This window comes from Symphodus melops, assembly GCF_947650265.1.
Source record: "Symphodus melops genome assembly, chromosome: 19".
NCBI classification, from domain to species: Eukaryota; Metazoa; Chordata; class Actinopteri; order Labriformes; family Labridae; genus Symphodus; species Symphodus melops.
Window position 1 is genome coordinate 11,572,261 of NC_136709.1, and position 70,640 is coordinate 11,642,900.

General features: G+C 41.1%; 3 protein-coding genes across 5 annotated transcripts; 2 read left to right on the forward strand and 1 right to left on the reverse strand.

Annotated features, from left to right (window-relative positions):
- The first annotated feature begins 1,022 nt into the window (after positions 1–1,022).
- Positions 1,023–21,490, forward strand: slc35f4 (solute carrier family 35 member F4). Of its 2 annotated transcripts, none has more exons than XM_079369462.1 (7): positions 1,023–1,554; positions 17,280–17,580; positions 18,038–18,257; positions 18,353–18,478; positions 18,563–18,755; positions 19,922–20,011; positions 20,555–21,490. In XM_079369462.1, the coding sequence occupies exons 1-7, from the start codon at positions 1,329–1,331 to the stop codon at positions 20,794–20,796; spliced, it is 1,398 nt and encodes a 465-aa protein (XP_079225588.1). In that variant the 5' UTR covers positions 1,023–1,328; the 3' UTR covers positions 20,797–21,490. The 2 variants fall into 2 exon arrangements, with proteins under 2 accessions (XP_079225588.1, XP_079225589.1); XM_079369463.1 differs by lacking the exon at positions 1,023–1,554 and adding an exon at positions 12,066–12,987.
- Positions 21,491–27,927: 6,437 nt separating this feature from the next.
- On the reverse strand, positions 27,928–32,939 carry ap5m1 (adaptor related protein complex 5 subunit mu 1). 2 transcript variants are annotated; one of them, XM_079369326.1, is made up of 9 exons: positions 32,861–32,939; positions 32,694–32,769; positions 31,916–32,576; positions 31,601–31,828; positions 31,369–31,508; positions 30,265–30,350; positions 30,049–30,161; positions 29,733–29,829; positions 27,928–29,645 (listed from the first exon to the last, which is right to left on the reverse strand). In XM_079369326.1, the coding sequence occupies exons 2-9, from the start codon at positions 32,759–32,761 to the stop codon at positions 29,563–29,565; spliced, it is 1,476 nt and encodes a 491-aa protein (XP_079225452.1). In that variant the 5' UTR covers positions 32,762–32,769; positions 32,861–32,939; the 3' UTR covers positions 27,928–29,562. The 2 variants fall into 2 exon arrangements, with proteins under 2 accessions (XP_079225452.1, XP_079225453.1); XM_079369327.1 differs by lacking the exon at positions 27,928–29,645 and adding an exon at positions 29,920–29,968 and having other exon boundaries at positions 29,741–29,829; positions 32,694–32,890.
- An 8-nt stretch (positions 32,940–32,947) lies between these two features.
- On the forward strand, positions 32,948–42,301 carry exoc5 (exocyst complex component 5). Its single transcript, XM_079369325.1, has 18 exons — positions 32,948–33,139; positions 33,435–33,529; positions 34,875–35,022; positions 35,128–35,322; positions 36,765–36,829; positions 37,048–37,076; positions 37,203–37,312; positions 37,507–37,551; positions 37,640–37,780; positions 37,859–37,941; positions 38,046–38,255; positions 38,375–38,522; positions 38,627–38,735; positions 39,790–39,910; positions 40,041–40,127; positions 40,231–40,339; positions 40,522–40,737; positions 41,065–42,301. The coding sequence occupies exons 1-18, from the start codon at positions 33,113–33,115 to the stop codon at positions 41,251–41,253; spliced, it is 2,127 nt and encodes a 708-aa protein (XP_079225451.1). The 5' UTR covers positions 32,948–33,112; the 3' UTR covers positions 41,254–42,301.
- The last annotated feature ends 28,339 nt before the right edge of the window (positions 42,302–70,640 follow it).

The following is a 70,640-nucleotide window of genomic DNA, read 5'->3' on the forward strand; positions in this document are numbered from 1 at the left end:
GGGCGCAAATTCTCCACACACAGGAAATCGATTTCACACGCATAGTGGAGGACTTGGAAAGAGGCGTATCGGAGAGACACTGAAATACTGCTTCTTGTGTTATTGGATTTGAAACCCAGTTTTTCAGATTTTTTTTTTTTTTTTGCAGCAACTGCAAGCTGGGGGATCCAGTCAAGTGAGGTTTCCAGGAGGAAGAATGAAAACCTGTGGCAGAGGAAAAGAGAGCAGAGAGGAAACGAGATTGTTCTGGGGTTTACTTCAGAATCATATTCATAAGTGTTGGAAAATGATAACAAAAACTTTATTTGCTAAGGCGTAATATAATGTGCAAAAACTTTCACATCTTTAAGCCTTTATATTGCACTTACAAGAAATGCCAAAAATAAAAACAACACTTGCGGTCATACATTAAAGTGTAAAGAGGATTCAAAGCAGTGATCCAGTATGTGATAAGCCACATGTTTATATATAGAGCATAAACTGTATGTTTCACTGTGAACACCAAAAGAAACAATGTAAATCAACAAATGCAGGAGATGCAAAATGAGCTGGAAAATGATTTCTTGTGATCTTTTTTTATTTATGAATGAAAATGTAAGACTTCTGTCATATATTTTGTGTGGCTGTCAATCCTGGAGATGCACTTGTCATGAATTGCTTTTATTAAGACTGATAACTGATCTCCTTTTATTGATTTTGAGGTGAAAAAATACCTAAGAAAAGCTCCTTTGTAAGACAAATCAGTTACGTCTCAAAATATCACAGAAAAAAGTCTTAAAAAAGCCACTTTTTTGTAAAAAAATAAATAAATAATATTTTTTTAAAAAAATCACACTTGTTAAAATATAATGTTGCAACTAACTTACAAACAATCAAGATAAATAATACAACAAAAAACATATTACAAAAAAACAATGTTGAATATTACAATCTGCAATTTAGTTAAAGACATATTTTACAGCTCATTTAAAGATGCCTGATTTGATTTGAATACCATATTAGTGTTTGTTTACTGGGAAACTTGTTGTTATGCTGACTGTAATTAATGTTGTCTCCTCTGATGATTGCAGCCAAGTTCTCTCCTTGACATAATTGAATTCAATGCATGTGATAGTAGTGACACGCCCCCTAGTGTTTGATGTGTGGCAGCCTTCGACAGTTTGATAACCTTGCCGTGTGTCCAGGGGCATCACTGAAGGAATGTGAATGTGGCTGTCTTCCTTTTCCTCCTCTTGTTGATAATTGTTGCTGCCGACCCCTGGGGTCTCTCGTATGTTGATCAGGGCTCATCTTCACTCTGTTCTCATCTCTGTCCGCTTGGACCCGCAATGACGAGCACCGAAGGTGTACAGGAGAGTGGAGACCAGTCCTGCGACAGGCTGGAGCCCGTGAAGATTACGCACTTGCCGGGCAAGGCGACACCGACCGGGGGCAGCTGCGCGGTCTTGATCGGCAGCACCAAAGTGACGGCTAACGGGGTGCACGACATCGAGGACCGGATCCTGAGGATAACCGGCTACTATGGCTACAACCCGGGCTATTCCAGTCACAGAAGTGAGTGAAAACTATTAAAGTGTACTGATTGGCTCATGATTGGATGCGACAAAGCCTTTTGACCAGGTGTGACGCGTCAATTAAAGAGACAACCCATTTATGAGATTGTTTTGATGGGGGAAAAATGAAAAAAAAGATTGTACTCTGATAGGCCACACACACACACACACACACACACACACACACACACACACACACACACACACACACGCTACATTTTAATCAGGCTATTATAAAATATGTCTGCTAACTGGATTTGGGATAGTGTTAGTGTTCGAAGCTGGTCATCCAGTTATGGGGCATGTGTGTGTGTGTGTGTGTGTGTGTGTGTGTGTGTGTGTGTGTGTGTGTGTGTGTGTGTGTGTGTGTGTGTGTGTGTGTGTGTGTGTGAGAGAGAGAGAGAGAGAGAGAGAGAGAGAGAGAGAGAGAGAGAGAGAGAGAGAGAGAGAGAGAGAGAGAGAGAGAGATCCAGGCTGTTTACTTACAAAGCAAAGGGTCACGCACAAACTGCTGCAATTTTCCAACTCCATTCAACTGTAGGACTCCCAACATGAGGCCACAATTTATACAATCACTTACATGCATAGCCGCCTCATATTGAATTCCAAACAAATAATTACACCAATCAATTTACTGCCAAAGGCAAACACAGCAGCTCGCTCTGTGATGCATGTGAAAATGTCCTTCTATCTCTAGAATATAGCAGCGCTTCTTCAATAGTGCTGCAATAATTTTCATTTGTCACCGTGCTTTGATTGGTAGAGCAATTATAGAGTTTTGCTGACACAGAGACAGTGGCTGGGATTGGAGGAGTGAGCTGGTAATGCACCTTGTTTCTAGGATTGGTCTTTAAAACCCGGCCCTGCAGTTCAGTTCTTTACAAGTACTGCAGGCAGGATAATAACAGCTGAAAAAAGAACAATCATTGCAATCCTCTGCAGGCTGCCAATTAGAGTGTTTTTACAAACTACAGAATTGTAATGAAGCGTTAAATGTAGGAAATAACAAGCACGTTTTGTTAATAAATACATTGAATAGTAATTATCTTCATTTGAGAGTCTCTTGTTTTTCACATGCTGACGCACTTCCACCCAAATGAGTCAAACGTGTCACACAAGCTCCCGTTCATTTTCCTTTGGCTCTGACATAAAAGCTCAACTTCAAATTCATGACGTCAGGGCAGGGGTAGAGAATCGCTCCAAATAATGATGTTCTTCAAAACAATCTACTATTCAGCCCTTGTACTCTGACATTATACAGTACTGTGATAAACGTGTTTAAAGTCTCAGTGGAAATGTGTATGCAGATTCACACATACACTCAGTTTGGATGAACTGAGAGTACCTCGATGTGATTTTAGGACTGAAGCCGAGAAAAAGGAAATGAGTCTCTCTCATTAGGGTCCTCCTGTTTATCAGAGGTGTCAGCTGCAGAAGATTAACCATGAATTCCATGATTCTCAATTGAGGATATATTGTATCTACGTGTCAAGATTCATCAGTCGATAGAAGACCTGATTGACAAGGGACACTCACAACATTCAATTAAAACTGAAGATGTAAATATTTGAAGGATTTAGTAAACAACAGCAAGGTTATGTGATATATACAGGATTTCAACGGCAAAGCCTATTCAAAGCCGATATGAAGCTCAAGCTTGATAACAGCTACTTTCAAATGTATGGCAAAGTTCATCTAGAAGCGCAATGACTTTCAATAGAGACAGTTATGTCTATGCCATGTCTGCAAATTGCCTGCTTACAGCGCTTGTAAGTTTTGCAGTGGGCTACACTTCTCTCACGAGTAGTGTGCATGGATTTACGATATATGCAAGTTAGTCTGTCTAAATACTGTTTGAAACAAAAGCTGAGACAAAGAGACAGAAGAAGATTGTGATGGATGAAAAAGACAAAAAGACAGAGGGACTGACCGAGAAACCGTGTGTACATCCATCCCTGCAGATGTTATATACAGTATACCAGATTGCAACATAATGTTAGGCTGTATAATTCAGTGTCACCAAATTATGTTCCTCATATACAAATAAATGAATTCATCTCTCATTAAAAGTCTATTGTCTTTACAACGGCTGTAGATCATTTCCAGCAAAACCTGGTGATTTTGCTGTACCTTGTCCGTCGACATTGGTCGTCTTTGCATGTCAACTAATGTATGTTGTCTGTGAAGGGAAGCCATGACAGCACTGTGTTACGATTGTGCAGTTGCACCCAGAAACCTTCATAGGACACCAAAGTGCACCAAACTCAATTCCTACATAATGTTGCTTTAAGTGGTGTAAAGAAACAGCTGTTCGGCTTTATTTTAGATACAGAGGGGACATGTTGCAAACGCAGGTACCTTGTTAAACACGAAGAACACAGACAAAGAAACTGTGAGTAGTGCCAATATTTAGTTTAGTTTTTGTTCATTTTCTGAACCATATATGTATTAGTAGCCACAAAATTAGATGTCATAAATGAGTTTAGCGACCTTCCGGACACATTTTAAAAGTTGTTCAAGATCTGCTATATGTGAAGGCAAAATACTTTTAAAAATGGCTGAATTCTTTAGATAATATTATTCCTGATAGTTAGGTGGCAATTAGTAGATTAATCCATAGGTTGAGCATCAAAAAGAAGAGTACACTTTTTGTGTTACTCAATGAAACATTTTGAAACTAAAAAAGGAAAAAAAAAACAACTACATTTTTGTTTTTTTTGTATGTTAAGATTTATTGTGTTTCTTGCTATTAATTATTGTAAATCTTTTTTGTTGTGTACCTTTGGTCGGATGAAACAAACTATGAATGCAATATGAGACACAATGGAGAAACATAATTGTTATTTGCAGCTCTAGTTCCCAGGATACAAGCCTCTGTCTTCCCTTTTCATAGCTCTCTAGACAGTGAAACAGAGGAAAATGAAAGATGGGGTGTCATCTGTGATGTAATTTCAGGTATAAGGAGCAGGTGTGGATTGTAATAACATCCATAGCAAGCCTTTATACCAGAGTTTCAGCAACTGGATGGGTTATTTGACATTGAGCTATTTCCCATTTCTCTGATGAAATATGCCATCTGTAGTCCTTTGTTTCTTCTTCTATCCATCAACTGATTATTGTGCATGTCAGAGTCAGAAGGTATTCCTCAGGGCAGCGTACTTGTCACCATATTTCTTGCTTGCACAGCTATTAAACATGCCGGTGCTGGTGCTGTCACTGTGAGGGAGTATGACTGAGCTGCTTGTGTGCACACCAAATCATCCATTCTCTGAAATGAGAATGACAAAAGTCACTATATTTTTAACGCATTATTCATTCATTGTTTTCTTCACCCTGATTTCTTTACACTGTTTACTTTGAATGGAGTTTCACACTTCCCTCAATCTGTTGATTTTCCATAAAGGGTAAGACAAAGCAGCACATAAATAGAACAGTAAACTCATCATGCCAAGCCTATGGGGTAATGATATATTTAGCAAGATTTGGATGCCAGCATATTATTACCACTTGCCATCTGTGTTGTATTGGAAGATGCCTCAGAGGGGGATTTTGGACTACATTCGATGACAGGGTATCGGCTGTACAGCATACAGAACAAGAAATGATTTAAAGTGCCGTGATTACATAGAACATAAATGTCTTCTTCAAAAACGAAAACATTTTCTATTACTCAACCCCTCATATTTCACTCATTACTTCTCAAACTACAGTTAATTAGTAGTGATATGTCAAATAAAGTTTCTGTTATTTGGAGATTTGACAAAACAGACGTGTAATTTTGTGTTTTTTTTATGTCACCATGGCTTCTTTAGAACTCAATAATACCAGTGTTTTGGTTTAAGATGTGGGGTGCTGATGGCCATAGCATAAATTCCCAAAACAGGGGTCATGGCCCCTAGGGGGTGTCAGAGGGTATGACAGAAGGGGCGCGGCAAGGGTATATAAAAAAGATACACACTGTTTTGTAATGCCAGCGAGGCATGGCAAAATTTGTGAGGGAACTTCACAGTCAACGTAGGGCGAACAATGTATCGAGACGTCATAACTAAAACAAAGACAAAAAAATATCTTGAGTCATATCTCACTCTCGACTTCACCTGTACAAAGGAAGAGAGCCAAACTCCTTCCCTTTGCCTCATCCTGCCTGAGTGAGAGAGGTTTTTCAGCAGTTGCCTCTATCAACACGAAATCCAGATCAAAACTGGACATTAAGAGTGGCAGTCTGCTACAAGACAAATGTGTGGCATCTGTGGCACAAAACAAGCCCACACTCATTGACATTATTGAAAGGCTGAAAGTATAGATATTCTTCATGTTATTATTTTTTGTGAGTTGTTCATCTTTAGAAAGCCAAGTTATAAAAAATATGTTGAGAACTATGAATGCTTAGACATGTGGAGGTTTCATGTTTCAGTATCCTTTTTAATTACTTTGTAAAAGAGGTGTGTCAGTTTGTGTTTCAGTTGTTGTCACACACTGAAGTTCTTATTCTTTACTTTTTGCAGTAAATGTTTTGAGATATAGCACTTTGACAGCTAAGGGCCTGATTGACGCAGGGCTGTGGGTGCTTGAAAATATTTTTATCTGCAGGGTCCAGCTGAAAAAGTTTGGGAATCACTCGCCTAGCGGTTAAGTTAAGTTCAACTTGCGCTTCCTTTCCTGTTACTTCTCACTACCAATCATATACAGTACAGTAAGTGTATAAGCACAGATGCATCCAGCTGAGAGTCGCCAGTTGATGCAGTCATTCTTTAAACTGTAACACTGGTTGAAGTTGTTGTTGTTGTGTTATCTTCAGTTAATCAATGACTTAATGAGATGATTAAGTGTTGTGGAAGTTAACATCTTGGTTAACAGATTAACGGTTATTCCAGTAAAAATTTTGCTTTACTGTGCCAACCTCTGATGCTTCTCTGATGTGTTATTTTTCAAACAGTAATATTCAAATCTGCATGTTATCGTAATGCATTATTATTATTATAATTATTATTATGTAATATCGTAATGTTTGTGATCAAAGCAGAAAGAAATGGTAAGGTAACACAATTTGGCGTGCATGTCATTTTACCTACAGCCCCAACCTCCCTGAAAAGTTGGTGATGCAGTAGAGCCACCCTAAACTGAAAAGGCCAGACACAGCCCTCCTTAATCAGAAGGCAATAAACTACAATAAACAAAACCAAACAATAAACTTACCAAATATGTTAGATGGAATGTTTCATAAAATACCATTAATAAACAAATTCTTCAATAATAATAATAAGAGGTGCTGAATTTGTAAGCAGCTTTAAAAGATAGAAGCTACACGCAGATAAAAACGGAAGGAAATCCACTTTAAATCAGGATAAGAAACACATTTTCCAACAGCTGCCTTTTGACTCCTTGTGGAACAAATAAGAATGGTGAGTGCAGTATATGCCTCCTCAGCATCTACCAGAAAGCTATTACAATAATTTGCTGTTCACCTTGTATAATTTAGAAAAGGGCAGATCTCTCGCGCTGGCATGTTCCTCGCTGGATAAAAAGGTTCGCTGAAGGAGAAGTGACAGGTACTCACAGTGGCAGTTCCACTCAGCAATGCTTCCCTGTTTTGTTTTTGTTTGTTGTTTAACCTCAGGCATCACAGCAAGATAACAGCAAACAGACGCCGGCATACAGAGAGAAATTATGAAGGATGGGCATGTGAAAGCCGTCATTTATCACTATGGGTTTTATTCTTGTGCACTTCAGAATATAGAGAAAGTCTATGTGGATAATCTAAAGAAAATAGACATGCCTCTAAATCCATTCATGCTTGTAGTAATTGGTTATTCACTTTGCAATTTTTAAAACCATTCCTGTGCACTGTTAACAACAGTTTAAATTCACTTTTCCCTCTCAAACATTGTGTATAGGCATGCACTTTTTTTGGAGCGTCCCGTTCCTGCGCACTCAGAGCTATTTATAACCCCCCTCGTGTCGAATGGGATATGAGCTTTGCCTGAATGACTACTGAAGTGCTGCGAGGCTCACATGCTTCTGGGAATGAGCAAAACCAGCCCGCCGGTAATGGGTGCAATATTTCTCTAAAGCAGTGAAAGAACTGCTGACCTGTACTCATGCCACTGAGGGTGAAATGTTAACACACTGTCAGAGGGCTAAATATTTTTGACTGGCTCCTGCAGTTTACTTCAGAGCTGAGGCATGATTAACATAAAAAGTCTTTAAGTTTCACATCGCACAATTTAAGAAAGGATTGTAATGGCCTTTTCATCACATTGATTATGTCCAAAACTTTATTAGCTATCTACCACTGCCCTCTTGTGGAATGTAAAGCGAACACATCAACCTAACAAAATATCCTCCAGTAAAAAGCCTGACATTTAATATTCATGATTTAGTCTATCACCTCCATGAAGATAAAAATAAATTCAAACCACAACTCCTGTGTCTGTATATTGTTAAAAATAGAATAGAATTAAAGCTCATATGTCTTATAGGAGTCCAGCATCAAAGTCTATTTTTATTAATGATTTTATTTTACTCAGTGTTTTGCTCACAGTCGATACATTTACTTAAAAAAATTGTGTTTTATCACACTAACAAAAACCTACATATAGTGCTAGTATATATTCCAGTTTCGGAGGATCAGTTTACCTTTGGAGTAAAGAATTCCGCTGTGTGCCATGTTTTTAAATCAGTGATAATTTGGAGATAAGAGCTCAAACATACACAAACCCAGCTTAGTGAAATTTGCTGTGGCCTGCAAGAATATAAAATTACCAAACGTGGAGTACTACAATGTTTGAACAAAAGCTCTATAGCATGAGTTCATGCAGGTCAGCAGGTTATTTAACGCCTATAAGAAAATATGGAAATATTTTGCACCTATTACTTGCAAAGTTTTTTTTTGCCGTGAGGCCCCAACAGGCCAATCCAACCTCGTTCTTTCTAATTACATCATTGACACTGAGGAAAATCAACACATCACTGTGTGGAGTTTTCATCAAGAATATGTTCTATAAAGGATAAAGAAATTAATTAAATTAATTCATCATCAGCTGTTTTCACATATTCACTCAAAGAAGTTTCGAGACAGACTTCACAGAAAAAGGCTGGCAGAAAAAAAGCTCCTGAAAAGATAATGTTTGCTTTTACACATGCACGCATTTCAGGAAATGAAGCATGTTCTGGGGGCTTTTATAGAGCCACTATAGAGCCTTCACTCTAGCAGCGCTGTAGTCAATACATTAAAAAGTCAACCCATCAAATTAAAACCGTATGAATAACAACATACCGAATGGTTTGAGGGACTTATCTTATGGGGAAAATCTTATTCATACCATGCTCCCTCACGTCACAATGTACCTGTAATACAATCCATCACCACTAGGTGTCATCCTCTTCTCCATGGTAAATTTAGTTAAATTGACGATTTTGAAAGACTTCTGTAATCCAGAAGTCGATTCATGGTCAATTCAATTACTACTGGAGCCTAAACTAGCTGCAGTTTTCTCCCACATGCTTCTTTCTGTCATCTCTTGTTCTCTTTGCTCCTTGTCCTTTTTGAGATGTGATGAGTAACAGAGAGGGAGCAAGGACAAAGGCGTCTGCATCAGAAAACTGAGGAGCTTGGGTTCATCTAAATGACAAAAGAGCCTGAATCAGCTGAGTGCGTCAGTATATCAGAGACTCTCTGTTGCTATGGAGGTGAACAGAGAGGATGTTGCACTATTTGATGCTTTGATGTGGGTTGTAATAGTACTATTGTGTTCCAGTATCCAGTTACACTCAGTTTCCTGTTTATCATAGAAAGTTGTTGGGTTTTTTCTATAACTTTCTGTAGAGTAACTTTTATAAGCTGGTAATTTCTTTTGATGATATAAGGCAGGTAGTAAAGAAGTAATAGTTTATATTAACAGTTTGATTGCTCTTGAAAGTCAGGTCATAATATATGTGTGTGTGTGTGTGTGTGTGTGTGTGTGTGTGTGTGTGTGTGTGTGTGTGTGTGTGTGTAATGCATGAAATCATGTCTAAGCTCTACATGTGTTTTTTAAATTCATTTTTTGTGTAGCTGTTACATTTTCAGTTGTATAAAGTTATGTGTACTAGTTTGGATGTTGGAAATGATGCTGATCAGATGCAAAACTCTTAAAATGTACAAAATGACAGATGATTTATTTTCACTCTATAAATACACCGGACAAAAACAACTAAAAATAGAAGGATCAATAGCTTTAAATCCTTAGACTAATTTTCAATATTGAACTTTACAATCCTGCAGTGTTCAAGGTTTTTCCTCTTAATCTGATAGTGATTAGCATCCTGCGCTCTGCTGACAGGACTGTTTCACTCTCCCCTCCCTTTCTAGCTGTTGGCTCCACTCAGCAGAGCTATTTTTAAGTTTAACCCTCCTCGCCTCTGGGGGATTCATACCCCCCAACCAGCTCATCCCCTACTTACACCTGACCACACATTGGTTTCAGACATGCCTGCATCACACACTTACAGTAATGCACAAACATTTTAATCAAGCCCCAGTCTTCCAATGTCACTAAATGCATTCTCATTAGTGCTGCACTTATTCTGTCCCACAGAGGGATCATGGGAAATAAGTGTGCTCAGACAGCAGCACTGTCCTTTCAACAACCATAACAGTGTTTCCTTTTCAAAGCGTCTCCTGAATATTGAATCTTCCTTTAAATAAACACGTAATACCGCGGTGTTACTGGAACATGGCCCTCCACTTTTTCATTGCAACAAACCGCCAAACAGTCAGTGTGCTGACTCTCTCAGTCTGAAGAATGCACAGAGAAGAGCTCTGATCTGCTATTCTTTCTGTCTGCATGCCAGAACCTTGGCTGATAAGCACTGGAGAGCAGAGACAGACAGTGAGAGAGGGGCTCAGAGTGGGACTGATTTAATGACAGAGATCCTTGAAAAACAGGGCTGCAAAACAGCAACAATGTCAGATGCTTTGGAACTACATTGTAAAAATGTTGAATCATATTGTTTACTTTTTATTTGTTTTTCTGGAGCTGTGGTGCTTGTTTTGTTCCTTTCTTGGCTCGTATTGATTTTCACAGTGAGTGAGCATAGCAAAGCACAGGTTATATTAAGATTATATTACTGGCTGCCGCATGGCCTTGTGCATCTGACTACATACACTCTGATACACTGATCTGCTGTTGATGTAAACGCCCAAGTAGTATTTTATTGCATTAAAACCTTGATAAACCACAACTTGGGATAGGATGGCCGGAGATGGAAACTCCTAAATCAAATGGTCCAAGCTGACCCCCCTCATGTCCACGTTGGATGCTGATGGGAGGGTTTCCCTCGACTGTGCAGCAGCAACGGAAAAAAAGTATTGAAATCTTTATTAAATGGGGATCATTATTGTGTAAATATTTAATGTAAAAACACTCTGTTGACTATACAGACTACACACTGCTCAGAAATGTTTACAATAATGATGTTAAAGTGAAGCTGCACCGGTAAAAAGGGCTTACTGTAAGTGTGAGGGGTTAAAGTAATGAATCACCGCATTTGTGCAGACAGAGCAGCATTGCATCTGAATTAGCTGATTGGCATCAGCTTTGTCATCCATGTTCTACAGCAGCGTCTGTCCATCAGCTAAAGTAGTAATGAGCTGTCATTTTCATGTTGTTTGAAAGTGAACTCTTTTCACTTTTATGATACATATATGCTCATCCACATGCTATTTGCTGCATGTTGCAGCTTGCTCGACCCCTGTGACAAACCTATGTGATATTATGGGCATTTTTGACTGAATTAATATTTGTATGTGGGTTTATTAAGAAGGGATTTGTTCACCCAGAAGCTGCTGCATATTCTTTACAAGCAGAGCCTGTTCCTTTAAAATCTTAACATTTATTATTGGCTAGTTCTGGAGAAATCTTTGTTGTCACGTCTTGGGGAATTCATTATACTAAGCCTGCAAATATACAAGTTATTTCCTGGTCCATATGGTTTCTGAGAGGAAGGAAAGAAGGATGGATGCCTACCTTAGCCCACCGGATCGACTTGACTTTTGATGCAGATTTGATCTTCTCTTGAGCTGGACGGTGGGAGCCATATCTCCCTAAAATCATAATGAAAAATAAGTTAGTGGTATACTTTCATGTTAATTAAAATACTGTTAAGTTGAACTACTCTAGTTTAGGAAGAGCAGTCAAAACTTATTGTAGCTTTAGCATTAGTCTTCCCCAAGCCATCAGAAGGACTTGAAATAAATAGAGGCCTGGCTGTGTGTCATATGTAATAAAAGATGTGTCTCAAGTGACATCATCATCATTAACTGGCAGGAATGACTAAAACAAAACAAATTGTATTCTTGGACACTTATTCTTCATACTTCAAGTGATGGCTTGTGATTAGATCTATGAGGGCCCCTTCTCGAGTTTTTAACATAACAGTTAAAAGAATGATACAGCACAATTCAACATAGGTTAAAAAGTACTCTTTCATTGCCACGTTTTAGAGATGAAGACAAACACAAGGATGTTGTGTCTTAGTGTCTTTTTCACAGCTCAATTGATAAATGTTGCCGTGGAAAAAGCGACTGAGAGAGCTCTACAAATAATCCAACCCTCAAGGAGCAGTGAAGAGCGGGAGATGTGCCAAAAAGACAGAGAGACATTTGAAGCCAGAGGATGAGAGTAGATACATGGAGACAGCAATGGATGGAGTGAGCGAAGCACGGCCAGGTAGACAGGCAAGGAGAGAGGAGGGGGGGGGAGAAGCTAACGCAGCATAATAAGCCTGGGCTGCTTGGTTACCTTCCAAACAAAGCTGCTGATTTGTGGAGCAAAAAGAAGAGGAGGGGAGAAGCGAGAGAGACAGAGAAGAGAGGAGGAGGAGGAGGCGGAGGATGGATAGAAAGAGATGGGAGAGATTGCACCATGCCACACACACTTGAAGCTCAGTCTCCATTGGAGACAGTGGCAGCTCCGGATCACGGCATGACAGTGCAACAGTAGAGATTCCACTTCAGAGCACTTTTCTCTCGGATAACTCCACTGAACTGTGCCACCATTTAGATAGACAGCCGGAGTACCAGTTAGAGCAGCAACGCGGGGAAGAAGAACAGAGCGTCAGGACCAGGACTGTTGGGACGAGGGCTGAAGAGTTGACAGAAGCGGAGAAGAGGAGGAGGAGTAGAAGGAGGAGTGGGCAATCAAGAGCCTGAAGCATAAGCAGAGGAGTTAGGAGTCTGAGTATGGACGGAGCAAACAGGAGAAGCTGCTAAGCGTGCAGCCAGGGCACTATTACACACTCACACACAAACACACACACACACACTGATATACACACACTTCCAAGGGAAGGACAGTGTGTTGTAGCCCCCAGTGGAGGATGAAGAAGCACTCAGCCCGAGTAGCTCCTCTCAGCTCCTACAGCACCCAGGTCCTGACCTGCCCCATCTCTGAAGGTAAACTAAAAGAACCAGAGAGACCAGAGACGTCATTTATACAAAGTGGTGTGTGTATTATGTTCAAATGTTAGCGCAAGCTGAGTTATTGGCAGCATTAGCTCAGATTGGCTGCTTCCAACTAGGTGGTACTTTTATCTATTAATGGGGCAGCTTTTTTGCGGGTTGACTTACTATGTCCCATGATTCCAATCATCAGTTTCAAAAGAAGAAAGAGCTAATATACCTCAGAAAAATCCACACAGAAGAGCTGCTTATTTTGGCTTACTTCTCCAGACTTTTTGACAGTTTGTTCCTGCATTGTAAAAAAAGAATTTGGGGGGCTTATTATGTGGGCAGGAAGCATTGTTGTAGTAGTTGCATATATTTATGGCAGCACTTTGGGACCAAGAGGTGATGTAAAAAATAAAATAAAATCCTGTGTTGGTTGAAAAACCCGTCGGCCTCTTAACCTTAAACCTCCATCTTTCAATCTGTGTGAGTAAAACTGCAAACTATCAGCATCAATGTAACCATGTTGCACTTTAAAAATTACACTTTGTTTAAGACTTAGAGCTATTTGACATCTAGAAAGCCTGCCTGACAATGCAGACATGACTGTGGGCTTCATATTGGATTCAGCAGGCGTCCATCCATCAATGTCACTGGCGTACAACGTCAGAGGAGGGGATAAAACAAGATAGATCGAGACAAGAGGTTCACGTAGCATAGAGCGTCGTGCAGAGTATATCAGCCAATGAATGATCCTATGCAGTACTCATCTTGAATGAGCTTGTTTCAGCTTCATATTAATCTTTGAGGGGGGGGAGACAACTTGTTTTTTGCATGACTGTGCTGACAGTCTGTGTTTTTCACAGATTATTGTTTCCTTTGCAACTTTTTCGCAGCATTAATAGTCAGCAATAATACTGACTGTCATGAGAATACAATTCTGGCCACGAAAGTGGCTTTAATGAGACAGGGGAATAGTAGAGTTATAATATTACTGCACCTTGGCACCAGATCAGCCTGTTGGCTTTTACTTGAAGACAAAAATCCCATACCCCACACTAAAAGCTTCAGATTTTTGTAGGTGCTATGAAACACAAACCATCCTACTCTGAAGAGGGGGGAAGCTGCTTCACTCCCCTCGCAGAAACTTGGGATCTATGTTTTTTCAGTTAGAAAGCACTAGACTCATTAGGTTGATTAAAAATCTTTGCTGTGGCAGAATGTAATTTGAACAAATCCCTGAACGATCCTGTGGGAAAGAAAGTGTATCAATGTTATACAATCTGCTTTCACTACTTTTGTTCTGCTCTCAGCTGGGACCCAATGTAAGTTGAGAGATTTTAATTGAGAGATTTTTATCTGGGAGAGTTTCAAAGGGAAAATGTGCAGTCTGAACTAAAATAGAACTGTGTCAGACTTCATTAACGTGAGGGTCGTCAGTGTTACTCTTTTTGAATGCTAGTGATTATTAACTTTCACTGAAAAGGTTCTTTGTGCTACAGCACAGAGACATTGTTGCACTTATGCAGCCATAAAGACAATAACTCATTCCAAATACATGTTTTTATTTCAATTTGCATTTAGTGCCACTTTATACTTCTAGTTCATTACTGTGGGAAATATTGAAATTCTTACTCAACTGCATTTATCAGACTGATGAAGTTAATAATTAGTCTTTCTATGAAGACTTGACACAAAAAAATATGAGACCGTTTTTTCAGTTAGTTTTCTTACAGTTTGTCGTTTTTCTCACCACTTGCATGAATCTTTCAACAACCTTTGTTTTATATGTAATACCTTCTTATTGGATATGCCCTTACATTATGTCATTGTTGTATATCATCTTTGTTATTCTTCTGTTTTAAAGCACATTGAGTCTACGCCTGTCGTATGAAATGTGCTATATAAATAAACTTGACTTGACTTGACACAGATTTATCTCGGTACTCTGTGGAAATAATGGACCGCATTGGCATTAGAGTATATATGATGAAAAAAGTTCAGCATGAACATTTACTTGTACAACAGCTTAATAGTGTTATTGCATTGATACCCGAGACTGTATTTTATTTCTAAGTTTTCTGAAGGATTACTTTTACTTTAAATAAATTTGACCTCTGCCCTTGACTCATTTAAGATGATAAATACAGGGCTTCAAGACTCCTCTTCTACTTGCAAAAGCTACTTGATCTGAATACTGATGTGACTTGATATCCACCATTTCTTTCTCCAACAGACATCACTTATCTTTAATACTCTTACTGGGTGCCAATAATGATCTCATGCATTCATTAGGATTATGAAGTAAGTTTGGCTAGACTGTTGAGTTCTTTTCTTGATGAAAGAAGTGTCCTTCATGAAAAATGACTTTCATAAAATCACTTTGTGGAAGAAGTCTGGTGCAGATACAGACATCTTTAGATATTACAAAGTGAAATCTTACCGCTCCATATGATTAAGACTGCAAATTAATATATTTTTAGTTAAAACAATTATAATTATTCAAAAAATTTAGAAAAATGTGTCAGAAACTTGTAGCTGTTCTGGATGAAGAGAAGTACATGGGTAAATTCATGATTACTGTACAATATGTGTTGTCAGTTACAGGGCTGCCCTTGTGCTACCTTTGCTCTTATGTCTCACCACAGAAAATTATCGACAGAATTGTCAGATTAGATGCAATAATAGGAACCCCTGAGATGCCCTGCTACTGTAGAGGTGAGATAGGCTACTATAGGTTCAACTGCTTTCAGGGCTGTAGTGTCTGTAGCCATGGTGGAAACAGCAGAGCTTCACGTGCTGAGGTAGCAGACATCCAGCACATGTCATCTTTTATTCCTGCCCTAGTGTAAATTGATCACACTGGTGAAAGTAAAAAAAACGGATCTGAGCTCTCTCCGGAAGTGCTCGCCCACTCAGCCCTTCACATATTACAGCCTTGGTCCAGAAGCCTTTTACTTCCGCAGTCTGTGAAGGCACAGGGCCAGATCAACAATGCTTCACTGTTCTCAAATGAAAAATCCATCTATCCATCGATCTATCCATCTATCCATCCACCTACCTACCTACCTACCTACCTACCTGCCTGCCTGCCTGCCTGCCTGCCTGCCTATCTATCTATCTATCTATCTATCTATCTATCTATCTATCTATCTATCTATCTAATATTTTAGACTATAGTTTGTTGATTACATTTCCGAGTTAGCCCATAAAGTTCTCAATTCCATGTTGTACCCCAGAGAAACCATTTTCAAAACAGGGATGTGAGCAACAGTGATAACAGCAGCCAAGGTTGACATGACTTTCTTGTGGAATGTCATGTGGTTAGGTTTAGTCTTGCTTTCTGGGAGTCAGGTTTCTGTGCACACCTGGCTACGAGTGTTCAGTACCTGCTGCATCATGAGGCGGCAAAGCTATTTATGACATGCACAGCCGCAATGCTAACTCAACACAATTTTGACATTATTGCCGTTACAGCAGGAAATGATAACTTCGGTAGAAAGGTAGTACTGAGGGCAATTGATCAGCTGAAGCTTCTGTGCTGGAAACCACCCAGCGAGACACAAGCTACTTAGTAATGTGCTACCAAGTACATGCAGTTAGGATATAACAAATACTTGGAAAGAAGGCTAAATGCTAGTATGTGCATGCTAACTGGTTCCATGATATTTAACAGGTATATTTCACTTTACTCATTATCTAGCAAGGTAGCTAAGTCACTGTGGCAAAGCTAACAAGAATATGGTAAAAGTGACTATGCTAACAAATTCATATTGATCAGAAAAAAATGTTCACCATGCTAACCAGCTTGTTCACTAAATTACTGTGACCATGCTTCCATAATGTGATTATGCTGACATGTGACAAGCTGTGAAAATAAAACTGTGAAAATCATGTTATTTACTCTTATGATCCTCCTTCAGAAGTTAAGTTAAATACTGACTTTACAGTTGTGGATTCAACTCCACAGAAACAGAAGCCATTTTTACTTCTTTACAGTGCCTATCCAATTTAAGTTGAACATTTATGATTGTCCTGACCTGAGTATTAAGTCCGATGAAAATCAGTCTGAAAGTAAAGGCGAGCCAGATAGATTTGCCTTAGAAAATAAAATGTAAGTTTGTAGTTTTGTTTGTCCATCCAGTGTTTGTCATTAAGTGAAGCTTAATAAGCAAAACATTTTATAGTAACTACTTTTTTTATATTTAAGGCTGTCCTATTTGTTGTTGAACAGGAAGTAGAGCTGACATGAAGGTTTCCTTCAATGCATTATTGATGTTTTTCCTGTTATCTCCCACCAGGAGAGGACGGCTCAGACTCTCATGCAGAGACACCAGGCAGCGAGACCAGTGAAGAGAGTCAAACCTTTCAAACATGTACCAATACAGCTCTGAAGGTGCTGGGTGGTCTGTTGATGGTGCTGTGCATCTCCTCCTCCTGGGTAGGCACCACTCAGGTGGTTAAGTTGACCTTCCAGTCGTTCTCTTGCCCCTTCTTTATCTCTTGGTTCAGCAGCAACTGGAACATGCTTTTCTTTCCCATCTACTACTCTGGACATGTGGTCATCACACGGGAGAAGCAGACCCCTATTCAGAAATTCAGGTAAATTAACAAAAAACACAAACTTTTTTTCAAGTATAGTTTACTGAGGAGAATCACAAAATCTACCCAAATACTGATTTGTGATTATGGCAAACTTTTGCAAAATGTGTACTTGTGTTATTTCATATCTATAGTTATCATTACCTGTGTGGCATAAAATAGAAACCAAAATAAAAACACAACTAAATTTAATTCAATTTAGTTCAAAAAATATTATTTGCTCACAGGGGGCAAATAAAATTTTAGATTAGCAAGATTTCTTAGTTTTACCTAACTTCAATGACACATCTGAAGTTAAAATGGCTCAGTGCTGTCAAGCACCAAAATTAAGATAAATCATCAGGTTTGTTAGTCTACCAACATTTCCATTTGTTGATTTTTATGATCTCCTTGATAGCAATGGCAAGTGCAAGCACAGCCACTGTTTTCTCCTCTTTACTTTTGTTCTTGCTTACAGGGAGTGCAGCAAGCTTTTTGGGGAAGATGGGATGACACTCAAGCTTTTTGTAAAGAGAACAGCCCCCTTCTCAATCTTGTGGACTCTGACCAACTACCTGTACCTCCTGGCCTTGAAGAAGTTGACCGCCACTGATGTCTCTGCCCTGTACTGCTGCCACAAGGCCTTTGTCTTTCTCTTGTCCTGGATTGTTCTCAAGGACCGGTTCATGGGTGTCCGGGTCCGTATGAAAACACCAACACTGACAATAAAACATTGAAGGCCTTTTTCATTACTTTAATGGTGTATGTATGAAACTGATTGCTTTGATTTCAGATTGTGGCAGCCATAATGGCCATTACAGGTATTGTTATGATGGCATATGCTGATGGTTTCCATGGGGATTCCTTTGTGGGTGTGGCATTGGCTGTTGGCTCGGCCTCCACATCCGCCCTCTACAAGGTAATGCTTCCAAAGATACAGTCCCCAACGGGCATTGTCAATTAGTCAACTGGTGGAGTATGACATTATTTCCTTGATATCCAGGTGCTGTTTAAGATGTTCCTCGGCAGTGCCAACCTTGGAGAAGTGGCTCACTTCCTCTCCACCATGGGCTTCTTCAACCTCATCTTCATCTCCTGTGTGCCCCTAATCCTTCATTTCACCAAGGTGGAGCACTGGGGCTCACTGTCTTCACTGCCATGGGGATACTTGTGTGGACTGGCAGGACTGTGGCTAGGTAAGAGTGCATATACATCTCTGAAGAAAATAAGGGCTATTAATTTCGATGAACAAAATAGGTTTTTATGTTTTGTGCCATTTTTGCCTGTATTGGATAGGACAGCTGAAGAATAACAGGAAATGTTAAGGATAGAGGGGGAATAAGATGCAGCAAAGGGATGAGGTTGGATTATAGTCTATCTACGATAACAGCTATCCAGTGCCAAACAAAGTTTTTCATTCAGCGGCTAAGTTTACATTTTAAAGTGTTTTTTCCCAAAAGCCAAAGTAGTCAAGCTTGCTATTGTTGAAATGTAATACAACAACATATATGCTAGGCTGCACAGCAACCACAACACAATCACAATATCTGAATCACTGAAGAGTATAAAATGTCCTTAAAAAGGTTGAGTGCAGGATTAATGTATTTTCATTGTAATTTGTAAGTCTGTTTCACCTCCTATCACACTTCATCCTTCTTTTCACTGCTGTCTGACAATACCCCCATACATTCTTCTTTTATCACACTTTCCTCATCTGGTTTGGCCATTTACCTTCTGTTCATGTTATACAGGGAAATCTGTCTGTTTAAATCTCAAATATCTGCATTTGGCACTAGAGAATTGATCATTGCAACACACAAGTTAGGCAAACTATATATTGCTTTATCAATACCCACTCCTACTCTGAGACTTTGCATTGTGAAAAAAACCCATCACTTTCAGGGGATGTAGGCCTACTGTACCTTTATCGTGCTCTGTTGCCTTTAAGTAGTAGGTTTCTGCAGGTTTCCTGTTTGTGGCTGCTTAAGGAGTCTACTGGTGTAGAAAACTTTAAAAACTTTTTGGAACTGTTACTGATTTAAACCCCTGAAATATGTTGGCAAAAAAGGACCCCGGTTTGGAAAAAAAAACTGAATTTCTAAAAGCCTAAACTAAAGTGATGGACTGACCAACTCTCTGACTGACCTTGCCAGCGTGCTTGTGACATTGCTTTACACCAGGAGATTCTACTTTTTTAAAAAGTTACCTAACTGGAAGGAATTTTTACTGAAAAGGGACCTAAATTGTAGATTGATTAATAACATGTTTCAAATTATAACATGTTTTCAATAATAGATTACTTGAGCTATTTTCCAGTTCTACTTCATTTGTACTTGTTTTCAGGCTCTCTCTTGTCTTACAGTGTTCAACATCTTGGTCCATGTTGGCGTGGTGCTAACATACCCTATTCTCATCTCTATTGGGACTCTGCTCAGTGTGCCAGGAAATGCAGGTGGGCTTCTTAATTTGATTGAAGTACTACATCTGAAGGAATGAATGGTATTTCTCGATTATTATGATGAATAAACTGTCTGTTAAAAAAAGAGAGCCACACATTTTGCGGTTTTGTATTAAGATAGTCAGCACTCCAGGCCACTGTAGCAAATAGATTACACAGCAAGTCTGGCTCTCTTGTTCTGGAAACCCAATCATCTATGTGCCGAAACCATTCTCTCGCTGAGGGAGGATCAGGTTGCTATGGTGACACTAAATGCCTGCAGACGAGTACTTTTCTTTAACCACGATGGACTATATGAAGGTCAGTGGGTTACCGCAACTTGTCACTGGGCTGGAGACTGCAAAGACACGGGGGATAAAGTGGATCGCCTGTGCTGATAAGATGTATTTTCTTTACTCATCCCCCTTAGCCATAGTGTCCTGTGGTTTATCTTACTTTATCTAATTAATCTCAATTTGTTTTTCTCCTACTTACCTACCTTCCTGTCTTGCTCTCTGGCTCTCTCTTTTGTCTTTTTTTTTCTCTGACCTGCCGTAGCCGTAGATGTCTTGAAACATGAGGTCATCTTCAGCGTAGTTCGCCTTGCAGCCACCTGCATCATCTGCCTGGGCTTCCTGCTCCTGCTGCTGCCAGAGGAGTGGGACTCGGTCACACTGCGGTTCCTGGCTAACATTGCAGACAAAAAGGCAGAAGACCACGGCGAGGAGCTCACAGAGTCCAGCATCAACACTAGGAGCCGCAGTCGAGCCAACGGAGCGGTCTCCATCCCTTTGGCATGACAGTTTCACTGGCCTCTGTTCATTTCATAGGGACCTCTCTGCTCATGCTCAGATGCCCACTGAGGAAGTGTGGCAGGATCTTCTTTCAACATGGACTCTATCAGGAAGCCACAAAGTATCGTCTTGAACTTTATGAACTTCACTCCGAAGATCCACCTCTATTTCTGCCACTTCACAGCAGGAGGAGTAAACAAGAGAATGTATGGACATAGCAAACTAAAAGGGTGGAAAGTGTTATTCACTTTCTTGAAATACTTGCCACGCGCAGTCCTGTTCCTCGCACGCACCTGAACCAAGAGCTGCCTGACCTCCCCAGACCTGCTCTGCAGACTGTATTCTGTGAATATAAACCTTGGAAGGGCCACTTTGGCTCAGTATTAAAACTATTTATGATATTTATTTAGAGCTATATCAATAAGATATAAAGAATATTAATTTTAAGTCTTATTGAATTATATTATCTACAAGAATGGCAATTACTGTATACTATGCGTAATGTACAGGCCCTTTTGGTTTTATAATAAATCACTTTAAATCCTTTTTCATAGCAGTGGTCTGCTTGTTTATCACAATAACAGTCTGTGTTTTGAACATTTTAAAATTGTTTTTGGTTTTTTTCAGAAATCAGCACGAAGACAGCTGCATAAATAACTAATACAGTTGTTGAAGCTTCACATGCGCTTCACTTTATAACAGCAGGTTTGCACTCTGCCTGTTCCAGACGACAATTTAGGATCTTGGGGTAATGCTTTTGGTGGTTTCTAACATTAAGGAGAATATAAGGTAAACCTAACAAAAAAGCAACAAAAAACTAGAATAAATAAAAGGACATATACTGACAAGAACACTGAAAAGAAACAGATGGAATCTCAATATGTGGTCCTGGAGTTTACAGGAGCAGCAGTACTTACAGTATAGACCTGTGTGGAACAAAAAAGAATCTCAAACTGGTATACAGTCAAAGCTATTTATAATACTTGGTTTATATTTGATAGATATTTAGTATTTGTTATAGTAGTATTTTAGTGCATAAGAATCTTGCCGTTTTAGACAAATAAACGAGTAAGATGTAAAGGACACCATAAAGAAGAAACAGTTAAAAGACACAAGAATGAAAATATTAGATTTCTAAAAATGTTGTCTGTTTTCATATGTTGTTGAGGGGAACTTGGACTCTGGAGCTGTTTAATTACATGGCGCTCTTTCTGCATGGATCAAATGTATTCCACGCTAACTCTTTAACATAAAAATAATAATAATATGAGCTAAGACAAATATTAGGATGTTATATAAGATCATGCTTATGGTCTGATATATATTTTTTAAAGAGTTAAAACTGTTTAAAACGAATATTAGCACATACTATAAGAGACAAACTCTCTTGCTTCACCCTTACATAGAAGATTGATTGTGTCAAAGCCAAGAACTTAGCAGTGCCATTCATATAATATTAGCAACCAGTAAAGTGCATTTCAAAGATTTAGCAGCAATGACTCTGCACATTCTCCTTGCTATATTTCTAAATGCTTTCCTGTGCTGCACTTAGCTGTTATTTACTGGCACACATACATCCACAGATATGTATGAATGTGGGAACTGAAGAAAACTTAGAATGATTGTTTTAGCCTTTTTTTTTTTTTAAAAAAACCCCATGGGAAGTGTTTGCTAAAATCACTCTCTAGTGTGACATTACGTGACTGCAAAATTACATTTTTCTAGGACCAAATGGTGCAATTGAGATGATAAGGTTAGCATCAGAAGAAGCAATGTCTTTCTACATCAGTCTTTATAACATCTATACACTTGCTCACACAAGAGTCACAAGAGTCCATCGACACAGTGCTGTTATTGTTGCACTGTGCAGTCACAGAAGAAGTACAGTAGAAGTTATGTGTGATGTTATTCTGCTCTCTCCAGGTGATAAAAGAATACAAAAAACCAGGGCCCAAAAGTGTTCAAACGTAAACCATAGCTTTAGCCAGAGTAAGTAGACTAAGAAAGAAGTCTTTTGACCTTATTGTACAGTAGGAATAGTCCTATTAGATTGAAAGGTTAGACACAATAAGCAAATAAGCCAAAAAAAACACGGCTATCAGATCAGTTCACATTACATGTCCAATGCCAATCATTTGCTAACAAGGGTTAACAATCAGCACTTTTAAGAGTAACATGATACAACGTATAGTGCTCCCAAGAAGCCAAACAAATGTCCAAAATAAAGAAATATTGAAGAAAAAATGGATGAATTATCTTAACAATAGCAAGGTAGCCATGCCAGCTGCTTTGAGGCATGTAGCAACTAAATACTTAATGGTAAGACAAACCTCAAAATGCCAGCATGTGTATGTTAAGCAGTTACAATGATTACCTTCTAACTTAAAAACTTAGAAAGAGTTCAAATGAGCAGCACAATTAAGTGCCCTGCTAGCCAAACAGCTCTGAGATAAATGCTCATTCAACTGGCATCAGGGATCACTGCTTACATGTAAACAATAAGATTAAAGTATGGTTATGGTGAGTGTAATGTTTTATTTATGAGGTAAACATGTACAAACATTTGCTGATTAGTATTTAATGTATGTATCGATGGCTTATGGAACAATCCTTAGTTTTGGGGTAGTAAGTCATAAAGAAAGTATTTCAATTAAAGAAATGTGTCCTTATGATTTCAGATAAAGGGTCAGTGGATTCAAGTTTTTCCAAATCTTTTTTGCGCCAAATTTCCCTATACAGTTGAGAAATTTCATAAAACTAAATATTTTAAACTAAAGTGTTTGAGGAAAAGACGGTGGATTACCAAAATCCATCTCATCCTTTCAGGGTCATGAATGTCTGCAGTTAATTTCACACCTGGTTGATGTACTGTATATAGACCAAAGTAATGAATGATGTAAACAATAGATTGATCCATATAGAACATAAAAAGTACCAGTCTCTGTAATAATCTTCATTTTATCAATACAAAACACAAAGGTTCCAAAAGACAAGACAAGAAGTCCCATTTTTTTTATGCAGCAGAGTCCTGATGCAGAGTACAGTAAAGGCCTATATATAGATGTGGCTAATATAACTACTAACTGACATGCTCCTTATAAAACCCACCTTCGCATAGTAACAGTTTCTGTTTTCTCTCTGTTGTTTCCTGAGCACTTATCAAGTCCCATTTCTTACTCAGTGAATTATTTCCCAGAGAAACTGTCTCTCTCCTTACCCCTCAGGAGTTTCAGATATGGGAAGATGCACTGGAAAGTTCTTTCAAGCATTAACTTGTAAGTTACAAACTAACCTGTAGGGAGAGTTGTCATAGTAACCCTGCTCATTATAATAGACGGGTATGAAGCCAAGGATGAAGTACACACCTACATTTTCAACGGCTAACAAAGTTTGTGGCATTTTTACTTCAGCACCGGCAGAGATGCTTCGGTACAAACGTTTAGCTTGCCAGCAGGGAAGACATGAGGACTAACAGATTTGTTTGGGAGCAACTGCAACGAATGGGGCCATTGGAGAGTGGATATTAAAGGGGATGTTATACTGTAATTAAGTCAGTCTTTTTATGGGAGAGGCCAAAATTTCTCTAAAAACTGAAACATGTATACATAGGCAACATGGCAAAACCAGTGAACCTACAATACAAGAGCTCCATTAGAGACATTACAATCTGAGATCAGTATTGTTATTTGACACTACAATTGAAGAAAGATAAAGTATTTAGATTTCGGCTTGTCAGTCTAGGGACAGGGACAATGGGCTCCACAGGCTCTAGACCCAGGCTGTGTAAAGTAGCTCCATGTAACCTGCAAGAAGAGAGAGACAAGCCAAAACCACAATGGACCCTCCCTGCCCTGCTGGTCACTGTGGAGCAGCCGTCTGAATCTTTGGGACATACGAATACAACCTTACCTCCACTGAAACAACAAATATCTCTTTCCACACTCTCAGGTTAGTACGCTTCCTGTCTCTTAAATTGTCATTGCGACTCATTATTTTCTGTGTTGTGATTCTGTATGCCCGAGTTTATCGTATAAGAACAATGCATTGCAGGAAACTTCTCACCAAAGCAAAGCAACCTTTCAAGCATCATTCACATCCGCCCAGAAGACCCCAGGTTAGCAGAGCAAAATTAACTGCCTAATATTGTTTATTAACTCCTGCAGGGGATTCCTGTTGCCTGATTCATTATAAAACGTTTCTCATCAGTTCAATCCTGTGCTGGGACTCTGACTGACATCATTTTACATTATTGTTCCTGACTGGTGTTGGAGGGTTTTTTTTTTACTCAGATATCACATCATTATCTCTCCTCAGGCACTGCAACCACTGGCTGTTCAAATTGGCCAACCAAGCAATGCCAATCAAATTGCAATAGTAATTGAAAAAGGGAAAATATAGAAATTGACTGTGCCCACACTGCCTCCCACGTCTCATCAAAAAACATAAAGTAATTTCATGTTTGTTGTTGTAGGAGAGGGTCTGCAGAGATGGGGGTGTCCAGCAGTTTTCTATAACAAGACACAACGGCCCCAGTCGAATGACTCAGGTAAAAACATCTTGATAAGTACCTGAGTACCTGAGAGCTGAAGTGCATCTGTAACATCAATAATTCATTTTTTATTGAGGGAAAATTAAAGTGTGCCGCTATGAGAGACAGACAGAGAGGGAGCTGTGGGTTCTTTAGGTAAAGTGCCGCTGGATTAAAAAGTAGGGTGGTCTGCCATAACAAGTCCTTGATGGTGTCTGTTTTCAGGGTACAGGGGGCAGACAAGCCCCCTGCACAAAAGACACACATAAATGCAATGTCGAGTAAAGTGTCACATGAATCCTTCTTATGAAAGATTTGTTTTAAATCCAGTCAGTTCAAAGCAAATATGGCAGCTACACTATAAATCACATAGCGGCTTTGCTGTAATCTACATGTTTGAAAACAAGTAAAGGTTATTATGTCAAAAGCAAATAGATCGAAATGTAAAAGCAATTTTTGGCCTGAAAAATTCAGTGAATTATTTTTTATCAAACACTAATACCTACTGTATGTAGAGAAATCCCTCAATGCCTGGTAAATTCTCAAACATTACATAACTGTAATACAGATTTTTAAAAGAAGCACAAGTATCAGATGATAAGTATAAAGGGGTTATAAAATAATACATGCAATGGGAAAGAGGTAACAAGAAAATCTAGTCCAAATTCGACAAGAAACAATACTTCCCTCAGAGAGATAGCAAAGAACAGGGACAAAGTCGCATACAATGTAAATACTCATACACCCCTGCTGTCTCTCTTCTGGCTCTTGTATGTGCCCTTCTTATTAGGCAAGGTTTCTGGATGCCCAGACAGCTCTCACTCAACAGGATCATCAACAACAGTGAGCTCAGCTCCGACAAGCCAGAAAGCGGAGAAGATTTAAGGTTGTCTTCACAGTTAATGGTATGGCTGCAAATTATCATTTGAAGTATTTTAATTGGATGACACACCAGCAAAGAGAGGTCCCCACTTTACAACCACAGCGGTTTCCAGGCTCTTGCCGCACATAGATTTACACAGTTTAGTTGTGGGTCCAATAGAATAGTGTAGGTAGAATTGAAGTTGTAACTACCTACCATCTCACACAAACAGAGCATGGCTCTATTACGGTGGCAACGCTGCTTTGGTTGCAGTGGAAACTATAAATAATGTTATGTACAGTAAGTTATCAGTAGGACATAGGGGCATAATTAGCATGAGGGGTTTCTTCACTGAGCCCTTGTCCTTTCATTAGGGCAAAGGTATCTTGTGTTTATTTCAAATAAGCAAATGAAAAAAAAAAATCAATTTAAGTAAAGTCAATCGATTGATTCAACATTTGGTATTGTCGTTTGTCATTTCTTCAGTTGGGACTACCTAAAGAGCCGGAGACTGAAACTTGTGAGGAGACCCAGAGAGAGGGACATCCTCTGGGATGAGACCACAGGTGATAGACTGGGCCTCAGCTGCTTTCTGGACCATTAATAATCAGCTCCTGAGTAGAGGACAGGCTGTGCAGGAAGCTGTGTGGAAGCTCCAGGCCCAAGAAACAAAGAAGAAATAAATGGGACCCGAGTCTGCCAGTAAATGTCTAACAGGACATGGGAACTGGATGTATTTATTTATTTATGTATCTAGCAATCTGGGTAGGAAAATAATTGAATTTAGGTCAGATTTTGCAAATAAATCACAATAAACACAGAATCTATCTTCTAAGTTTCTAGAAATAAGGATTTTCACTTATGTTTTCTTTTTCAAAAACATCCTCAGAAAAGACATCTTGACTGATGTTATGGTGCCCTCTAGGGATGAAAGTGATGCACTATGGTGAGTCTGGAGCTTGTTTACCTTTACCACAAAATCAATAGCAAACAACAATAAAAGCAATTTCAATTCAATTCAATTTCTTTTTTTTTTTTTATTATTTGTTTCCAGGGGGCAATTCATTTTATATGTTAAATTCAAAGTTTTTTGGAGGTGAATCCATCCCCATAGTTTCTCATCTATTACTGTACAACTAGTATAGAAATGAGTATATAACACTCTTTAGGTATCCAAAGATATCTTTTCTGTTTGAGAAGATGTGTCACTGAGAAATAATTAGTTGGATAACAGGAAATTGATACTTTTACGGTCACTATTCAAGTGGTCTCCCTGAATCAGGATCTTACTGAGTTTAGAGAGTTGAAGAGGAGCTGGAATCAAACCAAACACCTGAGGCCACAATGGTGGACTAAAGTCTGGTCCTCAGAAACAGCGTGTTTGATGAACATAGCTGGGATCACATCACACAGCAGGGAGCAGAACAGGAATTAAATGACAAAAGATAATCCCACATGGGTTAAATCAAAGTCTTTCAATTGAATAAAATAAGAATTAGACCACAAAGAAAAGAATGCTGTTGAACTTAAACTGTATTGTGCTCAACCACTGGGTGTCATTATTGTGCTGGAGGACAGAAGTGACCTCTTACAGTTCAACCAAAAACACCTGCAGTGTTTCTTAGAGTGTCCAATTTTGCTTTATTTGGTATCTGGGGCACATTTTGAAATATATGGCTATGCTACCTCATGATATAATTACATCATTTATGACAAGCAACACAGAGTCTTTACTTTCATACATTGGTTTGTGGCCCATATGAGTTTTATTTTGTTGATTATTGTACAAAAGTGTTTATCTATTTTTCTATATGCGAGTACAAGTGAAAAAGTAAAAATGATGAGACAATCACACCAAACACTGTGATATTAAAGATCCAAAGGTACAACCGGAGGCACTGGAGCAGAACAACACATTAAAACAACTCCTTGTACTTAACCATTCATTCAATCAACAAAGCAAAGTCTGCCAGTGAGAGGCCACTGACTGCAGACTTGAGGAGCCAGACTGACCACATATTGGGACACTGAGGAGATTTAGAGTGGCCCAAGTCTTCAAAAAAAATCTTCTACTTTTCCAGTTCGATAGCCACACACACTGGGCATTAAAGCCAAATCACGGTGGAGGGGGAGAGCCGAGAGGTCTCGGTGTCTGCCACTCCGTACTGCTACATAAAAAGAAGGTGAAGGATGCCGTGTGAGCAATTGGTTCCAATTGACAGAGGATTGGTCATGGTCAGCCTTCTGAGTGGAAATCCACGTGAGAATGTAGCATTTGGACCAGCAAGGGGCACAAGAGGCCAACATCAGACAATGAGGGCACTCAGAGGAGTCTGGCTGCTGTGGAATAGACAGCCACAATCTCTAATTTAACCCTTCGTCTGCTGGTTGTTCTTTCAACTCAAAACAGTGAGGTCGTTCACAGTGGAAGTGTAACAGTGCTACTATGAAAGGTATCATAGTTTAGGTAAAATAAAATAATAATTAAAAAAACAGAAATCTTGAGTATAAAGAGAGGTTAACACTGAACTTTGTGCTGCACAAAAAAAACATTGAAAAATTGTCTTTTAAAGTTTTATGTTAATTGAGTTGAAGCACCTGTGCAAGCTCAAGAGGCGGCTATCTTTGTGACTTCCATCCTTGTGACTTTTTTTTTACACTAATTAGGCAGGTACAGCTCTCTGAATGGGACCGGCTGCTTTCAAGTCTCTGAGGGCCACAGGGTCAGCGCTCAATCACAGTCTGCTTTGAGAGGCTGTGTTTGAACTAACCACTAGTTGACAGGGCGGGGATGGGGTCAAAAAGGGTGGTGTGGGGGGGGTGAGTAAAAGGAGGGTGAAAAGGACTCCTGCCAGCTCTAAAAGAGTAGCCTTTTGTAGCCAAGACACTGGCCAGAGCAGTCTAGCCTTTCACAGCCCAGCCGCCCCTCTCGTCCAGCTCCACAACAGCTGATGACAAGGCCCCAGCTGCTAATTATCCGGCTGATGGAGAGTCACTGAAGTGGGACTGTCAGAGCGAGGGGTGGCCCTTGTGTCTGCAATTGGATAAATTTAAGGGAGGGTGAATGCGGGGGATGAAAGAACTTAGGCTACAGGGGAAGGTTTTGGAAAGAAAAAAAGTACCCATCCGTCAACCACAATTCAGACAGTCAAAAATCTGCACTTTGCGAGCTGTGCTGAGTGACAGCCGAGTGATTTTACATGTAAGTGTTGCATATGTAAATTATAGTCAATATTTTCACAATTGTTTTAAACAATTTTTACTAAGTTACACAGTAACAACAGGATTGTAACACTTAGGTTTTAGATGGTTTCATTTCCAGTTTGTGCCTCTGAATGGAGTAGTCCTTAGGCCTTCTACAGTATATTGAACTCGGTAGGTTCTACAGCATCATTTGCCCTGAGGATACCGGAGCTGTTCCTGTGGAATTCCATAGAAAGTACTCTTTGGATAGAAGTTCTCGAGCTAAAAATATGACCAAAAGAATATATTGTAAGTTTCACATTAAATGATGCATAAAACAAATATTCTGATAAAATAAATCAAGCTTACATGTTGCAATCCGTGGTTTGGCAGAGGAATAAACTTGCACTGAATGCTGATCCACACAACACCCGGAGAGTGTCATGTCAGGCACTTTGAAATACAACTGTGCAAACAATGGTGGCAAGAGTTCATTAATAATTGCTACAAATGAATAATTACTTATGAGACCTAATCATTTTACACTACAAGATACCTTGGTCTTTGGACAGTATCCATCAGAAATTAGCTACATCATGCTGTCCCTTTGATTGAAGATACTGAATCATGAATCAGGAGTCTCTCAATCTTATCCTTAAAATAATCCCCACAAACATCAACTTACTTTGACATAAGCGGTTAGTCCAATGCAGACGGGGTCAGTGGGTCCTGGCGTTGGCCCAGAAAAGCTGATCTTGCCTTCCATTGTGACCTCACGTGATTTAGGAAACTTTTGTCCTAAATATCAGTGAGCAAAAACTCTTTTTGAGTTACAGTTTCAAACCCGAGATATGCTTTAAGAGGGTTTCTACTTTGACTTTCTCAGGAGCACAGAACCTACCCAGACCCCAGAGCAGCAGGTTCTTCTCCTTTAAAATATCCAGTTGTCCTGAGCTCACCTTCACATCCACAACACCCATCTGATCCCTGCACAAGATGCAGAACCCACATGCAGGAGTTAGTTCAACCATACTGTCTAAAGTCGATCACTTTAGTCAGTTAGTCAGAGATATCAACACAGACATTGCTAAGTTAAGCAGATTGGACCCACAAAAACGACTCAATTGGGTTTTATCTTCTCTTCCGTTGACAACAAGGACTACTGTTGATGCAATGATGACAGTAGTGATGATAATTATTATCATCACTAGTACTGATGGTGGTGACAGTATTGATGATGGTAGTGATGAGGGAAGTGATGGAAATGATGGTAATCATTTAAACCAGTTGTCTTTAACGTCAGTAGGTCAACAGACTACCCAACACTGGTTGTTACACTGTGATGTTATTGCATTAAATACATGTTATCATTACTGTTGCCAGGAGCCGCCCTTATGTAAATGTTTTGTCACATCTGTTTTTGTTGCAAAAATGATTGCTGTGCTATGCTATGATTTAACTTGTTATACTGACTGCCGTCCTGTTTATTAGTGTTATGTTGACTTAAGGTCAAAAGATGTCAAGACAAAGTCACTGTATATATTGCTGTGGACTCCAAAAGGAACAGCTGCAGCAATGTTAAATGAATGGGATCCTTATAAACTTAACTCAAGCTTGACTGAACAGAGATGCAGCCCGAACAATGAAACCCATTTCAGCAAACCTGTTTGAACAATTTTTTATTAAATATACCATGAAAGGCATGTGACTACCAGTGTTACCACTAGTGTGTATGTTACCTTATTTTTCCAGCATTGCAATGTATTTGCATCTGAAGTGGCAACTTTGCAACTCTTCGACTACACAGAGAGATTAGTGTCTAAAGGAACTTAATGTGTCCAGTTTGCCATAAGGAGACAGATTTCTTAATGTTGTAAACCCACAAGACCTAAACGTTAAGGGTGACAAGGGTGAAATCTATCCTCACAAAAATGCTTTGCTGCAAGGAAAAAAAACACTGAGATGTGCAAAAAAAAAAAAGTCAAAGATAACATCATGTTATTACCTGTTAAAGAATGGCAGGTGTGCTTCACAATACTCAAAGCTGTTCTTCACACTCTCATGAAGCTTGAGGGTCACTGAAACACGCAGCTGGTTTTCTTCTTCCTTCAGTTGATACAAACCGAGGATAGGTGGAACAGGAACCTGATAACAAATTGCAGGAAGGGCTTACATAAGGATTTAGCACGAGTGTGACTGTTTTTGAGAGGAAGAGTATGTGTTTATGTACTTTTTACCTGAGATGTGTAGCTGCACAGCCTGAAAGGCTCCAGAGGAGGAGAGAAAGGGAACTTATATGGCCCTGAGAAAGCTGAGCCATCATAGTTATCCACACTGCTGGCCGTGAGGATACTGGAGTCCAGTGAGGTGACACAAGGATGAACCAGGATGTCCTGTAGTGGAGAACCATTTGGTGGAAGTGTGAGGGTCACTGTCACATTTGGGAGCACACCTTCTACCTCACACTGTTGACAGTAGGACAAAAAAAATGGAATCAAGACAAATAATCAGAAAGGTCAACTTTACCGTTTTTCTCTTCACTGTGCTCTTACTTTGCATGTCACAGTGCCATAAACATCCCACAGGTCCTGTCTGCCGCGGTTACCATACTGCATGGAGCGAACCGTTTCTACAAGCGCTACGTTCACCACGGCTCTGCCTCGATGGAGCCCTGTCTTCCAGGCCGGCTGCTTCTGGTTCCCAGCAGGCCCAGGCACTGTGGGTGAAGCCGCTGACCCCAGTAATGGCACATCCAGGGGTGTGCCAAGTGGACAAATCTGCAAGAGTACAGAGGGCAGCATTGCCAAACGAGAGGCCAGCCCCTCAATGTCAGTTTTGCCTCCAGAGGAGAGGAGAAACGCCTGCAGACCCGACAGGAGTGTGAGGCCCTGGGAGACAGACAACAGGCTAGAAAGGGGGGGTCTTGGTTCAGGAGGGGCATCCACTAGAGGCAGGCAAGCTAGGATGAGAGGCCCTTGTGAGATGGCCAATACTGGCCAAAGTCCTCCTTTATCAGGACCGTCTACATGCAGCATCAGGGCTGGTGATCGCGGACAATTAAGGCAATCATCTCTGACGGATACATAAGACTTGTCTGAGTCTGAAAGCCCCAGCTCAGTGAGCAGGAGCTGCAGCACAGTGCTTTCATCTGGGACTGCTACATACGAGGAACCAGCCAGGGACTTTGCACGGTGCTCCACGGTTGCAAACCTCCTGTTGGGTCAAAAGACATGATAAAACACAGTAGGTCGCAAGCAGTGCGACAGATTATGATTAAAGACAGTATTTTACCACTGTAAAAAGTGAGAGAAACACAAGTGAGATACATACCTTGAAAAGCGTATGGACGCATGTTCTCCCTTCTCGTGCGAAATAATCCATAAAGCACGCACACTCATCTGTCCGGCTGCATAAAAAAAAATCAAAATGTACAGTTTGTTGTGTGATTACGGTGTAAATACTTGCATATATTCATTCAACTGAAATAGTCCCCATACTTTGACAAACTCAGCGAACTACTTCCTGCTGCTGTCTCATGTGACAACAGTCAGCCGACCTCGGCGCATGCGCACTTTCATGCAGCTATCCCCACCCTTCAGCCACCCATACAGGAAGCTGCGCTGCTAACCAGCTAGCTGTCAACAAAGGGCAAAAACTGTCTGGAATTAGTAAATCAATGTGGAAGTCGGCGTTATTGCGGACTCTGAGCACCTTTCCGTAAAAGTCACCGCTGGTTGAATCTGTCGGACATGGCAACGACCGCTCAGCTGTTCGAGGTGAAATGACGGGAGAGCTGTGTTAGCTCGTTGTCAGGCTAAGAGGCTAACTATCATTATCATTGTCATTCATCTTCAAAATGTTATAGAGAATAATGAAGAACCACACATTTGAAATACGTGTCTTCAGCGGTTTTATGAGTCAAAAGGGGAAAGTCAGCCAAATGCAGTAACGTGTTATGTTGTGTTTTTGGTTTAGGTTAGTGTAATGTTTAGAGTCGATAAGCGGTGATTTGTTGTTTGTTTCGGTGTGAAGAAATCATAACAACAATGACTTCCCTCCTCCTTTTGTCAGGAGCCCTTTGATGCAGATGAGTACATTGAGAGGTTGGCGTGGAGGACACCTGGAGGAGGCTCCAAAGGAGGAGCAGAGGCTTTCGACCCTAAAAGGTAGTGAAGGAGCAGGCCAACTCTAATGTGCACACATTTGTCTTCATTTGAAACTGAGAGAGGAAGTACAAAATAACCATCCACATTTTAACCTTGACTTACTGTGTAGTGGTGTTACCTGGGTACTAATTGAAATAAAGTCTTATTTTTATTCAAAGGTGACACAACATTGTTGCATGCACATTATAGCTTGTTTGATGCTTCTGTATGATATCAACAATCAAAACATTTTTAAACTTTCCATTACCTGCAATATAGTACCTTCACATTTGTTATCAGTGCAACACAGCCTCTCTTAAAGCTAGAACAATAGACTGTGTAAGCATGACTTCTTACAGTCCTTCTGGCCTATTCCACTAAATAAAGTCTCAACCATCACAAGTTTCACTGATTGCTGAACACATCATTTTTTCTCTATCTTGTCAGTTCATACTTGTGCACCAGTAAAATTGCGATTGTAAAAAGTGAATGCAAAAATGTCATATTCTTCGTAGGATTATTTTAGAAAAATAATTTAGTGTATTTGTACTTTAAGTCCTTAAATATACATTGAGATTTATTTATCTACTACTATCGCTATCAACTTGCAGAATAGTGAAACTGCGTTGCCCTTTTGCACTTCCTAAAGCTCATTTTGGTGTCTCCTATGCTAATTGGTGTTTCCGATGGTTGAACTCGAGGAAAAAGAAAACAGGAAATATCCATGCTGAAGATTTTTTTTATGGTATTACGCTGTTTGTTGTTGTGTTTACACTTGGGGACCGAGTTATTTCTTGTAAGCAAAAATGCCATAACAGTTTAACTATACCGTGGATCCGTCCCGCCTTATCTACTTCCTCCACAAAACTGTTGCCACCACCTCCTCGGAAGCTCTTAGGGAGGAGTCAGAGACAACATATCTGTGGAGGCCACCACACTGTGAGTCACCAGTCAGGGAATGAGTGTCTATTGGAAAAGGGATGGGAGATGTCTTTAAGCTGTAGCCAGTGCCGAGGGAATTAGTCAAGAGATTATACACTCATCATTTTGGGATGTTTCCTGCTCTGTGAAATGTGGTGCTGACTTAGAACATTTGCTCTGCAGTCCTGATGGCACTTAAAATGCAGCTGACGAAGTTGCTAGTTTTCAGAGCTTCTTAAGTCTGGGGACCCAGGAATTAATCTTGAGGGAATATTCTGTAACTAACTATATCTATGGCAGTGAGGTTAGTGGGACAGATTTAAAATAGTGGTACCCAATCACCCCTCTAGATTAAGAGTATGTTTCTATGTTTTACCTGTTTGCTGAGAAGTAGAATGACCACTGATTAGCCCTGGATCAATATCGTTTCTTTTGTCTGTGATAGGCTGTTGGAAGAATTTGAGAACCACATAGAAGAGCTAAAGCAATTGGATGAGAAGATCCAGCGGCGGGTGGAGAAGCTTGAGCATCAGTGTCATCGTGAGGCCAAAGAATTTGCCCACAAAGTGCAAGACTTGCAGAGAAGCAATCAGGTACGTTTGACGATCGATGATGTTTGAATCCCCCTTGTTTTTATTTCTTTTCTTAATTGTCATATGATGAATTAATGTTTTCTCTACACTTCCCTATCAATCCAGGTGGCCTTTCAGCATTTCCAGGAGCTCGATGAGCATATCAGCTATGTGGCAACCAAAGTTTGTCACCTCGGCGACCAGCTGGAAGGGGTGAACACACCTCGGCAGAGGGCCGTAGAAGCTCAGCGTCTGATGACCTACTTCAACGAGTTCTTGGATGGAGACCTACGCAGCGATGTCTTCAATAACCCAGACAAGGTGAGAATAGTGCATAATATGTTCCTTCCATTTACATCAGTGGAGGGCTGTGTGTGTGACCATTACTTAGGACCCCCTGATGTGATACAGCTGGAGGTGAGAATGAACAGGATTATGAGGTAAACCTTCCATATTAATTTGTAACGTTTATCCCTTTAGTTGGATCCCTCGGCTAATTTGGATTAATAAACTGTCATTTACTGTGACAATAGCTAGCTGATTGACTAGCATGGATGTCAACATGCTCATGTCAACCCTAATTGCATTTTACAGGAGGTTGTCTGAGCAGGAGTTTGGTAGGTCCTCAGCTTTGTGAAGCATTATAGCAGCAAAGAGCTTGTGGCATTATGGGACATGTAAGGGCGGTGATAACATGCATGCAGGCTGATGAGATGCACACGTCAACTAAGTTCCTGCCTACACAGATGGCATGTTGATGTTGGACAAGTATCCCCTAAAAGTTTGATTTTGCAGTTTTATAAGTGACAGCAAAGGGATTGGGACGCCTTAGATTAATTCCTGTTAGTAGCAGCATCATTAGTGGATGCAGAGCAGCGAGTCTGGGGGTCAATCCCGAAGACGAGAGCTGGAGATGGAGCGGGTTTTTCTGGAGAGGCATGCAGAAATATCTGGCCAGATTCCTTTTTCCTGAGCATACCTCGAGACGAAGGGGAAAGAGGAAAGCTGCAAGTGAATAGCTGAAGGGGGATGGCTTTGCTAATCCTTCTGAAAGGGAGGGCTGGGCCGCCAGCGTGGAGACAAGTGCTGCTAAACCCTGACTGCAGGGAGACGGCTACATTACTTACATGGGATTTAGCTAATCTTAGCTGGGGGACAGATACTTAGAAAACCTTCGCCGAGCAGAAAGGCTGGATCCTCCTCACGGGAGCAGAGTAATGATGTTAGCTGAGGCAGGCATCTGCGGGAACAGAGGAGTTGCGGACGGCGGGCCTTTCGTAGGTCTGGGGCTTTTTCAGCCAGTGTGCATGTCAGGAGGGGAGGGGAGGGGGGGGGGGGGGGGGGGTTCTCGACAGGGCCCCCTTTTTTTTGAGACAGATATCCCTGGCCGGACAGATTATTGAAAGCGATTTAGAGTCCTGTGGGATTACAGCCCATTCAGAAAAGGCATGCCAATAAAGAGTTGGATGTGCTGCTAAGTCAGGACTGCTGCTGTTGCTGCTGCCGATGCCCAGGTGAGCGCAGCCTGTCTGTTATCAGCTCCCTGTTCAACATGGGGAGGCGGAGGAGGGCTGCGCTAAAATGATGATCCCCCCCCCCAAGTGGAGACACTGCCGGCGGCCTGCTAGCTTTTTGTCTGGATGTCCACCTCTCATGGTCCTGTGTAGCTCTATCTCCTTTTGCCTCACCTGACTCTCTCTCTCTCCTTAACTCCCACACTCACTCACTCACTCACTCACTCACTTTCTCTCCCTCTCCCTCAGATTAAAGAGGCTGCTGATATAATTCAGAAGCTGCATCTCATTGCCCAGGAGTTGCCATTTGACAGGTGAGTCAGTCGACCTGGGGGCAGCTTTAGAACAGAGAACTGTCAAACAAAGAAAAGGTGGTGACTTAATGATTTAGGCAATTAATCACAGTGTAAGCCCCATGGAAGACTGTGGGGTTTTATAGCATCTCCCAAACGTAAAAGCACATGCTACTTTTTATATCAGGACATTATTTGTGATTTTCTTCTTAAGGATTAATGATCTCTCTTTCCGACAGATTCGCAGATGTCAAGGCAAAGATTGCAAGTAAGTTCATGCTAAAATGTAGCATCTCCTGAAGTCTCCCCTAAACACTTGTCATTGATAAGACTTTAGAAGTTTGTTACTATTGATAAAAGAGTTTACTGAACGTTCGTTTGCCTTTCTACCCAGGTAAATACCATGACCTGGAGAGGCAGTTGATCCAAGAGTTTACGGCCGCTCAGCGCAGGGGAGAGATTGGACGAATGCGAGAAGTGGCAGCGGTTCTTTTACATTTCAAGGTGACGTGAATGAGTCATATTTGGTGTTAGGCCAAATTAATGTCATCAACCGTGGCCAAATTGAATGTAAATTGAGTGAGTGTTAAGTGTGAATATTGGGATAGTCGACGTCTTTATGTATGTTTCTCTTTGTCTTCAAATGTTGCTTTGAATCTTCGCCTCAGTGACGTAATCTCTCTCTTTTTTTTTTAAAGGGCTATGCACACTGTGTGGATGTCTACATCAAGCAGTGTCAGGAAGTACGTTTGGATCTTTTAAATGATACTCACTATTACTTTGCCTTTGATATCCACGGACCCCTGGTTAACTCTTTGTATGTGTATCCAGGGAGCCTACATGAGGAACGACGTGTTCGAGGACACTGCCGTTCTCTGTCAGAGGGTCAACAAGCAAGTGGGCGAGGTCTTCAGCAGCCCGGAGACTGTTATGACCAAACTGATCCAGAACATCTTTGAAAACAAATTACAGGTATTCCACTTGTCCTCTCTGCTTAGTTTGATGGGTTTCTGTTTTTTCATGTTGTAACTGAAACTGTTGTGACTGCAGGCTCATGTCAGAGAGAAACTGGATGAAACTCGACACTCAGACGTCGAACAGTACCTCAAAAACCTTTACGACCTTTACACCAGGTATACTCTTCATCATTTGATGTGAACTCATTTCCTGTCTACATTGTAACCCTAATGATAAAATGTCAACACTTCTTTTTTTTTTTTTTATACTTGATCTCCAGGACCACATCATTGGCTACCAAACTGACCGAGTTCAACCTTGGCTCAGACAAGCATACGTTTCTTTCCAAGCTTATAAAGAGCATCTTCTCCTCGTACCTGGAGAGCTACATTGACATGGAGAGAGAATACCTTCGCACTCGAGGTGCAATGATTCTGCAGCGCTACTATGACTCCAAGAATCACCAGAAACGACTCATCGGCACTGGCAGGTCAGATTTGAAATCTAACTTCTTTTGACAAACATCAGAGATCATGGGAATATGCAAGGATGCAAAAGGATGATATTTAGCTTGTTGAGCAATAACTCCTACTCTGGGTTTTTATACAGTATCCAAGAGCTGAAGGAGCGGATCAGGCAGCGCACCAACCTCTCTCTTGGTCCGATTGTTGAAACCCATGGGGAGACCTTCCTGTCCCCAGAGCTTGTTGTTAACCTTCTGCAGGAGACGCGTCATGCCTTTGAGAGATGCAACAGGGTGAGACAACTCAAAAGATTGATTTCTGTTTTGAGAAAAGATGCTTTCGAGAAAAAATCCTGCTAGGCTAAGCTGACCTTCTGTTTCTGGTTGGTGTGACGCAGCTTTCAGATCCTTCCGACCTGCCCAAGAATGCCTTCTCAATCTTCCTGCTGCTTGTCGACCATCTCTGCGTGGAACACATCGATTATGCCCTGGAGATTGGCCTTTCCGGTATATCAGTGCATCATGAACACATTTTACAGAGCTAACAAACATAAAGCTAACAACGCTCCCTAAATGAAAAAGCTTCAGAGAGACTGAAATTGTGCATTGTAGTGTTTCTTGTCAACTAGTAAAGGAACATTTCAAACAAAAAATAAGCTCTTGTCAAAGCACAAGTTAATGTTAACACAAGTTAACATAAACATTATTGACAACTGGGAGGCAATGTTTTAGATAGGTCTGTTTCTAAAATCCTTTATATAACATTCCAGATTATGAACAACATCTACAGCAGTGTGAGAAGTTCACTTCATTGCAAGTTACTCATAACGGCCTGAAGGAAAGACAATATTACTGTTATATTTCCTGTTGCGATGAGTTGACAAGACGGCCTGAATACATTATTGACCACAACTTACCTAAGAATCCAAAAAGTTTGCTTCAGCAAATCCTAACTTGATTTCCTGTCTACATGCGAAGACAAAGCCTCATTTGTCTGTTGTGTTTCACTTTTCTTGTTAAAGGTGACCTTTAAGAAGTGGAAGCATCTGAAGAGACAGAGTACATTCTGAAAAGGACACTTGTCCTTTAAAAAAAATAACACTTAAGATACATGTGTCGACTCCTTTTGAGGGTTCAGCTCGGTCAGAAAGCAGATGAAGCTCGTTGCTATAGAGACATTCAGATATCTGTCGATAAAAGAGAACTGACATTGACACACAGCAGGTTGTGCCTTTGTGTCAGTTAGTTTTTTTTGTTTTTTCTGACTACGGATGATAGGTTAGCATTATCAGGCAGATACAGTGGAACTAGTGCTCATTTATTAAGCGACAGTCTTTATCAAAGGAATCAAACACCTTTTCTATTCTTTGAATTCTTTCTCCCCTCAGTTTGATGCTGAAGCAGAACATCTCTGTAAAGGATTTTCACGTTGTGTTTCTGTGGCTTCATCACAGGAGAGGAGGCATCAGTGCTTTTCTGCCCAACATGTCTTATTGATTTATCCTGTCACCTACTTTTGAGTCTGTTGTCTGGGCTTATTCTCTATTTCTTTGATCTCCAGCAATTCCCTCATCAGATGCCAAGAATGCCAACCTGTACTTCCTGGATGTGGTTCAACAGGCAAACTCCATCTTCCACTTGTTTGACAAGCAGTTTAATGACCAGCTCATGCCGCTCATAAGGTCAGTTCTGTGTCAAAGCTTAAAATCACATATACTGCACAGTGTTCAGCTAGCTCTGCCTCTCATCCACACATAGTTTGTAGATAAAAGGGAGAGCTCAGAATACCTTTTTTTTTTTTTGTGGCTCCAGCTCATCTCCAAAGTTGGCCGAGTGCCTGCACAAGAAAAAGGAGGTGATTGAACAGATGGAAGTCAAATTGGACACAGGAATAGACAGGTCAGTATGTTGAAGCAAGGTGACAAACCACTCTCTGTGTGATATGAAAACAATGAACAGTCTTTCACCTGTTATTTACTGATGTGTTTTCTTGTACACATAGAACACTAAACTGCATGGCGGGGCATATGAAGCACATCCTTGTGACGGAGCAAAAGAAGACTGACTTCAGGCCTGAGGACGAGAACAACGTCATGATCCAGTACACTACAGTAAGAGAAGCATGGCAGTAGCTTCTACCACAGAGCTCACATGCAAAAGAAAAACAAATCAGCAAATACAACGACAAACCCTCTACACCCGACTATTCAGTAGTTTGTGGAACAAACAGGAACGCCTTTGAATCGTCTGTTGCTGTTTTCCATGTCTCATTTTGCATCTGTCTTCTTGACAGGCCTGCTCCAAGGTGTGCGCCTACGTCAGTCGGCAGGTGGAGCATGTGCGGAAGTCCATGGATGGTAAAAATGTGGATACAGTGCTGACGGAGTTGGGCGTTCGCTTTCATCGGCTCATTCATGAGCACCTACAGCAGTACAGTTACAGCTCGATGGGAGGCATGCTGGCCATCTGCGACGTGGCTGAATATCGACGATGCGCCAAGGATTTCAGGGTGAGCAGAGGGGGGTGTCCAGGATCCATTGATTTCAGAGTAAAACATGGCTACACATCAGAGACTGTATTTATGTTTGTTAAAATATAAACTGGTTAGAAAAATAAAGGAAAAAGCCATACATTTTTGACAAATGTAAATTAGAAAAGATGGCTTGCAATAAAAAAAAAAAGCAGATGTTTTTGTTTTGTTTGTTGGCTCAGTTTACATACGTAACGATACAATTTAGATTTGTCATTTAGACAGCCTTGCTCGTATGCAGATATTAACTTTGTGTATATAGTTGTGTTGTTTACAAGAGAATGACTTGTGCCTCTCTTTATCCAGGTCCCTCTGGTGCTGCAGCTCTTCGACACACTCCACGCCCTCTGTAACCTCCTTGTTGTCGCCCCTGACAACTTAAAACAGGTGTGTTCAGGAGAACAGCTCACTAATCTGGACCGAAACCTCCTGCACGCCTTCGTCCAGCTCAGAGTCGACTACCGCTCGGCCAGACTCGGCCGACACTTCAGTTAATGACAGTTTTTACCCCTTCGTGCCCTCCGTCCAGTAACCTATGCTTTGATGAGACGATGCACTTTGGAAATAAACCATCCCTGCTTCAGAGAACGCTGCAGCCCGCCCCAGAATACAGACTTTACTGGGATTTCTTTGTTGATCATACTGGAATGTGAGAAATGTGCATTTTGCCTTTTTTCATTGTTTGTTTCTCCCAAGCTGAAGAAATATACATGTCTATTGACTTGAGATGTGTTTTTAACTACTAATCCCCTGTCAATCCACATGACTAAGAGGTCTGATCAGTTGAAAAGTAAATGGAAATTATTGATTTTGTACGTATGTAAAAGAGAAACTTCTTTTGATTGTGCCAAATATACAAATTCTGCGGCTGCACCTTTGCATGGGAGTAGATCCTAAAGTTGCAAAAAAGAGAGATGGCTAACAGTCGCACTGTTAAGTCAGACATCTGGCCTGCAGTGGCACTCAGTAACAGGAAAAGCCTCTCGTTATAATGAACTGAAGGGGTTCTGACTGAGAATGCCCACCACGCCTGAGATAGAGAGCGCCTTCTGTCTAAGAGAAACACATGACCACCTCTCTAACCTTTGAGCTCTGACCACAAAGTAGAGGTCGAGAGGCCGTTGAAGTAAAGTGTGACCAGAGCTATAAACAGGTCTGAGAACCTCTCTGCAGGTCTGGGTGGTCTCCTCTTAGGCACAGATGATCAGTGTGATGGGTCAGTGAATATGTGTCACTGTAATTAGACAGATCAACACTTGCTCATCCAGCGGTGCACACAGTCCAAAGACATTATTGGCTGGATTTGCAGTGTTTCTGGGTCAGGGGACATTAGAGTCTCAAACTAGAGAGATTGAATCTTCACAGGGGGTTTCTTTGACCCTTTTGCTGTCTTCTTCACTAAAAAAAAACCGAAAAAAAAAAAAAAACCAAGATGGCAGATCATGTCTCTGATGCCTGAAATATTCTCCTACGTAAAGCTGCTCCCACTGTACTGCTGTTTACCTTAATTTGTAACTCATTAAAAATATGTTGCATTTTATAATTGCCCTCTTCTGGAAATTCTTCATGAATGTGGAGCGGTTAATAGAAAGTTTGGCAAGTTCTCTCTGCGAATGTCACTTTCAAAGTGAAATGAAACGGCGTTTCTTTTCTACAGAAGTCATCAAGTATTCATGGGAATTCTTGCCACCAGAGGAAAGTTCTTTCTTAGACTTCAGGAAGTGAGCAGAGCCAGAGGGGATTAGATATCTACGAGTTGATGAATTGTGTGCAGTAGTCATGGACTGGGGGAGAGCCGGGGAGATAGAGACGCCTGAGAGCTCGGTTCCAGCTCCGGCTGGTTAACGTTGTGTAGAAGGTACACACAGTGCTGTGCAAGTTCAAACAACATAATTAATTAGGCTAATATTAATATTATCAATGCCACATAAATTCAATTCTCCCAGCCCTAATCACAACTGGATAGCTTGTAAAAATTATTTTGTTAGGCCCTGATGCAAACAGAGGGTCTTTTCCAAACATTTGAAAACTATTTGTTTTTGCGGCGATTAATGTGCGCAGCACAGGAAGGGGTTGGGGGAGTGGAGCCGGGCCAGCAACGATAACTGGTGTGGAGACGGAGGCAGAGGCGCGGCCCGACCCCAGGGACTTCCAGCACAGGCACATGGAGGAGGGGGAGGGATGTGTTTTTTGGGGTGTCTGTTTGAGCAGGTGGAGGGGATTAGCAATACTGTCAACACTGGAGATCTGGATAAGACTGTCCTCTCTTACTCGTCTGTTTCAGCAGCTCTTGCATACACATTCAGACACATAAAGACGAAAACGCATACAAACACAGGAGTGTCATAGAGGAGAGGGAAACTTGGACAAGTTGTTCATGTTCCACCTTTGATTTGACCGCGTGTCGAGGCTTTTTTTCCCCAGCTGAACGAGTTATACTTTTTCAAATCCTTCCATTAGATCCTCTTTAGCCAGTAAAGTACTTCAGATACTGGAAAACCTTTCTGATGTTAAATTGATTACCCATGTATTACTACCTGGTAATTAACCTCTATCATTTCACCTCCAGTGAGATGTACGTGCTCTGTATATCACCTGTGAATTATAAAACTTCTAAAAAGTCTACCATGTCTCGTCAGTAGATTTTCAAGGTATAATTTGGACAAATACAAAAACCCTAATGTTTTAAAGCTACACTTTATGGAATGCACTTTATTTGATCAGAAAATTGAAAATAGAATTCAAAAGAGAAATTAGCGTTCTTAGTCTTCTCAATAAAGTACTGAGCATGTTTAAGTTAAGTGTGCTTCTGCCCCTGAATAATCTTCTCCAAAGGACACAAATACCTTCAATTGTTGCATCTCCCTTGCTTCGTCCCCTCTGCCAAATCATGGGCCATACTTTAGTGTATTTCCACTCACTTCACACCCGACTAGTCCTCCAACATCCCATAAATCCTTGCTTTCGGCGCATTGCTACCACCCCAACTAGGCCGGCCCTCCCTCTGCCTCCTGGAGCACTGACAATAAAGCATTACAGCAGTCAATCCATGTCAACAACAGCTTTGCTTAATTCCTACTAAACACGTTTAAACTAAATCTTCACCTAATGATGCATAATGATTTGCCTTTAGTGCGCTGGCGGCTCGCATCAATTTTAGTGGTTTAATTTAGCCGCCATCCAAGGGATGACTCAGGTGGTCTGACTGTAGTTGACACAGAGGGACGGTATTAAGGATCCCCCTTTTTAGTCAGGTTGTTATGACGAGACACATTGCAGAGCGTGTAGACCACATGGTCTGGATTTTTTATTTAGGTAAATGTATTTTTAGCATCAAATTTACAATTGAAACAAAGTTCTGCATTGATTGATAATACAACAAGTGTGATTTGTGTCAAATGTTGGATTTTAATTCATTAAAATCCACATGTCCCTGTATAAATAATGACAATGCTACTTCAGATTAATGTATAAATGTATTTGCAGAAAGCACTTCTGTCTTTTGTAAAATGTATCAAATGTCAGACATTTTCCTGAAAGACCCTCATGATGCGGCATACAGCCAGGCCCTCTGATGTGCTGCAGATGTTGCCCTGGCCTTGACCTCCTGCCCATTCGCTGCTGGGGCCAGAATGGCACAGGTGCCGCCACACCTTCAGCCTTGGGCAGCCGGGAGCTGCACTGTGCAGGATGTGAACGCTGCCAACTCTGCTCCTTTGCTCACTTTTCTCATTATGAACATCTAGTCTGACAGGGCTTTGAGAAACTCTCCCTCGATTCATTTTTGATGACGCTGAACTAGTGAGCGTGTCTCTTTTTTCCCTCCCCCTCCCATCTCTCCTCTTCTCCTATAAAAACACTATTAATTCTCTGCCATACTGGAGTGTTTTCCAGTGCTATTTCCTGGCCCGGTGCCTGTGCCTCGCTCTCTCTTGGCTGGGTTTGTCTGGTTGACTGCTCCACAGGAACAGACTGGCACTCTAGCTGAGGGCTCCAGGGTCTGCACACACAATCCACTAAACATGTCTCTGTGTGAGGAGAAGCTCTGCTTCCCAAATATGAAGTAGGTATCCTTATTTATTCCATATTAAGCCTATTTATAACCTGTTGTTGCATTTTCTCGTGTAATATCCTTTATTATTATAATTAAAGTCTATGACTGTCTTTTATTAGTAAAAATCTATGCAGTTAACTGCAAAAGGCTTACTTTTTTTAGTGGGTTTTAATTAATATATGCTTACACAAAACATTGGCTGTAGAATTGGCAGACGTACAAATACACATAAAAATGCATACAGTGTACTGCATATTAAAATCCCTCAGTGACAGTATAAAGGACAAATTGATTGTGATGGTAAAAGGACTTCAGTGCTTAACACATTCACTCACATTGCAAACAAACATCTGTTACGTTTGTAAGGCCTTTGGCCCTGCTAACCCACTGATGTTGAACCAAGCCTGCGCCCATGCCAGAGACACAAACGAGGTCTCTCTCTCCTCCACTGAAGATGAAACACTACATCACCAAAGCATGTGCGTTTGTCTAATCAAGCTTTTTGCCCGCGGCTACACTGAATGTAAATGAATAGGCCTGTGTGTGCCAGCCTCTATTTCTGTTCATTCTGGCTGCTGTTTGATGATGAAATGATGTAGGAACATTAGACAGAAGGGGGCACTAGTGCTCCAGTGTTGCTCTCCTCCCCTGTGGAGCCCTCTTCTTCCTCAGAGCTCTTCACAATGGGGATCTGCCTGAGGGGGGAAATGTTGCTTTTTTAGGTCTGTGAGCCCATATCCCTTAATCCCCAGCCATGATTGACAATCATGATTTAGGGTATATGGTGTCCCATTCTAATCCACGAGCAATGATTTCATTTGCATACCTTCCGTACGTGGCCTCATTTTGGAGGAAACGGCTGCCTTTGTAAGTGATACAGAAAGAGAGAGGGAGAGAGAGCTGAACAGAGCGAAAGCAGGAGAGAGAATAGGGAGTAGAAAGAGAATAGATTGGGGAATGTTTGTGTTTTTCTCTTCATTTTTTTTTTTTTTTTGCCAGAAGGAAGATGATAGCAGTCTCCATGCCTAAGCAAACATTCCAATATATATCTGCCTTTCCTTTGCAGCACTTTCCCCACTCTCTCTCTCTCACACACACACACACACACACACACACACACACACACACACACACACACACACACACACACACACACACACACACACACACACACACACACACACACACACACACACACACACACACACACACACACACACACACACACACACACACACACACACACTGCATGGGCATATCTAAACTCTGAAGCACAATCACAAGAATATTCTGAAATGTAAAGATGTATGGAGACGCAGGAAGAACACACAGAGACGCTCCCTCACACGATGCAAAACTAAATTGCTATTTGCTCATTTTATAACCAAGTCAGGCTTAATTATAATCATGGGAGTTTGGGAGTTACCGTATAATCTCTAGAAGGTATTAAGAATTACCAAGAGCACGCCACAGTGAAAAAGAAACAAATACAAATACAAACAATTATTTCCCAGTCATAACACCCAGGGGAGTGTGAATCAAATAACACTCAGTGTTTGGTTTGCCCACAGAGACCATTCATCCTCACTTTTATCTACTGAGGAAGAGGAACACTGGATAAAAGGTCAAAAGAGTCACATTTCAGTGTAAGGTAAATGTATCTTTACATTTAATCAAATCCAAAATCCCATATCCAAATATATTCATATCATTTTGGGGGGGAATTTGATATTTACTTCAGCCAGTCTTTCACACCTAATTGCTAACATTTATAGCAGTACATCAATTTATTCTTATTAATGAGGACATTTGTATAATTGCAAATTTACCTCGCTCTTCATCTGTTGTTTATTATAATATATTAAATACTGAGAAATGAACTGAAGTTGTACTGTTAAATGTAATTAGAAATGATGTGGTAAAATAATAAAACTGTTTAATCACAAATGGCCTTTAGCTAGATGCAGAATTTGGGGTTATATTATACATACTTTTATTCTTTACTTCTTAACAAGCCAGAGGTAAGGAAAAAAAACTCTGTCTGTTTGAAGATTTTTTTGCAGTCATAAAACAATGAAGTCATGGAACATTACTTACAGCGTTTGTTATGAGCAGACCTCAAGATAAGCCATATATATCTATATATCTATATATATATATATATATATATATATACTGTAAATAGGGATATATGGTTTTAATAAAAAAGATAGATTAATTTTGATTTGATGAATTCAACTCTCAGAAAAAAAGAATGAGATGACTTTAACAAAGCAGCTTCTGACTAACTCTGTATAATTTAAGAAAGGTTTGCATTGAAATCACCTGATATATAAAATATTCTTTTAATATTCTCATATATAAAACAGTTAAGATAAATGTCAAATATAGATCCTTCATATATATCTGAAGTGTTTGTCCATGAGGCGATGCTGCCAAGGTTAGGCATAGGCAACAGCAGAGGAGAGAGATCCTTTTCTCCCAAAGTCACCACCATCATGAAGACATACTGTATAGTGTAGCATCCATCTATTCCTCCTTCCTCTTTGACTGACTGAGCCTGGCCAGGTCTCTGTGACAGAGCACTCCCCTCTGGAACAATACCAGTCTGATAATCTGCTCTTATCTACAGTGTGTTTAGTGCCTGGTTAACAGGCTGTCAACTTGACGGCTGTCTCTGCCGTAGGGGGAATGATGGTGTCAAGATGAACCTGGGAAAAAGAGCAACACTCTATGAATGGAGAGAGGAAAATGTGTGTGTGTGTGTGTGTGTGTGTGGGGGGGGGGGGGGGGGGGGGGGGGGGGGGCTACGAGTTGTAAAAGCCGAGAAATAAACAATCTTGAATGTGCAAATAATGTGCGTCTCTTTCTTAAGTGTAAGAATACCTGTCCTGTGTTTCATCCCCCTGTGGTCCACTCCTGTCAGTTTAAGAGATGGAGAGGAACTCTGCCGCCCGAGGGTGTGAGCACTTGAGCATCCCTACCGTCATCCCACCTTCATGGGCCATCCCACCCTTTTAGCTCTGTTTACCAGGGCCCAGCCTAATTGATTCCCTCTCTTTATCTTTTTACCTCCCTAATTTTGTTATTAAGTGTGCGGGTGAGGCGCGAAAGCTCCTCTTTTCCCCATTTTAAGAAATTATACTCTTGTACTTGATCCAGCTAACAGGATTTTCTTAAATTACTTTATAAAAGACCATCTTTTAACTTTCTTCTTTCTCTCTCGATCCATTCATTAGCAGGTCTGCCTCGAGGTCTGCTCACATCAATTTCTTGGGTTAAAGTTACAAACTTAGGCAGCTCAGCTCAGCGCTCACGGTGGTTTGCGGACGACTGAGGAGTAGGAGTGGGGGGGGGGGGGGTCTGGGGGTGGAATGGGGACGAATGATTAATTTGTGAAGTATTAGAAAAATAAAGAGATTGAATTAAGAGTATTGGTCCTCTGTTATCCAGCATGGCTAGCCTCGGGGACTTACTGCGGTGGAGGACATTATGCAAATGCACTCCCTCTCTCTCTCCAATGCTGCTATGATCTATTCTCTCTCTCTCTCACTCCCCTTTTTTCACCCTGTCTCTCTCTCTTTTTCTCTCTCTTTCTAGCAGTCAATCTCAGCGTCTCATAATCTTTCCCTCTGTGTGTCTCTGTCTCTTTAATCTTCATCAGTCAGCTGGGACAGAGACAGTGTAGAGAGAGTGTCTCCTGTCAGAGCACATCCTCTCTGGCTTTCTGTTCTCTTCTATCTCACTCTCTCATTCATTCATGAAGGGTGGTTTCCAAAATCTGTGAAAGAAAATTGAAGGACAGAGAAAGGCTAACACACACATGCACGCGCACACGTACGCATGCACGCATACACACCTACACACACACACACACAAACACACAAACACACAAACACACACATCTACTTTAAAACAAAATTAAGGTTTTAAAGGTTTTAAACACCTTCCCCTTTTCTGTAAATTCATCAAGAGGTGCATTCAGCTAAATAAATGCAACATGCTATAGAAGAAGGACATGAAATCTAGTAAATGTAGGATTTATGCTACAGAATTTGTACTTTCCTTGAAGCTTTGAATGATAGATCTTGTGTGTATCTTAGAAGGGTACTTCAAAAGGGAAATAGAATCTCAATGTCTTTATACCGGTCAGATAAAGTGCTGCTGTCCATGTGAAGCATTTGTTTACATAAAGCCTTTTTTAACTCTTAAAGGGAGTGAAATCTACTAAACTGATCAAGTAATGTCACTTGAGTCTATGTTAGTGGCAACAATGACAGTAAGAGTGAAATGATCTGGTGGTATGGAGATTCAAAGTATGAAGTCCTTTTCTCTCATATTTGTCTGTGCACATTAGTGTTTATTTGTGTAACATATCCACATATTCGACTGAAGCGTTTGGAAGATGAGCTTTTTTAAGGGTGATAAATTACAGCCAGGTTTTTACAAAGGTAAAGAGTATACAGTAAATCAAGACTAAATAACAGCGTCTGTGTCATCATGTTTTGTCATTTGTAAACTCTTCATCCTCCACAGTTGTCTTTTAAAGGTGACATTAAAGGTGTCAATACATGATCAGATGAACATTCACAGAGATACTGAAAGCTTTATTTATTCTTTATCTTTTTTTAAATGCGTCTTTTTCCTGTCTGCCACTGTAATTATCTTCTGCTAGTTATTTATCAGTCACTGTTACATGATCAAACAAAAACGTACCTGAAGATTAGAGAAGATTAATCCTCCAACAAATGTTCTCATTTTGCACACAATGTTACCAAAATGTGCCATTTTTACATTTGTCTGTAAACCTTAGACTTGTCCTCAGTCTAAAAAAAAAATACCAAAAGATTAGAAATACTTTTTTTTAAGACGGCTCAGTAACTGCAGGTCAAACATCATCCACACACACACACACACACACACACACACGCAGAGAGAGAGAGAGAGAGAGAGAGAGAGAGAGAGAGAGAGAGAGAGAGAGAGAGAGAGAGAGAGAGAGAGAGAGAGAGAGAGCCTCATCTGACAAGCAAAACTTTGGTCAATATTGATGTTTATTCATGGCAGCTGATGAGGCCCAAGTCCTGTTAATGAACCCTGATAGAGGATATATGAAGAAGAGGACGGAGCAGTTTGGATGATAAGATAATAGGAGGTTGCAGTGAAGAAGGAGGAGGGTAGTTAGGCGTAGTGTCAGTAACACGGCTGGTAATCTTACAGCAGGAGGGGGGGGAGGCAGCACAGCCGGCGAATACAGTACTAGAGGCAGAACAGACAGGTTTGATGTTAGCAAATATTAGCAGTGTGCAGGACTCGGGGCATACTCTCTTTGACACACTCATTGCATATGCAGGGACAGATGTTTCCGAGGAGGCTGAATGAAAGGCCTGAGATGGCAGAGTTGCTCTCGGAGGAGCAAGTAATTGGCCCCTCGACGGTAGCAGCGACAGAGAGAGAGGCACTAACACACACGCATCCTTTTTCCCTCATCGCTTGTCTCCTCTGCCTCTCTTCCTGGATCTGATAAAGGTAAACGTGTAGCAAATTTGTCATTTGATGAGGGAGGATTTCCACAAACAGAGCTGACATGATGAGCCTGTGATCTGCCTGTATGAGAGTCAGCAGGGGCCCAGGCAGGCAGAGATCTCAATCCTCCCTCTCTCCCCCCTCCTCACTCACACACACTTGGCTGTGTTCACATGGAGCTTCAGTCTCAGTAATTGCCGCCTGCCATCCATATCTTTCCCCTTCTCTGTCTCCGAGTCCCTCGCTCTGCTGCCGTCTATCTCTCCTCCTCAGAGACATTCTCCTCCTCTCCTCTTTTTTTCTCCATCAAATAAAAGCTCGGCCCTCGCCTCAGCATCACACTCCATTTCTGACTCTTTCACTTATCTCTGGGCTCCATGCCTGCAGACTGCTCAATTATCCACACTCACCTAGCTGCTGCTGCTTCTTCTTCTTCTCACCCATGCAAAGAAAAAATCAAATATTTCCAGTGCTGTATTGACTAGTCAAAGGGGTCAAGAGCTGAGTCGTAGACATCAGGCGAGTGACAAAGTTGCAACTCATTCAGGTGATATCAGCTACTCTGTAATAATACAGGGGATTTATGAACGAGGTTTGATGGGGCTTGTATCAAATTAGTCAGACAGACTAAGTTAAGTGACGTTTTATGCGATCCATCTTGGCCTCTCAGCCTGAAATCAACCTCCATTACCAATCATATCATTTTCACCAAAGTAAACCCTCCTTAGAGATTATGTAAAACTCTTTCAAACGTGATCACGAGACTGTCCTTTGACCATAAAACACACATCTACCCTTTGCCATCTCACCAAATTGCTCTGCACTTCAGCAATTCTCTTCTCCTCCTTTCTCTCTCTATTCCCTTTCTTTTTCTCCATCTGATGTGAGAAGGAGTCACTGAGTTTGAGCCTCTCCACTCAGAGGTAATGGTGCTGCCTTTTGCCTAGTCTCATGACTCTAATCCTGGGACTCGGGACCCGAGCTACTACTCTGCTCCTTGCTGCCTGCTCAATGCTCCTCTGTGTCTCTGAACTCCCTCAGAACATTTAACCCTTTAGCAGGCCCTGTAGGGAAAGTAAAGGGAAGGTAAAAGCAAGAAGTAGAAAAGATAACAGAAAAGTTTATTAAAGGCCATGTGTTTGGTAAAAATAAGATCGCACAAAGTTAAGCTTTTTAGAAAAGATTACTCACTGTTTGTTAAATAAAACACTTCAGTAGCTGCTGGTCATCTTGGCTTGATGATATCATCTTAAGAGATGTAGCAGGTTGTCCACTAATGGAAGGATTGTCAGTCCAATCTTGCTTTTTTTCCAGTCCGCTGGTGAAGTGTGTTTTGGGAGAGTGACTGAACCCAAAATTTCTCACTGTCTATCAAATCATCTCGGTATTAATGGTTTTATTTTAAGTACTGGCCCAAACGGCCACCAAGCCCCTATAATTGGTGTTAAACTTATGTAAATGATTTTGATGTTCTCAGACGGCAACAACAAATGTGTTGTCAATTTCTCTGATTTAACGTGCTGATTTCTAAGCTTAATAATCTTAAATACAATGATGCCATGTATGGCAAAGACTAGAAAAATACAACCCAAGCTTTAACAAACTGGAGACTTGACTTTAGACTTGAACCAGGCCTGGAGCTCCATGAGTTGGTTTTCTCTCTTGTGTACATTCCTCCTGGATTGTGTGTGTTTGTGTGTGTTTTAAGGCATAGCACCCTGAAACATCATCAGAAAAAAAAAGCTGTGTTGCCTGAGAGAGGTCTTCTGTAGAGGGAGAGTGGGGAGACGAGAGGAGAAGAGAGATGGGGGGGTGGGGGGCAAGAGGAGAGCTGAACTTTGTTAATGGAGTGTTTCTCCGTGCAAGTCACTCAGCTTTGAAAGCCAAGCCCCCCGGGTGAGGACTGTGAAGCGCAGGAATCAGACATGCACAATCAGTTCCACTCCTTAAATCTCCTTCAGAATCGTATCTTTGTGAGCAGCCTTTCCTTAATTTATTTCTCTATCAGTTAGTGGGTTGTGATCTGGCGAAGTGCTCCGGGAATAGGAGGCACTGCTGAATGGTGAAACGGAGAAGGTTCCTCTCTTTCTGTTTTCTGCTCCCTGGCTGATTTGCACACATACTCGTACTCCCTATCTCTCCCCCTGTGCCCTCGCCAGCCATTTAGGCAGCGCCTCTGACTAATTTGCCCATCACGCTTGCTGTCTGGTCCTTTACGGTTGGAGATGTTTTGACGTGTCTCTCTCGGCTCGTTCTTTCCACTGGCACTGTCTCCACTATGATTAAGAATACTCTGATAATAAGCAAATGCCAAGAAGTCACCGAACGGCTGAGAGAATCTGGAGTGCCACAGCGTGAGAGAGCGCGTTCCTCTGCATCAGTGGAAAAAATGTTTAGAGCGAGCGGCGCACGCACAGCATTTCCACTCAAAGGAAATGTAATCCAAAGTGCAGAAAGAGTGGGGCTTCTAGAGGGCACATTCTTTATGCTGCAGATGAAAGAGGTGCATGCTCACAATGTGCATTTATATCACCAATTTCACATTAGGATCAAGGACAAATGCAGTCAGATCTCTTATTAATTACAGCTGTTTGAGAGTTGAGGTGGATTTGGGTGCCACATGCATGCACCCACGTGGCCTTTCATACACCTCACTCCAGAGGTCGCCCTGTTTGACTCTTCCCACAATCTCCTTGGAAAAAAGGGCGTGTCACTGACAGGAAGAATGTGCAGGGCCACCACGACGGCCCCCCCCTCACACAGCCTCCTGCACCCCCACCCAAACCCCAAACCTCCACACACTGGACTCTCCAAGTGATTAGTTGGGGATTAAAATATTTGCTGGGCAAATATCTGCCTTGGCTGTCTGACCCGACATCATAGTTCAAAGACACAAGCTTAACCAACTTTTTTCTTTACTTGACAAACCATCAAGACATCTGAAGACCACACCCAGCACACAGACCACGAATCATTTATAATCTCCACAGAGAATAAAAATAACTAGCCTGATTTCATGTAAGGCTTTGTGTGTACACTGTGAGTCATGTGATCACGCTGAATGTGCATGATTGGTTTTGCACTTATAAGGAGCTGAAATGCTGAGAAAACACAAGAGGTGTTGATGGGTCATGTGCTCCATTGAAAGTGAGGTAATTAGGAGAAATGTCTTAAGAACATAAACACGTATAATGTGGTTTTCTGGAGACACAATTGCACTGACTGGCTCTGAAACAGGAATAACGTGCAGTGGTTGTATAATTTCAATGTTCTTTGGTGTAAATAAACTTAAATAAAAAATAAAATAAAATTGTTTCATTAAACAAACAGGCAAAGAATTGTCCAAAGGGCTTCATATAAAAACAACAGTTGTCGTCATCTCCGTCTGTGTTACATGTTTGATAAGTAGCTGTAGCTATTGTAGTTCTATAAGTGTTACCACAAACAATAACTAATAATAATTTATACATTAATTTCAAGAAAAAATCCCAATACTTAAAGCATCAAATAAATTCAATGTTCTGAAAATGTTATTAAATCATTTAAAATATGAATGAAAAATGATATGGAAAAATGTGGTCACATATACATTATGTATTTACAGGGCTGCAACAATGATTTCGACCATTTATAATGTTAGTTATGTCTGTCAAAATGTTGTGGAGGACAAAATCAGACACTTCTTTTATCCAACTAGTTTTCAAACACAAAAGTGCAAATCCAAAATGATTAATTCAGTAACAAAGTATGTATATCTAAGTGTTTCTTTCCATTGACTGAAGATCAAAGTTATTATCTGGAGAGAAAAGGTTGATCTATCTGGAAAAAACAACAGTTCCACTTCACAGTCCACATTAAAGCAGCTATTCGATTTTTATTTCATGAATATATATATCTAGAAATCACTCTGTGTTTTAATCTTGCTTTAATTGCAGTGTACAGGTGTTAAGACACTTTTTTTTTTACTATTTCCACATAAAGTGCTAAATGCAGGGAGAGCAGGAGAAGCTGCCAAGTACATTATTACCCCTGAGGGCCAAACAACACGCACCCTGAGGCTTACATCACTCTGCAAATTAAGAGGAGGCTCTGGGGCGGGGGCCTCCACCTCAGCAACCTCCAACTCCCCGCTGAACAATACAACCTGCACCGCCACCACAGAGCCTTCATCTCAGCTCCACGCCTGCTCCTGTTATTCCTTTATTATGAGTCCTGGCTGCTTACTCAGGGGGCTAATATTGTTTTGCTTCCGACGGTCATTTGGCACAGAGTGCTCTTAATTTCTTGCGCCCCCTCTCTCCATCTTACCTTTTCTTTGTGTCTCCTAAGGGTGTATGTGAAGGAGGCATGTCGGTAAAATGCAAAGGTTTAATGACTTTTTGTTGAATTAATTAAGGAAGGAAAAACTTGTTCTTGGGGAACAAAAGTGAAGTGGTGGTTGAGAGTGGGCGTGGGGCACGGAAAGCGTCACACCCGCCTGGCAGCCTTCAGAGGATTTAATTTAGAGTGGGTCTCCTGGAGGGCCCATCTACCGAGGCCCAGGGCCCCAAATGAACCACTGAGGTGAGGGCTCTTATTGGTACCAAGCTCACAACTATCCATCACTGTCACACCACCCTCTGAAAACTAGGCACACTGCGCGGAGTAACTTGACACTTGTGGCATCAGGAATATGAGTCAGTGAGGAAGCTTTAAACATTCAAACTTAATACCAACTTGTTCCTGCGCCTGCAGACGGTGAGCTGTGAGTTTGTGACAGTCCTCCAAGTGAGAAAAATGTGACTGTAATTTGTTGTTACTTTGATGCATAGCCCCAAGCTGCTCCATTGACAGAACAATAACTGAATGTGATGATGCATCAAATGTTTGAGTTTTTACACCCTGAGGGCTGTGAAGTTTAAACCAGAAAATGTACTTGTACATATACCAATTCAATCTTACTTTGTAATACAACAGTGGCACTAACAAGAAAACTGTTCTTTCTGTTTTATGACCAAAAAAGTGACATAGTAATTATTTAATGTAACTTCAGTTCAGCAAAGGATGAAAATTGTCTAAATAAATAAATTAATTCCCCAATTTACCCTTTACAGCCAACATCGGTGTTTGTTTCTATAACCCTTCATACACAATCTGTTCAACTTAAACGAGCCACTCTCTTGCCAGTTTAGCAAAATAAATTGTAGTACATGTCGATACATTTGGCTTTTATCCGTTTGGGTGTCTTTCTTATTTCCAAACATAATGTCCTGGTATTGAAGAATTCAGGTAGAATACACAATCCAAAAAAAACAACAGAAATAGTTCAACAAATCAAATATCCCTCTCTAAGTCGTTCACACAAGATCTTAAAAAAATACAACATAGTTATCAGCTATATGCAAAGCAGCCAATTTCATCTTCCAATGTATAGCTGAAGTTCAATAGAAGACCCTCAGTTTAGGTTAGTTGTTTATCATAGTGCCTTGATCACAGACAACCCCCCCAGGGTTGGCAGGGTACTCTACACTCTGTGGTCAATACCAAACTAAAATCAGTTGTCTTGTATTGCATGTTGATGAAAACAAATGTAACCTTCTGTAACTTACAAACAACTATAACCTTTTCTATAACACCCAAATGTTTAAACTAACACCTTTTAAAATCCCTCTGACTCTGTCATAGTAACAGGAGGGGAGGTGGTTTGTTCATGTCAAAGGTATCTCTGGGTGTACAGATGATACAACTTCAAACTTACATTAACAAATGTTCACTTTGAACACAAATCTTTTCAGGCACCTTTCAAGAAAATACTCCTAATATTTAGATCTAATCTTTTGTGGATCTTTCCTTGTCGAGTTTTGTTTTCAGTTCTTCTCTTGAATCTGAATTCATTTTGCTCCCATAGTATGTACTCTAGTGAGCCTCTGCAACCTGGTTTCATTTACATACTTAATACCTCACCCTATTTCTTTTTATACTCCTGTCCCTTTGAACTGTTATTTGCCAATCACACTATATGTCCAATAAAGAAACAAACATGAGATTCTCTGAAACACATGAGAAGATACTTAGCTTGGCAAGCGAGATAACTCCACAATGTGTTGCAGTGTACTTATTTTTTTTGTGTTTTTTGTGCTTGTAGCAAAGGGGGAGGGGAAGACTGTTTGAATACTACATCCAAAGTGTGCATGACAGAAATATCACCAAATTAGATGTCTCTAATCCCTGGGGAATATGAATTAGCCTGGAATGAATCAGTCCTCAAATGAGTAGGTGTTTTGAGGAAAGAGAGGCACTGAAATAACACGCTGAAGCCAGTAAACAACAATCCACAATGAAAATACAAAAAGGAAAAAAGCGAGCCAGGCTGCCAGAAGAAGATGCCAATAAGATCTGAGACATTACATTCAGTATCACAAACAATGAGGTAGCAGCTATTGTCAAGTGAGGATTTTTAAGTCTCATGTTTCTTACCTTTTGGCTCTGTGTGAAAAAAAACCATCTTGTGTAAATATGGCACAGTTTTTGCTCAGCTTCTTGGTGAGGGTTTTACTTTTGTTTGATTTGTCAGAACATCTAATATGTGAAGTTTTCTTTCCAAAAAGACATTTATAGACACATGGTGAATGCAACTTTGTCTTTTTAAATAGAGATGAATCCTCGCCTCGCCTTATGCTGCTCAACTTCTTTGATGTTCAGAGGGGGGGAAAAATGAATTTGAGTTTTTGTGATTCAGTGGAAGTGGGTTAAAAGGAAGTGGTAGATATGTTCATGTCGTCACTGCCAGTGATTCAGTGATCAAAGCAGCTACTTCTGCAGCCCTTGGGTTTGTCACTGTGTGGTGTATGTGTGTGATAGAGAGAGAGAGAGAGAGAGAGAGGAGAGAGAGAGTGCTGAACTAATACCTGCAGTCACTGGGATGTAGAGGCTCTCCTACCGGGTGGCCATGCAGCCCTTTAGCTCTGTGTCTCTCTGGGTGTCTGCCCACCCACAGTATGGAGGTGTTCAAATCTCCAACGGGACAAATCTGCATCTCTCTGGCCCTTGGCTCTCTCCCTCCTCTCCTTCACTTTTCCCCCCCTCTCACACAAGCTAGCTCAAAGTTTATCATTTGAAGACAATTAAGAGTTTTATTGGTATAGCTACAAACAGCGGAAAGCAAGTCTAAGTCCGTCCCGAATTAGGCTGGTATTTTGCGATTTTTGCAACCTACAACGCTGAATTTGACAGCATCTTTTTTATTTTAATTAGCTGTAATGCACAGTCATAAAAACAAAAAAGTTGCAACTGCGACAGTTGCTCATCACCTTACTGAATTAAAATCAACCCCAAAGAGACCTTTAAGCCATGTTCACACCTATCCTGCAACCCTAAATAATTGCGTTCATTGTCTGGATGAGTTGAGATGTTTGAATGTTCGAAAAAGTCGGTGTAAATTCAGGGTGCACAAACATGAATATAGCAGGTACTGGTATGGTATATTTACTTCATGTAAGAGCAGGTGAATGGGGTTTATAATGATGACATCATTCACACTGAGCAGAGTTTCATAGCTACATTCACTTGACTGCTCGTCTGAGTTGCAAATATAGTGTGTATCATATAATTTTGTTTGTAATACAGAAATGTCTTTGTACATGTTGTAGGATATTAAGCCAGAAAGAGTCACAATCAAGCAAGACATCCTCTTGCACCCAGCTCGAGTGAATGACCCTTCAATGTTCTATATGATAATGTCTAGTTAAATAATAAGAAGTGAGTTTGGGGAAATTTATGTCAACGAGTAACTGCAATGGTTGGTAAAAATTTGACGGAAAAGTGGCAACAAATAAAACTGCAAAATGGCACATCACGGTAAATATTTGGTTTAATTTGTGTAAAGTCTTAAGATGACAACATAATGACTTTGTGTACGGATTGAAATCTTAACCTTTGTCCTCTTCTTCTTTATTTACTAATTTTCACTCATAGATCGTCATACCAGAAGTGTCCCTCAAGTAACAAAGAAGAATTTACAGCTGTGGTCCTCGCCCATGTTAATGATTCTTTTTTAAAATCCGCTGACATCGCCTGTAAGCTAAAAGTGTGCACCTTTTTTTTTTCTCTCGAAACTATTTATCCCTGTGGGGCAATTAATGCACCAAGCGGTCGACCACAGGAGCAGCGACCCGCATACACCCTGACGGAGCAGGAGGAGCAATTTTTAGACACCATCTTCCCTCTTTAACACACCGTCAAGTTGTAAGATCAATAAAGCTAAGCACTTAAGCTCTGTTTTATTTTAGGAAGGAAAATGGATGCAGTGTACTCTGTAAATGTTCCGACTGGCACATGTGAATTTCTTTGCACTCAAATTAAACAGGATTAGGAGTGTGGGGGGACACACAGAGTGTTGGGGGGGGGGGGGGGGGGGGAACAGTGTCTTCAGACTGCAGCTCATGTGACAATAGGGGAGTGTGGTCAGCCAGACTGTCTGTTCAACAAAGCAGACACGGGAAGTATATGGTTGGACAAATACGAGCAGCCATGGCGTTCATAAAAGTTACCTATCATTTAGTTGTGCCTTCAACAAACAACAGCCCCAGGCATTAGTTTGAGGTGGAAGAGGTTAGATGAACATGTTTTGTTCCGAAATAACTTCTGGCGATAATTGGAATAATACATAATTCGATAACTATAGTTAACAAGCCAGCTTGTCCTTTAGGAACATGAAATCTCTTCTAGATACTACTAAAATCTGACTGATCAACCATTTCGCCAAACAGTTCATGGACACACAAACACAAAGCAATTAAGAAGTCTGAACAGGAGAGATAAACTGTTCTTTGTCAAGAATTGTCTTCAGCAGATTTTTTCATGATACATAATCTGCATGAAATATGCCCGTCCACTTAGATGTGTTTTCCCCTTAAAGTTTGAATGGAATGACATTAATACTATCACCTCTATAACCCTCAAAAGAAAAATAGACCTACAGAGAGAAGATTGATCATTTCTATGTGTATTTTGTAACGCCTGTAACCTTTAGCACTGGGTAGGTGGCAGACAATGCGATTAACATCACACCGAACAACCTGTTGTTTTTTCCTTTTTCCAGAAGAAGTTTCAGTTTTTTTTACTGTTAAAATAAGCAGGATGAGATTTTTTGGTCAAAAAACATTACTTGTGTATCGACAGAACACAGAGCAAAGAGCTAATAATTACCATTTGTGTACACAGGAAGCCATAATAGACCAAAAGTTCCACATCAGAGTTTTGAGTTTTTACCAGTATAGTTGAACTGTAGTTTCATTAGTCGTTTGACTCCTGCAAATATCCAGATAATTTCAGGAGGACTGCTTCGGATGCTCTCTTGACTTGGCAGTTCATGTACGCTCCTCACAGCGGGAGACTATTGGGGGTGTGGGGTCCCCTAAGGTAAGATGTGACATTAAAAAAAAAAGTCATAGTTGAAGCAACAGAGTCTGCATGCTATAATGTGATTATTTGCATTTATATTAATGCTACGTATAGTTCAACCAAATGACACGAAAGCGAAGAACGACAAACTGACATAATGCAGCCGCTGAATTATGTACACATAGATGATAGTGGTTGCGCGCATGCACTGTGTAGTATTCACATGTACAGTAAATGTCACTCCTCCTCCTATTGGCTCCAGGCAAATTTGCCGCATAACATCCTGCTGCTTTCTCACATCAGCTCAGTCAGACTTGCAGCAGACAACATTTTAGGGGTCACGGCAGGAGAAACTACGGATGAAGTCCTCGCGAAAAATGTGGCTGTTTGCCTTCATGTATATATAACTTGTCTGGCAAATATATTTTCTGCAAGTGGGAAAGCCCTAAAGAAATAATACCATGAAAAAGTAATCTTTGTTTAAAAGTGCCAACCATATTTTTCCTTGTAAAGCAGCTCCTTCAATTCCCTTCAGAAATAATGTATCATCATTATGGAGAAACGGACAGAACCCATAAGAAAGACTTGTCAGTTATTTCAGCATGTTGGGGAAAATATACCTAATATAGATGTCTTCATGGGAATCTCTCAAAATAACTTCAGTAATTATTTTATATGTATAAAAACTATGCATAAAGAAAAAGTGTGAAAAGCCAGTGTGCGGATGAACACAGAGGCTTGAGGACTTATTGTTTAGTGAGCTTAAAAGAATGGTGATTACTTTTTGGAGAAACACATGTACGTAGGTACGACTCTCAGTGAGGCCTCATTTTTACCTTCCTTCTCGTTTCCAGTTCTTTGCGTTTCTTTTTAAACACATAAACATGTATACACATATCCCTGTCTTATGTTGACCGAGAGCAAATGAAAGCAGGCAAACTCAGAGAAAGGATGAGGCTGCGGCCACACTGTGAGGAGGGGTGGGGGCCCCCATGTGCTGAAATAGCGCAGTCTCCAAAAGAAATGAGATCCAGGCATTTATTTGTCAGGGTGTCTGCCTGCTCTTTCCCCTGCTCTGCACTGTGTGAATATGCATGAGGATTTGAGAGGTATAAATAGCGGAGGTGTCCATATAGCTACTGCGTTTTCCATCAGCACAGAGAAAGGCTTTAATGGGCTTATTATGAACCACATTACATCACCAACAGCAAATTACAAATTCCTGTAGGGAGAGGGAAAGGGAGAGCTTACTGTGGGGCAAAGTTTATGCAGGACCGGTCACATGGCCCCATGTTTTGATTTAAATGGAAGTGGTGCTTCTAAAGGTACCACGTAACAGCTGTAATGTGACATTTGTATCAGTCCCTGTCAGTGGAGACCAGTTGTACTAAAGAATAATTATAATCACGTTATTACGTCTTGAAGAGGAAGAAAAAAGAAGAAAAAGCAAAGAACTGGGAACAAGAAGGAAGGCGAAGGCGAAGGCGAAGACGAAGACAAAGACAAAGACAAAGACAAAGACAAAGACAAAGACAAAGACAAAGACGAGGACGAGGAAGAAGAAGAAGAAGAAGAAGAAGAAGAAGAAGAAGAGTGCTGTATAGTTTTAATAATAGATACGTCCTTAGTCCCTGGGGACTAAAAGTTCAAGTAGTCTGATTTTTCTATCTAATCCAAATTCTGACTTTGTGTTTTAGAGGCATTTGAAGCTGTACATGAACATCTCTAACTCAAAGTCAGCATATCTCAGCATTTGCAGCAAGTCCTCCTTATAGAAGTGCCTCACTAAATCTTTTCACGTCTACATACCTCTGAGTACCAATTTCTCAGGAAAGACATGTGCTACTTTGAGTGAGTGTGGCATGAGAATTTTGAAACTCCACAGGAGTTTTATATCGTTGTTGTTGATGTTATGAATCTTGTTGGGCCATCCGATCCCCCTGTGAGTTTCTGAATACAATCTTTGCATATGGTGTTGAATTTGTTGAGCAGCATGCACCCTGGCCCACTTCCACCCATAGTTCTTGAGGATTCACTCAGTCAGAATCCTGCTCTACTTTCTCCTCACAGTTCTGTCTTTGACCCACTTTGATTCACCTTAGACTCCTGTTTCTCAACACTAGATGAAACAATGCTTTAGCAATTATGGAAATATTAGGAGTCATACAAACATCCCTCTTGGGAATGAAGTGATAAGAATGACATTTTGTCATGAGAGGATGGAAACCTCACGGTGATTGGTGCGTTCAAAAAGAGCACAGAAGGTCAGAAGCTCCCTGTACGGCTGAAGAGAACGAGATTAACATGTAAGATAGAGTCAGAGTGGGTGTAAGAGAGAAAGAGAGAGTGAATTTAAGGAGGGTGGGTGAGGAGATGAAGCGGTGGTCTCATGATAAGCCTGATAGAAAGAGGGCTCAGAGTCCTCCCGGGGAGCAGGTCGAGGGAGGCAGACCAATGCAGCAGACAGCACATCAGGCACCCCTGCCATCGGCGGAACCCCGGCGCCGGCAGCGGGCCCGTGGCCACGTTGGTGCCAGTGCAGATGCAGATGAGAGCGCGTCAGCGGTGAAACAATTGGGCAGGGGGCACCAGGACGGGCATGAGGGGAGGCAGATAGAAGCAGAGAGGGAAGCCTGGGATAGGGTACCATCCCTGCTGCTCTTTATCGCAGCCATTGATCGTGGCGTGTGTGCATTGATCCAAGTCGACCATCTGCTAGAGTTAGATAAGCGTGCGAGGGCCTGGGCATTGTGCTGTCACTCATGGAGTGTGCAACTAAGAGAGAGAGAGGGAGAATGAACGAGATAGAGGGCGAGCGAAAAAGAGAGAAAGGGAGTGGTGATGTTGAGGAAGGAGGGGTGCTTTGGCTGCAGGGAATTATGGGGGCAGGATTAGCCTCCTCACTTGCAGGAAACAGAATTTTAAACGGCTGTCTCCTGGCTCCCTCACACTCTCTCACACACACACACACACACACACACCCATGTCTTCTCTCCCTGCCCCCACCCTGACTCCTCTATTACAGTGAACTTCATCAGAGCCGTTTCAGTGTATGTGTGTGTGTGTGTAAACTCTGAAGGCCATATACATACATTGGGTGATCACGATGACTTTGGCTTTGGCCTTGATCTCGATTTCTGGCTTTAGTGACTCCAACCAGCCCCAAAAAGGGAACTCCACTTCCTCAACTTGTCTTCAATTCATATTCAAGTCTCGTTATCATCATCATCATCATTACAGTGACTCTTATCAGAAGCCAATGCAATACATCTTCAAGTTCCTTCTTTCTGATGCAACTTGGTTTTGAGAGATGGCTCAAAAAGACCAGGTAATGGGTTAAACACTACAAAATCCTTTACAGCTACAGCCTGTTTACCAAGACAAAAACCCAGCCTGTCTCATGTGAAAAAAATCCAAGCAGGTGACAGTGTTTTAAGGCATCTGAATGAGAATGAATGAGATTGATGTTTTGTTGATCATTCCTTAAAAATCACTTTTGATCCACCAGCAAAAGGATGCCATGGGAGCTCCAATCTCCTTTTTTTGTTGTTGTTCACATTTGGCTGCCTTTTTGTTTTACTGGCTAATCCAGCACGATTTAGTGAGAAAACAATATGGTGTATCACAGTAGGTATTTGTGTACAAACGGTAAGCCCATGTGCATTCGGCTGAGTGGCACCTGTCCCCCTTCCCCATGGCTTGTAGTCTTTCTAGAAAATGGCAAGAACACAGAGGATTTGGGATATTTTGGTTGCCAGGGAGACCCTATAAAAGAGCAACCGTAACAGCAGCATCAGGGCCCAACCTGAGGGGAGGAGAGTGGCAGCAGGGAGGGACCCTTCCGTGCCCCCACCCTCATCCCAGAGCCTGCCCTATCTTCTGTGTGAGTGTCTTTACGTCTATTCTGCTCTGTTGTTGCAACTTTTTCTTTGCTCCATTTTCCTCTTTTGAATTTGCACATTGGGGTCCAACGCACTAGGCCTCTGCTTTGTGGGAGGGTGGGGGGTGTTTTTGATGTGAAGGCGAAAAGTGGTACGGAGGGATTAGTGTGGCCGGTTGGATCATCTTACAACCGCCGACCCCCCCTTCCCACCTCCCCAAGACTCGTGGACAATGGGGATTAAAACTTCTCTTATTCTTCAGCCCCAAACAGCAGGATGACAAAGACAGTATTCCTCTGGGTCTTTTAACACCGGGCTGCACAGCTGAAGTTGTGGTCAGGGCGGAGGGGGGGGTTGGGAGGGGGGCTGGGCAGGGGTCTTATACAGAAAATTAATCCTATGGAATTTTCTCCTCGTTGCAAATTGAGATTTGTAGCTTTTGCCTTACTATCTCGGCCAGTCCCCAAGAACACATCAGCGTCACTGAGGATCACAGCATCTGATGGAGTGAATCTTGATATCTAGGAGCCGGACACAGCTGATACATATTTACATCTAAGCAGCTTTAAAGGGAACATGTCAATGGCTCATTTGGAATATATCAGAAATATTCATTATATTGCACTCAGACCAGCATCCCACAGCACTTCCTCCTTATGAATGACTATACAAGGCCCAAGCAGCAGGCGGTGTGTGCAAAATGTTTAACAGACATCAGTTTTTTATCCATTTCACTCAGTATAGCATCATGGAGAGAGGGTCTTTCTCATCAGAAACTGACCATTAAACATAATGATATGTATTGTGCATGCTGGGTCATCACACAAATCATCTGAATGTCAATCACCTGACTATTATAACCTGCCTGAATCCACCACATGTCAACAAAAGGCGACTCTAGGTTCAATTATGCCATCATCACGTTGTATTGTGATGTTGTTGTTGTAGTTGTTGGTCGGCTTTATCCCACCAGAGGAAACTCACAATGTCACTCCGTTCTCTTTCTCTGAAGAATGGAAAAATGCAATGTTGTCTTTGGGGAGTTTACAGCGAGCAATTTACACTAACAAATGACAAACTACACCCTCCTCCACCCATGTGTGTGGAAAATTTGTTTCTCTAATAAAAAAAAAATGCATCTTTTGATTGTGAGGGTTGGGATGTTTTAAATATATGCATATTATCTTTCTCTCTTTCACCCTAGCCTCTCTCAACCCTTCCTCCCTCTCTCTCCCCTTTCTCTCTCTTTTACACTATCTCCTCCCCTCTCTGTCTCTTGCTCTCTCGCTCCCCCTCTCTCTCCTTGCAGTAAATAAAAGATTAAAATGACTGTTCTAAAAACACCGACTGGTCACCAGAAGATAATTGTTTCAGCTTTGTTTACTGTGCGTGAATGTTTTCTCCCTTTTTAGTCCTTTTTTCTTTTGCATTGTGTCCATAATTAAAATTCCTTTATTTTCAAAGTAGTTCTAAAAGAGGGAGCTAAATTGCCTTTTCTGTGTTTATGTTGTCATTGGCCCACTGTCGGGAAGGGTAGAGGAGGGGGAGAATGGGAGACAGCAGGAGTGTCCTTGGGAAGGATGGAAGATCAACTTGTATTGTGTATGTATATATATATATATATATATATATATATATATATATATATATATATATATATATACTGTATATATATATATACTGTATATATATATATATATATATATATATATACACACACCTCATATGTGTTGTATGGTATTTGTACATATATATCAGTTAATTGTATGTGCATTCAGAGTGGCACATAAAATATTGTATACTCGTTTTTCTGCTAAGATTTACAAAAATACATGAATTCCCACCTGCCTTCAGTGGGGAGGTGTGTGCTGGTGGGCTAATCTAATATCTTCAAATTGGTCATTATGCACAATTGAGGTGTTGATGGATCCCAACAACAACAGTATGTAAATGTGGGGGAAAATTACAATAGTCTCTCTAACACTTTATAATGAACACAGCGTCTGCTCAGAAACCCACTGCACAAACACTGACCTAAAACATGCTTATCTGGCTCAGGCGGCAGAAATGAATTTCCGGAAGCCTGACTTTCATGCACATTGATGAAGCCACAGTGTTACTCTCATTGCCTCCCACAACCGAGGTATAAGACAACACCTCCTCCTCCTGCTTTTTCTCGAGTAATGTCAGAACTGAGAACACATTTGATGATCAGGGAACTCATTAGAAAAAGGTGACAATGAGGTTTCACAACTTGTAACCAATTTTCCACGACTCCCTTTGCTACCCTTTGCATGGCTTGGGAAGCCGACGTGAACTGCCTTTGAATGATTTGATGAGAGTCCTGTAGGAATAGATCAGAGAGCCTTTTGCCCTGGATTTAAGCCTGCAAGGTCCAAAAACAACACAACATTATAAGCCCTCATATATGACTCACCCAAAGGTCCAGGACCAGGAATGTTCACGCATACGTACACTTCACACACATAGAGAAACATATACTCGCTCCTCTGTACAATCTCAGTCCCCTCACCACTTCTGACAGTGCTATCCCTCTTCTGCTTAGCCAGGCGACCATAATTGAATCTCAGGTTGGGATTAATTCTAGGGGCTGCACTTGACTCGGTCAAAAACAACTATTACAGGGAGGCAATATATTTTTTACACAGCACTTCACATTGATTAGGCAATGTGCAGCGATGAGAGATGCATTGGATTCTAGATGACAGTCATTTGCATTAAATGAGGGGTTTTCCGCATCCAGGGGAGAGGGGCCGCCTGACACCAAGCGGAACAGACTGAATAGCACTTTCCATAATGCAGGGAGAGGAACACACACACCTGCATGCACAAGTGCACATACAAACACAAGCAGATACACATCTCTGGATGCTTACACACATGCAAATGGCATGTATTACACACGAAAACACAGCTGTTTGTATTGCATGGATGTAGCTATATGGAAAGGGTTAAAAACACAATGAAATATAACATTTTTTAAGAAGTTTCAATATTGTTTTGGGGGGAGATGTTTTATTTTTTGTTTTTTTTGCCCCACTTGATTGCAATGACAAGATCAAAGTGTCTCCAAATGTAAGTTCTCTGTTGTCTTTTCAAGGACAAGCTCAATGAAAGGTAGTGTGATCTCAGAGGAGTGAGTAGTCTAGGGACAGCAAATGCCTGTTTCATTTGCAGGGTGAATAGAAGCAGAGGGGCACAAGGATGGAGGGAAGGCAAAAGTGGTTGGTGGAAGGATGATGGAGGTATGGTGGGGGTGGTGGTGGTGGTGGGGGGGGGGGGCTGAAAAAGGCCCTCTTTCAGTTTTGAATGAGAGCAAGAGAACGTTTTTCTTGCCTCCTCCCGTCGTGCTGTCAAACTCGATCAGCAGTGAGGAGCAGTGACGCTGCTCGCCTCCCAGACTCCCCCTTCGCACAATGGAGTCTGCAAGGACCCACCATGCATTTCACATTCAATTTAGCCCTCCCCAGGACATGGCTGTCAGGGTCAGCATCAGCAGTATGAGACAGGGTTGGGGGGGTGGAGGCCAATGTCTTGGACTGAAACAGGTTTGGAGGGGAGGAGGGCTGTAATGACAATGCTGATGGGTTTGGGCTCAGGGTACAGAAAAGGGGTGCTGGTGCCGGTCAGATAGGAGGGAGGTCTGCGGGGATAGAAGATCCAAAGAGAAAGGACAGGAGATTTGGGGTGAAAATGGGGGTGATGGAGGGTGGCCTCTTCCCAATAATAAAAAAAAACTCCAAAAGAAAGGTCTGGCCAGGGCCTTTATTCGATGGAGCTTATGCTGCTTTCCATGGGGTCCTCAATGGGAGCTAGGAGACTGTTACTCTGCTGAAGCCCATTAGCCAGCATTAGGAGCGTCCACACATCCGCACAAGGAGATTTGAGACAAACCCTAAACAGCCCACAATAACCGCGAGGTACAAGCCTTGAGCCTTAAGACCTCGGCTTGGCCCAAAAGAGCTTTGAATAGACGCGCCCCAAATCATGTTGTTGAACAAATCAGGTATTAAGGAGAGAGGAGTTTGTCCGAATTTACTTTCCCTAAAGACTTTAGTTAAGCTAGTTATTGCGGTGATTTAGTTAGGCGTCGGTTTGCTTGTATGTGATTGTGTGTGTGTGTGAGGGGACATGATTCTTCAGACATCTTAGACTATGACACCCTACAACCCCCCTGCAACATAAACCCTTCCATCTTTACCCCCTCACATGTATAAACAGTGCCACACTGAAGCCCAAATACACCCACCCCAAACAATGGACTGCTTTTGGCAATTAAATGGCATTTGGTGATCCAGGGTGCAAGTTAATGGTATTACTGCTGCAATTCTTCTGCTGAATAGCAAAAAGGATTTCCCTCTCCACCCATAAAGCACTACTCACTGTCTTACCAGCATTACATAGCTTACCTTGGGCTTATGATTCACGGCCTTCCGATTACCATTTGAATATTTCCTTTTCTCCAAAGCGCTCAGAGATGTAGTTGAAGGTGATACAGGGCCTCTGGCTATTCATGGGTGAGGAGGCCGGGCTGTCGTCCCCCATCACAGGCTTGTCGGTCAAGTTGGCCAACGCTCTCCCACACTCCATCACTGCACAACCACCCAGGTAGATGCTGTATTCCTCCCTCGGATTTGTCAGTCAGGACCATTGAACCTCTGGCATCAAGACAAACTTTAAAGACAGAATAGCAAAAGATATAGATGCTTTTTAGATGTGATTAATGCTTTACAATAAAACAAATTGTTTAAATTGAAGTTTTTTTTACTTTGAAATGTCGTATTTATAGTGTTAAATTTAACCAGATTTTCTCCATAGTGTTATTTTGTAATACAACCAGTAGAATAACAGAAAAGTAAGAAACATTTTATTCCCTGTCAATGGTTGAATAATTTTCCTGCAGTAGGTTCTTCATCTCTCTTTTTGGCACGTCTCTTGTTTGCCCAGGGATCCGGTTTAGCAGGCGCCTTTTCTATGGACAAGATGCTTTGAGAGGAATATGAAAAGCAAGATTTAAAGGTGACGCCTGGTCAAAGGGGGAGGGAGAGAGGGAAAAAGAGAGGCTGGTTATCATAGCTTCCCTCCCGGTCTCACCCTCCTCTGAAATGAAGAGAGTAAATTCTAAAACTTAACAAAGTCACAGCCAGAAAGGTCTGCTTCTGACAAAGATGAATGAAATGATGAAAGGACTGAAAGCTCAGGGGAAATATCTAATGTATTTCTGCACGTCTCTTTTCATTTACTTTATTCTGAGGCACAATCTAACAATATATAGTGAGCCTAAATCTTTATCACTGAGCTGCCAAAAAAAATTCAAATGCATGTGTGTAGAAATATAATCATCCCTCTCCAATGTAGAACAAATAATTGGCCATTTTGTTTTAGGAGGCCAATTAAATAATGATTCCTATTGAAAGGGCACGGTTGATGGCAGACCAAGGACAATGCAGTCGGAAGGGCTCGCAGATCATTTGAGGGTTTGTTTATAGATTTTGGTTCCCATAAGCACTAGAGGGGCTCCCTTAACTTGACAGACCAAACAGATCAGGCGGAGAACAGAGCAGGCCCTGTCAATAGTGAGGATTATGGGAACGGCTGTTTGGCCTCCAACCATTTTGCCCGCCAGAAGACACAAGAGGGCTTCAGTTTGATTCAGTTCCACGCTTATTGTCAAGTGTTTCTGTAGCTAACACTCGCTAGCAGTAGGACTGACAGAGATTTGGCAATTGACCTGCTGCAGACTCGGACTGGGATTTATATAGATTTTAATAAATTGAAATTAAAACATTTGATAAGCCATTAGGTATATGGTTGGACAACCTTAAAAGATGATTAACAAGATAACATTTCCGTTGGCTAGGAAATGGCTAAAAGCTAGAATTATTTTTTGACCATTTTACACTATGCTTTGAGAATGGATTAAATTTTAGCTCCCAAGATGTTCGCTTTGAACAAAAAACGTTTTGACTAATTTACTTACAAGCTAAGTAAAGGCAGCTATGGGTAATCGAATACTGTTTGAAATTGAAAAGTTGCAAGATTTGTCTTGAGATTTTGACTTTTTAGTTGCTTACTTTTAGGAAAGTATAGTGATACAAAAATGATTGTCATGTACTCTTAATACAGAACACAATCCTATAACAGGATGTTAGAGTGATGTCAGAAGAACATGGAAAACACGCATCTGCGCATTGGGACGAGTTCCCGTTTTTTATAAATGCATAGAAAACATGTGCAATCATGCACCCTACTGCCTTTACTCTTATCATTGGTATGTTCATTCACGAGCTGCAGATAGATGCCGTCTCACTGGCATTGTTCAATTCCTAAGGGACCTGACTTGTATTGCACTGCAGTTTAAGCCATTTCAGCCACAGCTATGATCTTAATTAGCTACACCTAAAGCCCATCCCTTCCCCAGACAAGTCTAATTAAGACCAGCGCCTTTCCCCAGCCAAGCCCCTCTGCTGGCTAAAAGAGAGCCCAATCTCTTGTCTGAGGATTACAACCTGGAATACATCACAAGCAATCATCTCCCCCACCCCCCCACAGCCCCAAAACCCTTGGTCGCTGCCCCTCACACCCCCCAAAAAAGCATCCATGTCTCACGAATGACTCACAATACTATGTTTGCTAATTTGCTGTGTGTACAAAACTGACCCACATGACTCACCCACATCAGAGAGGAGAATCTCACTAACAGGAGTCTTAATAAGTTCAGTGTTAGCCAAGCTAACCGTGTAGCAAAGAGCAGTGGTTCCTTTGTACATGGCAGCAGTCACTCAAGCTAAACAGCCAGATATTAGCAGATGGGGGGTGTCGCTTTCCTGCATTAGCTTAAGCAAGTGTCTGTCTCAGGCTCCAACTTTGTGTGAATGCATTGAAAGGCGCTTTCTTAATTGGATAGTTCCTTTAACCCTGCGTGGATCTTTGATCCTTATTGTAAACTTTCATTGTTGTCCATCAGTCTTACGGCAGCGACTGCAATTGTTGGGTCTCATCTTAGCATCCTAAACTCCTTA

Excerpts from the sequence above, each read along its gene's own strand:
- slc35f4 (XM_079369462.1), top strand. The coding sequence starts at position 1,329 with ATGACGAGCACCGAAGGTGTACAGGAGAGTGGAGACCAGTCCTGCGAC. Across the intron at positions 17,581-18,037 it reads ACCCCTATTCAGAAATTCAG|GGAGTGCAGCAAGCTTTTTG; the intron begins GTAAATTAACAA and ends TCTTGCTTACAG. Across the intron at positions 18,479-18,562 it reads CCACATCCGCCCTCTACAAG|GTGCTGTTTAAGATGTTCCT; the intron begins GTAATGCTTCCA and ends CTTGATATCCAG.
- ap5m1 (XM_079369326.1), bottom strand. The coding sequence starts at position 32,761 with ATGAGTGTGCGTGCTTTATGGATTATTTCGCACGAGAAGGGAGAACAT. Across the intron at positions 32,577-32,693 it reads GCGTCCATACGCTTTTCAAG|GAGGTTTGCAACCGTGGAGC; the intron begins GTATGTATCTCA and ends TTGACCCAACAG. Across the intron at positions 29,646-29,732 it reads CAAACCACGGATTGCAACAT|CTCGAGAACTTCTATCCAAA; the intron begins GTAAGCTTGATT and ends TCATATTTTTAG.
- exoc5 (XM_079369325.1), top strand. The coding sequence starts at position 33,113 with ATGGCAACGACCGCTCAGCTGTTCGAG. Across the intron at positions 35,023-35,127 it reads ACTTGCAGAGAAGCAATCAG|GTGGCCTTTCAGCATTTCCA; the intron begins GTACGTTTGACG and ends CTATCAATCCAG. Across the intron at positions 36,830-37,047 it reads CAGGAGTTGCCATTTGACAG|ATTCGCAGATGTCAAGGCAA; the intron begins GTGAGTCAGTCG and ends TCTTTCCGACAG.